General features: G+C 33.9%; 2 protein-coding genes and 1 long non-coding RNA gene across 6 annotated transcripts in view; 2 read left to right on the forward strand and 1 right to left on the reverse strand.

Moving 5' to 3' along the window:
* Nucleotides 1-13,172: 13,172 nt before the first annotated feature.
* On the reverse strand, nucleotides 13,173-44,745 carry DCUN1D5 (defective in cullin neddylation 1 domain containing 5). Of its 3 annotated transcripts, XM_039858751.1 has the most exons (9): nucleotides 44,371-44,745; nucleotides 42,231-42,322; nucleotides 36,745-36,815; nucleotides 36,239-36,330; nucleotides 18,204-18,312; nucleotides 18,013-18,117; nucleotides 16,336-16,438; nucleotides 15,432-15,499; nucleotides 14,949-15,087 (listed from the first exon to the last, which is right to left on the reverse strand). In XM_039858751.1, exons 1-8 carry the CDS (start codon nucleotides 44,454-44,456, stop codon nucleotides 15,477-15,479), a joined length of 681 nt encoding a protein of 226 aa, XP_039714685.1. In that variant the 5' UTR covers nucleotides 44,457-44,745; the 3' UTR covers nucleotides 14,949-15,087; nucleotides 15,432-15,476. The 3 variants fall into 3 exon arrangements, with proteins under 3 accessions (XP_039714686.1, XP_039714684.1, XP_039714685.1); XM_039858750.1 differs by lacking the exon at nucleotides 15,432-15,499 and having other exon boundaries at nucleotides 14,295-15,087; nucleotides 44,371-44,742; XM_039858752.1 differs by lacking the exons at nucleotides 15,432-15,499; nucleotides 36,239-36,330 and having other exon boundaries at nucleotides 13,173-15,087; nucleotides 44,371-44,398.
* Nucleotides 44,746-44,765: 20 nt separating this feature from the next.
* Nucleotides 44,766-47,342, forward strand: LOC120599667 (uncharacterized). 2 transcript variants are annotated; one of them, XR_005651967.1, is made up of 2 exons: nucleotides 44,766-44,968; nucleotides 45,204-47,342. It is a non-coding gene; the product is annotated as an uncharacterized LOC120599667 (long non-coding RNA). The 2 variants fall into 2 exon arrangements; XR_005651966.1 differs by having other exon boundaries at nucleotides 46,838-47,342.
* Nucleotides 47,343-57,535: 10,193 nt separating this feature from the next.
* The window catches only part of DYNC2H1 (dynein cytoplasmic 2 heavy chain 1), a 255,285-nt gene continuing 240,731 nt past the window's right edge, over nucleotides 57,536-72,089 (forward strand). Inside the window, exons 1-11 of the mRNA XM_039858749.1 lie at nucleotides 57,536-57,875; nucleotides 61,863-62,033; nucleotides 62,409-62,544; nucleotides 64,098-64,216; nucleotides 65,214-65,358; nucleotides 66,097-66,329; nucleotides 68,354-68,488; nucleotides 68,592-68,705; nucleotides 68,822-68,933; nucleotides 69,249-69,373; nucleotides 70,503-70,678. Of these exons, the coding sequence (XP_039714683.1) occupies nucleotides 57,681-57,875; nucleotides 61,863-62,033; nucleotides 62,409-62,544; nucleotides 64,098-64,216; nucleotides 65,214-65,358; nucleotides 66,097-66,329; nucleotides 68,354-68,488; nucleotides 68,592-68,705; nucleotides 68,822-68,933; nucleotides 69,249-69,373; nucleotides 70,503-70,678 (1,661 nt within the window). The 5' untranslated portion in view covers nucleotides 57,536-57,680. The remainder of the gene's footprint in view (nucleotides 57,876-61,862; nucleotides 62,034-62,408; nucleotides 62,545-64,097; nucleotides 64,217-65,213; nucleotides 65,359-66,096; nucleotides 66,330-68,353; nucleotides 68,489-68,591; nucleotides 68,706-68,821; nucleotides 68,934-69,248; nucleotides 69,374-70,502; nucleotides 70,679-72,089) is intronic.

Genomic DNA, 72,089 nt, shown 5'->3' on the forward strand with positions numbered 1-72,089 from the left:
GATTGAATGAGATAATATTTCTAAAGTACTAAGCACATTGTAGGAACTCAATAAATATTAGTTCCCTTCTCCCCTGTAAGTGTGAGAGGGGCCATGAAGTTCCTTGGAGATTGTTTGCATGAATTGAATATGACAATAAGGCAGGACCTGTATTTAAAGAAAGTAGAATGCAAGCAGAACATCTCTTGGTGTTCACATTATTTAGCTAATCTAAGGGTGACCATTCAGCTTAACTGTGTAAGAATAGGATAGTGTTTTAACTCATAAGCCAAGAGTACAACATGCTCTGAGACTTTATTTGAGCTTGAATTCTCAATCTCAGATTTACGTCTTTTCATTGAATTTTGTACATTGTTGAGCAAATTGTACTAGTTTCTGATTCTCAAACAGAATTGGGAAAAATGGAGATATTTGTATGTTGGATGCTTTTATAGGGACTTTATTTTATAGTGATGCATCTAAAACAATATCCATCTAAAATGCTTATAATCAGAGAAAAAGAAATCATTTGCCTAAAAATATGGAATTTTTCCACTTAGTAGATTTATTGGTTAAACATTTCTGTTTTGAAAATTGAGCTTCTTGGCTATATCTAGAGTGGCTTAGGATGTAATGTTTTGGATAATTTTGCCAACTTCATGGTCTGGCCAGAATTAAGAAAAGATCAGAAGACAATGGTTCAGCTAGTTATGAAATATTTTTTATTGGTACATGAGCTCATCCATCCAAGTTTATAATCACAAACGTGCTCAGCCCTGCTGAGCCATCCTTCCAGAAATAAGACTGGATGAAGGCTTGTTTTATTTATTTTTCCTGTTTTGCTTTAATATATGAATTAAATATTTGCTCAGCTCTCATTTTAAATTATTAGCAAAAACTGAATTCTTATTGAATACAGAACTAGTTGACTCACATTCATCTCCTGCTATGTACCCAGAACAGTAAAAGATACCAAAGAAATGTAAGTAAATCTACACTTAGGTATTTTCCCATGTTAAGAATATATATTTAATACACATAAAGTAATTAAATAGCAATATAAAATGTATTTGATGTTTATAACAACAAACATTTACTGTGACCCTAACCTACATTTACTGTGATCCTAATCTATGTTATGCCATGCACACCTATCCATGAAAAACTTAGAGTCTGGTTGCTGGGAGGTATCAGATATAGACAAACTTATAGTTAACAATATAATGTAAGATGGGTTTCATTACAGCTTAGGACTATGGGACCATCAGGAGGCTATTGCAAGATGAGATTGTGTGTCTGTGTACACACACACACACACACACACACACAAACACAGAATTTCTATCTCTAAGAAAAAAAAAGTCTTATTGAGCCAAGCAATACCTCATCCAAATAGCTCAAAAATTACATTATGCAAAGTTTAATGGGAAATGCAAAATAAGAATTCATTTTCTAGAATATTAAGAACCAAAACAACAATTCTCAACTCCCATATATCTACGAATTACCTGGAAGTATGCTAAATGAAGACTCCCGGTCTTCACACCAAGACCTTTGGTTTGGTAGGCCCGGGATGGGCTCTGAATTCTTCAGTTTAAACACATCAGGTGATTCTGATGTAGACATTACGCAGATCTCGTTTTGAATCATTCTACCAAGGGAATAAAATTAGAAAGAATGGGATACAGCTTCTTTAATCACAGACTCCCAAGACTTAACACTCCTTAATCAAAAATATACATATTCCTTAAAAAAATTCTATGAAAGAACTGCTTTTAAAAATAAAAATAATTAACCAAGATCATTATCACATTTTCTCCTTTTATTTTAACCAGATGCAAAAAAAAAAAGTGAATTAGAATCATCTCTAAGAGAAACTTTCTGTCAAAAAGAATATAATTTGGATGATCAGATGAATGACTAGAGAAAAGTAGAAAACATTTTTTCCTGATATAATTAGGTATCACTACATAATATCAAAACAACCATTTGAATGATGTAAGGTGATTCTACTCACTGAGTATTTCCTAAGGAGAATCTATTATAGGGATAACCCTATTGTACATACTTAATGGTAGTGAGGCAAGGAGACGGGGTTATTGACTGAGGTCTAAGCCCTTGACGAACGTAAAACATCGCCTTAGAGAAAATACAAAAACACAGGAAACACACAAATAGGAAACAATGAACATATGGTCTAGACAATAAGCATTGGATGAGTACAATGAATCTTAATGTGCTCTGGATTGGTCTAGGGAAAAAGCAAGGGTTGGAGCCTGGAGGATAGGTAGAATTTGGGGTTTTAGAGACAAGAGGAAAACAGTATTAGCAAAAGCATGGCAAATTATTTTGTCTAATGCTAAGCCCGCGGTTAGGTTGAACTGAGAAGTTGTTTTGAGAGCACCAAACCACACCTTTAGCTTTTCAACAATAAAAACCAGTAAAGAAAGGTGGTGAGAGCAAAGAGAATTAGATAGAGACAAATAAAGAGGAAAATAAATTCCCATGTAGAAAAAAGAATACTTTCTACTATTAGGCACTTCCTCACTAAATATCCCAGTGTTTATTTAAAGTAATAATTAGAAGAAAATACCAAACATTTATTGAGCACTTAATCCTGTATCAGACACTATTCTAAGCACTTATGTGTATTAATTCCTTTAATCCTCTAAGAACACTGTGAAGTAGGAACTTTTTCTACTATATCATCAGGGTTCCTAACAGCTCATGACCTTCTAAAATAAGAAGCTTTAAATCAAAGATTAATTTCATTTGGTCATTTTCAATACTTCCTGTTTTTCTGCATCAAAAAGTTTGCTTAATAGGAAAATACCCCTTATTTTCCATGAATAGTATATTCGATCAGTTGAAATGTAAATTAAGAGTCACAATCAGGAAATTCCCACTAAGTGTTAAATACAGCAAATCGGTGGTCACATTTGGAATAGAATCACTTCTTCAATTGCTTGTGTGTGGTGATCATTCCACCGTATCACACTGCTGCTCTGAAGTAAATCTCAGTGAATGTACAGATGTAATAACCAAAGCACAATTTGTAATGTAAAGAGAAAGATGAGGAACAAAAAGTTCAGTTGCTAGAGAACTGGAGAAGGGGACACATTTTTCGTGATTTTTCAAAAGTAAAGAAGGTGGCTTTTCAAAATCTTTATTCTAACTCAGGAGCAATATATATCAGATTAATGAATAATAGAGAAGAGATGATCACAAGGAACCAACACAGAACAATTCATTCCAAACTAACCTTTCTTTACTTTTTAACATGGTAAGGAAATGTATTTGTGTATGATACACAAATGTATTTGTGTATCATTTATTTCTTTATCCTTTCAAAAAGAAGATATTTCATTGCCTGTTATGGGTCTTATACTGAGCACATCAGGAAGATAAAACACTACATCTCTGGTTACAAGGAGCTCAGAATAACACAGTGCAACATGATCAATGCTGTAGAAGGTAAAAGAGGATGTTGAGGACTGGGTGAGGGTGAGGAAAGCCTTCCTATTACAAGCAATATCTATGCTGGGATTAGGGGGTTTGAAGGATGAGTGAAGAGTTAGCTAGGTGAGGACTTTAAAGGCAGAGAGAGTAGCATTTGAAGGAATGTGCATTTGGCAAATTGCAGTCGGTTTGCAGTGCTATGCTGTAATTAGACTGTATCTGTATTTTCAAAAATCTATCATCTTTGTGCATAATGTAAGTATGCTAGGTAAATTACTGACTGGCTGGTTGAATGACTCCTCCCCAAGAGTAAAGAGCAGCAATTTGATGTAGATGGGGGAAAAGGTTTCGATTGGCTTTTGAAGGTCCAATTTTATTTAGGTTAAAAAAGAGTGAAAGTATAATTTGAGGGAGAAATAGCTTAACAATGACTAATATAGAGAATTCATAGATATAAAGCTTTAGTTAATTACAAATTCTATGGGAAAAGGTAAAGCGAGTTAAGATGTTGCAGGAGATACAAGCATGAGGATTTCTTTCCACTTCGAGAATCTATAGTTGTACAGATGAGTGTTTTACAAAATGAGAGGCCCAAGTGCCCAGAAAGAACACTAGATTAGAAAGGGAATTTCTGAATTTGTCTCGATGTGTCTGTCATTTACTATCCATTCACTCTTGGGCAAATCTTTGGGATCAGTTTCTCTGTCTCCAAAGAGAGTGGTTTGGACAAGATACTCTTCAATTCCTAGTTTAAAAAATAAATTTCAAAATACAATCAGCCTTTAAGAATTTGACACTTATCCTTATATCCCAAGTTCCTAGGCCACAGTAAGTCTTCAACACATATTTCCTGAAAGAATGAATGAATCAGTGTTACTTCTGTATCGTGCTCCATTGTATACTACAATTACTATGGGCGACAGGGGCAGAATAGGTAGGGAAAAAGGTCTACTGTACTGAGTCCAGCTAAAAATTTCTATTTTAAGGTTGGCCCCTCTTCTTTCACTGGATGGCTCCGTATAATCAGCAAAAGAGAAAATATGCTTCTTTATATAACTTTTTTTTTTACTTTCTTAATCTACAAAAGTAATACCCATTGTCTTACAGAAAACACAGCAAATAAAATGAAAATTAAGACTTCTGGTTATTCTATCACCAAGAAGCTACTATTTTTCCTATTTTGGTATATAGCCTTTCAGTCTTTTCCCTATACATTTACATGTACATTTGAGAAATCAACTGTACATTCTGCTTTAAAACCTGTTTTCTGCCTTTGATAATACAGAATAAATTCCAATACAAAATATTCCATTGTATAAATACACATACTATAGTTTATGTAACCCATTTCCTATGGTTAAGCATTCAGGTCATTTTTTTACCCTATTTATAAACTATATTATGATAAAAGTCTTTTGCAAATTTCTAATTGATTATTTAAGATAAATTCCTAGGCATAGGATTGCTGGGTGAAAGGATATAAGCATAATTAAGGCTTTTGAATGTATTTTCCTAAGTGTCTTTCAGAGAAGTGTCTGCAAAATATAAAAATTCCTGTTTTCCTGTACCCTTATCAACAATGAGTATTATCAAGTTAAAAAATTTGTGCCAATTTGAGAGGCAAAAAGATCATAATTGTTTTATTATTTTAATATGCATTTCTTGCTTTAATTTACATTTATTAAATAGTAGATCAACATTAAGAATAGGCCTGTACTGGAATGTTGGCCATCGAGTGGTGAAAAGAATACATAAAAATAGACACCTTACACAAGCAAAATCATTTATCTGTTCATCTTCATTTATTTATTTGTTCTATTTATTGAGTGCTTTCCCTATAGTACTGTGGGTAGTTCTGAACACTGGAGAAATAAAAGGAAAAAATACACAATCTCTGCTCTCAAGACCGCAGTTAAGAAAACAGGTATGTAAATAACACATTATAAATACAGTGTTATCAACACTCTAATAATAAAAGTATATACAAAATTGGTAGTGGCTCCAAGATGGGTAGGAAGGAAAGAATGTTACTTAAAAAATACTCAGATCTATAAAAAGGGGGGAACCCTCAATGACTCTGATAGGCAGCAGAGAGTCAGGGTATTTCAGAGAAAAAGAAAGGTGCTACGACTTTGGGACAAAAGGGAGAAGTTCCAATAAATCCAATCTTACATCATAAAGTTCAAGACCATGCATACTACTACCAATTCATATAGCCTAAGTCTAAAAAGAATCATATTTCCCTTACTTAGCTGGTAGGCTGTCAACTTTCAATTATTGTGAAACATACACTAGTCAATGTAACCATCTTATGACCAAATTTAAAACAAATTACCAATTAAAAACATGACTCATTAGTAAGTAAAGATGTAAGCAGTTAAAGCAAATGAAGCATCCATCCTGCAGGAAGCTTTTAAAAAAGCTTTTCTGTATGGTTAATTTTGTGGTTTGCCTTTGTCAATAAATATGGCAGCAACCTTGGAAATAATGTCAGCATGAAGAGCTCATGACTTATTCACCTCTGACATGACCTTAGAGTCTCATAGGAGTTTCCAACTGATCCAAAGTCTTTCTTCTGATCATGAGATTTGGTGGCTTCACATATTTACTCTTCTTCCCTTAAGCGTTAACAAGTTTACTGGCAGATGCCGGAGCTGACATTCCAAATATGGCTCCATTCTTTTCATTAGTCAATATAATTTATTCTTTGTCATTCAGAAAACATTTGGAATCCACTGCATTCAAAGCATAGCAATAAGTTTTACTTAGCATTTTATAAACAATTTGAAGTACAGTTACTTCCATTTCACAGAAGAGGAAAAAAGAGCTATAGTAATTTCAAGGCCACATAGCCAGTAAGCAAAAACAGACTCAGAGACAGATTTTTATACTCCAAACCAAGGGCTTTTTCCACATTGTACCTTACTAATTGGTCTCCCTGTCCCCAGTCTCTTTCCTCTCCAGCTGTCTAATTCTAAAACACCAAAGAACCCCCCACCTTCATCAAGTCTCATCAGCTCTGAGAAGCCATCTTGACCATTTTAGTGCACAACATAACATGTTGCTCATGTTATTCAACTAGAACCAACTCAGAAAATGCTTGGTGGGATTCCTGTCTTTAATCATAAAATAATTTTTACTGTCTATTTAGAAGACATTGTGCCAGGTTATATAAGACTACTCTGGTACTACTCAAACAAGTTCTATTCATTCTACAAACATTCTGACAAGCTTCTATGAGTCAAGCACTGAGCTAAGAGCGAAATACATGGTTTCTTCCTTCAAGAATCTTAGTCTAATGGGAATGTAGATATATATTATTTCGATGTACATGTGTACATTTGTTCATTCATTCATTCATTCATTCAGTAAGCAAACTCTTTAATTTACTGGCCATGTGCTGCCATAGGGCACAAAAAGATAAATAAAAGATGGCCCGTCTTTCAAGTAACTTGCATACTTGTGTTTTCATTCATTCAATAAACATCTGTTAAGACTTTATGTGGTGGACAGAGTAGGGAACACTTATGACTGACATGATCTCTGTTCACAGAACTATTTCCCCTTTGAGAATTAAAATCCCTCAAAGATACAGAATAGGAACTATATTCTTTTTTATCCTATATAATAAGTGGCCAGAGTGAAGCCTCAGCCCACACACCTTCATTCATTCTTACATTTATTCCAAATCTCTCTTGGCAGTTCTTCCACATCGCTCTTTCAGACCAACTCTAGATAATAAACCTAAAACAGAATTATCATAAACTTTATAATTCTAGTATAAACATTTACAACGATGCTTGAAATATATCTCATCTATTCCATATTAAAACATAAGCTACTTTTTGGCTTTTATACAAATAGAAATTTCCAAGTAGATTCTGAGTTTTCTCCCTCTGTTACCTTGTTCACATGCTTGACAGGCCAAGGTGCAAATATGGAAACAGTAGTTTTCAAAATATGCTAGTCAGAGAGCTAGGGTGTTCCTTTGGGGATTCTCCAAAGCAATAGTGGCAGTGGAGGTGATGAGTAGGGAGTACTTAAGAGCTTCCAAATTTAACTAATTTCTTACTTTAACCAGAGTGTGTCAGTTATCTTTCTGTTTTAAATATTGTATATCTAAGTAAAACTTGTTTTAGAAAAGAGTCCTGCTACTTAAAAATATTTTTAAACAATTTGTTTGAGACAATCAATGTAAGAAAACATTATAGTATTTTGGCTTTATAATTTTTAATATTTTTTAAAATAATAGAATCCTTCCTATGAGATTAGTTGATCCATTTTTAAAGATAGCTATAGCTGCTAATGTTAATGAACATGTATTCCTTGGGGCAAAGTGCATTCTAAATTGATCATCTCATTTAGTTATATTTCATATCCCTTTGAAGAACCATTTCACTATACTGCCCCACATTAATAGAGCAAATAAACAAATCGGTTTGTATTATTGACATAGGGACTAATTTCCTAAGAGATTTGCAATTCTAAATGTATCTGTTTAGTGAATCTTTTTTTTTTTTTGCTATTCATTTGATTTTACTATGTAAGAACACTTAATGAACACAAATCCATCCTACAAAGTCCAAATGTAACGTTTTTCCAGAAAGCAGTGTAGCTACTATTTACTGCATGCATTATTTCATTTCATCCTCAAAACAATTCACTAGGTAAGGAACATTATTCTCATGTTGGAGATAAGGAAACTGAGGAACTATCATGTAGAAGTAGGGACTCTAAAAGGACTTGGGGTGGCAGAAAGACCATGTGTTGGCAAAGTGGGAGAAAGAGAAGGGCACCTTCATTCCAGAAAGCTCCATTTCATCTCAAACTTCTCAAACTGATACAAGCCAGACAGAAGAGTTGTCCATCTTCCTTCCTCTCCCCTTCTGTGACCAGAAAAAGGCTAAACCCTTCCCCACCAACAGGTTATTTCTACTAACATGAGGGTAGATAAAAACTGCATCCATAGGAGTGGGAGCAAAGACGGAGGGGTAGAATCACTAGAGTTTCTTTGGACTTCATAAGCAAATCAACTACCAGTCCTAAATATACTAAAATCTACCAGTAGCCTTATTTTATGCTTTCCTAGCAATAGAAAAAAATATAGTAGATAGTAAACTTGCCACTTGAGAAACAAGTCAATCATTTATTAGGATTACATATAGGTACGTTTGGCCATTTACTACTCTCCACAATCTAGAAGCAAGCCTGCCCCCTAGTGCTAAAACTGTCTAACTGAATCAGAATAGCAATTGCCGACGACCAGAGAAAAGACCGAGCACCTCAGATATATTCTTAAAATGTACAACTGTTATCTCAAAACAAAATGGCATTCCCCTTTTAAATTTGCTATATGCTTATATTATCAATCTTGCTTTTTAAATCAATCAGAACTTCCATAACATTATAGAAAATAATTTTTGTGCGTAGTAGAAAATGTTAACATAGCATTTTACTTGAAAAATCAAGTCAGTCCTAAATTTCACTAACCAAATGTCTTCAATTCAGTTCAGGGCTATACACTGCTGACGTGCGTGTGTGTATGTACACACACACACACACACACACATATATATACACATACACATATACATATTCCCAGACTCAAATATCCAACTGCCTACTCTATATTTCCCTTAGGACTTCTAACAGGCCTGTTTACCATAAGGTTAAAAACTGAGCTCTTGATCTTACCCTCTCAAGCCTGCTCTGCTGAGTCTTCCCCATCTTAGTAAATGGTCACTTCATTCTTGGAATTCTTCAAACCAAAAATCTCGTAACCATTCTCGATTCTTCTCATACCCCACATCTAACCCATCCAGATATAATATTGGCTCTAAACAAAATATATTCCGAATCTAACCACTTATTTCCATTGCCCTCAGTCTCAAATACCATTTCTCTGTATTACTCTCTACCCACTTCTATCCTTGCTTTGATCAGAACCCTAATTGCTTCCCACCTCACTCAATGAAGTCTGTCTTTAGAAAGGCCTACATTGTCCTACATGATTACCTATAACCAGGCATGACCATTAATCCCAATCGCCCTAACCTACTTCCTAATCTCGCTTAATATTCTGTTTGCTCACTATGGTCACAATGATCTCTTTGCTGTTTCTTGCAAACACAAAGCATCCACCAACTCAAGGCCTTAGTATATAACAGTTCTTCTGCGTGATATGCATACTCTCCTCCCAAATATGCATATGGCTCGATTGTTCACTTTTTCAGATTTCTGCTCAATGTCACTTTATCAGTGTATACTCTATGTAAAATAGCAAAACCATACTCGTACACTCTCCAAACCCCTTCTTCGACATATTTTCCCTTAATAACCTTGTTACCATATGATAAACTACATCTTATCAATTAAAATGAAAATCCTGAAAGGGTCAAAAATAATTGTTTATTCTGTGCCCTGCTATATATGGAGGCCTAGAACACTTCCTGGCACATAATAGATGCTTGAGATTTATTGAAATATCTAGTCCAAGAGGAATATGAATGTCTGATTATAAAAATAAATGGTAGAATAAAACCGGAAATCTAAGATATTTGTTTACGCAAGATGGTAATTTGTTGAAAAAAAAAAAAAGAGAACTATTTTAACTAATTTTTTATTCAAATATCCAGGTGTATTTATTTAACATTTACTAAGCGCTGGGGATACAGCCCTGTTGGAACTTCATAACAATACTAGTAGGTATTAATACCACTATTTTACAGAGATGAAAGTGAAGATGACAAAGGTCAAGTGACATAACAAGGATGTTGCAAAGAAGAAACCAACTCAGGTTTCTGATATTACGTCTATAAACTCTCAATATTCAAAGCAGTTTCAAGGAATGATATAAATCCAAAATAGGTAAGGTTTTCACATTTGTAGAGAAAAATAACTGTGTATGGATTTGCTATAAGCCATCTCATTTGCATGACAGGATAATACAGGAAAAGTACTTGAGGCAAACTTCACTTAATATTCACAAAAATTAATTTTGCTAAGCTTAAAGAGATATTAAGTCTCAAATAATAAAGTGTTCAAGTATTAGTCTTTCATCTTTCATGGTTCAAATGCAACTGATACCAATCACATAATAGCAAATTTTCTTCGCACCTTCCAAATATGTGAAGGGCTTGTATCCACAATCTATTTTTCACGTGGAAAAATAAGTTATGGGTAATATTCAGCAATACTCAATTTACACACACACACACACACACACACACACACACACACACACACACGTCTGGGATAAATCTGGCTTTATACATATCCATTTGGTTTATTTTTGTTAGCTTTTAAAAATAATTGTAAGTATGGTTATTTGACTATTTCATATCCACAATTTTATCTTAATATTTAAAAACCCATGAAATACGTAGAACAATTTTCATTAATAAAGCTGAGAAAGCCAAAATGCAGAATGATAAAACTTCTTTAAAATGATACAATTTGGGGGAACACTAAGACATTTTTAATAAAACTGTTTTACTATAACTTGTCCGTTTATGAACCTTAGACCCATAAAATAAATACAACCAAGCTCCAATAATATTGTCATTGTATGACAAGATTCCATACTCATATCAAAGCCTAACCTTATTACTGGATATATTTTAAAGAACATTTAACACACGATAAACCAGAACCCATGAAAAATGAGCCATATTCTAGAAGGTTCGGATAAATTATAGGCAAAGCAAACGAAACTTAAAAAAAAAAATGGTTAAACTGGTAACAACTGGTCTAAGAAAGGAGCAAAGGAAGCACTAGCTGTATATGATAGAAAAGATTACAAGGTGGACATAGCAAATTTCTGATCTTTTATTAAGATTGGTGATTGGGAAAAAGTAAATAAATTGTGCTTTAAAGATTCGCTCCAGTGAAGTAAAATTTCACTAGAACAATCTCACAATTAAGGAGTGAACTAGTGATAATTCACATAAGGCTTGGGGCAGAAATTCATCTTTCCACAATCTATAATCTATATAAATTTACCATAAAAGTTATACTGCTTTTTTGGCTTTCACAGTACTACTCATAAGTAACTAGGTCTTGTTAACAAAAAAGACCAAGTCTTAAGCAATCTTTTTTGTCTGGTTGTTACCAAATAGTTATAGAAGTAATAAAACTACATTCATTTAAAAAATTATATGACCCAGAATATTTAATAATTTAGACTAGGCTTTCCTATTGAGGAATCAATGAGATTTTGCTGTTCTTTCCTTCTCTCCTGAAGAGAAAATGAATACTTTTTGAAAATGTTTCCTTGTAATGATTTCCAGTATCACTCAAGAAGTAATACTTCCTCAAGAAGGGAAAATTCCTCTTTAAGAATAAAGATTCTTCTTTAGGAATAAGATTAAAATACAACTTTGCCTTTTCTCTTAATCTAACAAAGAAATGCATTTATGTATTAAAATGTCCCCAATTTACATGATGCTTTAGACATCTGGTAAGCACATAAGAGTTGTACTAAAAAACTTTAGCCTAGATGAGCCTTATAAGCCCAAATAAAATTTTATCACATTGAATTATCAGAAGTTTTAAGTACACTGTTCCAAGAGAACAGTAAAACAAATTTAAGTCAATATTTTTACTATTTGCTTCTCGAGCTGAGCACACAATATATTTCGATAAGTCCTTTCATAATTTCACATTAACAGTTAGGCAGAAAAAACAAGTTCTGTTGAAGAAACGCTTAGTTCAGATTTAACTAAGTATTCTGAATCCAAGCTATGTTACATAACTTGTATGCCTTAAGAACGCTATAGTTATTTTAAAATTCTACTGTTCTCCCTTCCTGCAAAAAGTTATGACAAATATTTTTAAAGATAAATTTTTGGTTCACTAGATGAAAAGGCATTTGTATTTAAGAGAAATACTCCTCTAAGTCAATTTAACATCCCCACAGAAAGTCCTCAAATTCCAGTTTAAGAAACACTAATCCAGAGTTCTTCAAACAGAGTAAAACCTGAGGCAACAAAACCTATACATTATACATAAAAACACTATTACTGTCAAAATTGTTTTATGTCAAGAATTTTACCAGCAGCATTTAAAAAGCGAGATCATTAAACAACAAAAGACAAAGACTGTAATGCACAGACAGATCAGCACAAAAAAGAATTACTGGCTCCGAGGGGTGGGGGGACAAACTCTCCATCCTCTCACAGTTGAGAATCAACCCCCTGGCTCTAATTTCTTCCAGTAGTATTACATTTGTATACTATTCTATAAGAAGTCAGTCATTTCTGATTATAAAGCACCATGGAGTATTTCATTCCATACAAAGGAAATAATTCTCAAAATTTTACAACAGGATTCCTGGGAAGGCACTTAAAGCTAACCAGTTAAAAGAAGAGCCACAACAGTTAGGAGACTTCTTTTTTATACTGCAGACTCCTTAATATTGTCCTCTTTGCTTATACTATTTATAACCACTTGATCAAGTTTCTCAATAAATTAAATGCAGTTTAAATATAAAATAAGAAAGGGAAGACAAGGAGGGACAAGCCTACATCCTAACTGATAAATGAGGCAGAGTAAATTTGCCTACAGTGTAAGTGAATATTATGACTCTAAGGAGGTGAGAGAACTAGGAGCAAGAGTAAAGCAAGCATGGCCTCGGTAGGATCAGGCTCTTGGCTTAAGGGAAAAAAGTAAGTTTCATTTTAGTTTTCAGATTCAAAAAGTCTTAAAGGTATTTTCGGATCAGTAAGCAAAGTAAATAGTTTCATATATTTTATTTTTTTAAAGATCACCTATAAATTTTGAGTGTTCCTTATTTTACCCAAATAGTGAAGATGACAAAAACATCACCATTAGTTCAGGCTATAAAATGACAACTTGTAAGATTTCACTTAAATTACATGTTTTGAAATTAAGCAAAAATGGGCAATATTCTTCAAGTTCAGAAGTTGTATCTTAGAAGAGTCAAGTTATAAAGATCCAAATGTCTAAAAATCTAAATGCTTTACTTATAATAAACTTGATATTAAAATATCATTTATGATGCTAAATCATAACACTGTTGGTATGCTCAGTTCTAGCAATTCTGTGATTCTAAAACTTAAAAAATTGTTTTCCACTATTATATGTTTTACAAAGTTCTACAAAGTAATTTCATTAAGAAGGCAAGTAAAACAGCAATCATCTTCTTCCAGCTTATTAACCAAAAGGCAAACCATAAAAATCTTTAAAATGTTATTCTCCCTTTCAATATTGAAAATCACTCATTAAATAAACTCACCAACAAAAATAAACCTTTATCTTAAATCCCAATAGAAATATCCTTATTACGAAAAAATATTCCATTTACTTCTCTCCACTAACAATGAAACTAGGAATGTTATTGAGGCTGTGACTAGACTTTGAATGTGAACAAAATTTTTATATCACTGGGATATTGGATGGTTTGAAACAGAATGTACAATAAGCCCTGCTGCTAGGCTAAAAAACGCCTTTTATGTAACTAGAAAAGGCTGTCCTTTCTTCAAGATACTTTATTGCCAATAGTAATTAGCAATACTGTGATTGTACTATTGTAAATGGCACCCATGAGTTGTGCGCAGTTATGCCAAGAGTTCTCTCATGATTCCTTATTGTCTTTTCTTTTCATATATATATCTTAACTAAATCCACAACAACAGACCTAAGGTTAAGACAAAAAAAAAAAAAAAGAGGGACTCAACTCCCTAAATCACAAAATAACAGTTAAAGGGATTATACATATACCACTAATAACAACAAAAATGATGATGATACATCTTCAATACTGGTCTTAATTCTCATAAGGCTGTTTGATTTGTCTGATTCTGATACTGTTAATATATGAACCTTGCTCTTTCAAATATAGATGGAACTTTTTAATTGACAGAATACAGGAAACTTAAAATTCACATCAAGAATATACATGCAATGCTGATTTATGCTTATTAACAATATTAGTTAACGGTTAAAAAACAAAATAACTGGACATCATCTTTCCAATCCTAAACTTTTCAGATAAAATATGTGCATAAGATCTTGACAACTTTCACAGAAAACCAGAGCTGAAAGTTGGAGCACTTCCAATATCCAAAAATGTATGTTGCATCAGAATATCATTATCCCAGAAGCCAATAAATATTCTTCCTAACTGTGCAAAGATGAATACAATAAACCATACGATCAGCAGACGACACTGCCAAATATTAAGATTGTTTAAAATCTTTAAAATTTCACATATTCATGGTGAATAGAACCTCTAAAATTCAAGAATTAAAATTTACAAAAATAAATACCACTCTGACACTCAAGGGACATCTTCACTTTAAGGCCTTTGTCACAAATCTGAATCTTTATTGTTCTGAAATAAATGTTATAAACATAAAACAAAAACTTTAATATTCAGTCTCAGAAGAGGTGTGGCTCAAGGCCCATCACATGTAACAAGAAAACTTCCTTTAAAAAAAAAGGAAAAAAAAGTACTATGAGAAGTCTTTCATATGAAAAAAAATGCACCCTTTGGATTGTTTTCCCCCTCATCTCATTAGCTTGTACACATGTAGGAATCAAAAGGTTTGCATTTTCTTCACAATAGTTCTTGCTATGATGTTTGACGGACCTTTTGCCACTCAACAAATTCATCAAGGAGAACAGGCCCTAGAAATAAAGAAACAATTTTTGTTAGAATTCAATGAACTAAATCTCTTCAACTATAAAACAAACTCCCCACAAGCTCTGTGATGATGATAGGGGACTGACCCTTCCCTTTCTAAGGTGTTTTGCTTCCAGCCTCCCTCATCTACTGAATGGTGCTTCCATAGCCTTTTCTTTTTTGCAGAATGGGTATTTGTAGCAACTTCCTTCTCAAGGTTTAAGTGTTTTATAATCTCTCCAATAACTAAATATTATCTTCTTCCTTTTGCTAACTGCCCACAGCATTTGCCATTTAATTATTAAACATTCTGAAAAGTGTTAAACTTAGTATTTCTGTGTTACCTCACCAAGAAGTATGTAAGCTTGTTGAAGGGGCAGCCAGTATTAGAGACTTATACTGTTCCAGTAACAGGACCTAGTATAAATGTGAACACAAAGCAAATGCCTAATAAATACCTGACCAAAGAACTATTCTAAAAGGATATTTTTATCATGGAGGGGTTCCAAACTCATTTACCTACAAAAGCCATGTAGGCAATTTAAATGAGCTCAGTTTACTTTTTCTAAATGCAGAAAAATTCATTGCTACAAAGAAATATGCTTGCCCTCTTTTTCTTAAAATGCACAATCCTGTGGTAGTCTCTATTTTTCTCTTGCTTTTGATAAACTACAAGAAAAACTGTAAACGAGCACTAGAATAAATGGCAACTGAAAAGCAACCTCGTTGTTGGCATGTTATGGACCAGCAAACTAGAAAGCAAGTCCAACATAATCCACTACTTGGCTCCAGCCACCAATTCCTATGAAAGAATACAGGTACACTTTTGTCAGAAATTAGAAAAGCTTTCAAATTAAATCATAAGCTTTTTCTATCACAGCTTATATTTTGCTTCCTATTTTTTAAAATCACGACTACACTTTTCTTCCAGAGGAAAATGCCAGGAAAGGCAGAAATAAAGCAGAATTTTAGCATTTAAGTACAGAAATAATAATTCAAATTAAGTTTTATAATGCTCTATTACTGAGAAATTTAAAACATTTCATTCACCAACAAAGATTTCATAATATTGCTCAATTTAAGCTTTTTGTCTACCTTTTACATCTGCCTTCTCCACACTTCCCACATGATTAAATAATAAAAGTTACTGTTAGGAAATTTAAATCCTTTATGGTGATGCTACACAAATGCATATTCTCATTTAATAGTTTAAAATTTTTTATTTTCACAGGAAAACATTTTATTATACTTACAAGCACCATCTTCATCATAGTTACTAAGATCGGCATGGACGGTTCTGCTGAATTCCAGTACATTGTACCACTGATCTTTGTTCATAACACGATACTTTGATTGCTATAGAAAATGATATAAGTATTTGTCTTACAGAGCAAACATTATTTATTAGGGCTCGACTTCGATAAATATAGTTACAACATATTTTGTAATTTGGTCTTTCCTAAAACATTTATTCCTCTTTTAATTAAATTATTTGTGTTTCTAAAGGAATCCTCAGGGGCATTTACACATTAACATCACCAATTTATTTTTTCCTTTATTTTTACTTCAGTTTTGAAGAACAACAAGAGCATCAAGGGTACTAAGGGTAAACTCAATGAATTTTTACCTATGTATATTTGTTTAACCATCAATGAGATCAAGATATACAACATTTCCTACACACAGAAGGTTCCCTTGTGCTGCTTCCCAGTAATTCATTTCTTTGCATGAGATTTACTATTTAGCCACATTTTGAAGTTGGCGTCTTTGAAGACAGTGGAAGAACATAGGCATAGGTTCAAATTCCATTTCTGCTACTTAATTGCGTGACCTTAGAAAAGTTACTTATTTTCTCATTTCTCATTTGCTAATGGGGATAAAATAATTCAAAATGATGGTATAAAGATTTAAAAAGATAGTTTTTGTCAAATACCCTCCAAATAACAAGTATCTGAAAATATTTAATTCTCTCAGTTCCCTTTAAAGGTAAATATTGTTACATTTTTCAGTTATATTTATTTTTGCCAAAACTACTAATAGGAGGAAGATTGATAACATCCACCAAAAACATCTACTTTATCAGGCTTAAAGATTAAAGTGTGCACAAAACCCATTCGCATAAGACCTTTTCATACCATTGTCTCTTATCACAAGCTTTAAACAAAACTACTCTGGGGAACTTGCTATGATAAACAGTATTTTCAAAGAAGAAGCACTGTAATTCAAAAAATGGTGAGAACTATGCTGAAAATACTAAAAATTCAAAAGGCACAAAATTAGACAGAAAACCAAACAATGGAAAAAAAGAAAAGTATCTTCTTAAAACTACTGCCTACAATAGATGCAACGATAAACCTAAAAGAATGCTTTCTTCATAAGTTCAGCATATAATTTTAGAAATCAGTACACTTAAGTACACCATGATAGCCACTCTCGTATTTGTAGACACAAAATATTAAAGTTTTATTCAAATTCTTTAGATTGAACCTAAGCGAAAAGTTTTATTATTACAATTGGTTCCTATGTGGATTTCAGCCTAAGACCCTGTGTAATCAGGAAAAAACTGATTTAGAAGCTTGGGATTTGTGCACTATCATCAATTTCCTCCTGCCAAAAGTCCAAGAAACTTATTTCATATGAAGACTCTGTACTAAAATATATTTCTTGGAGGTTTCTTTTTTAATGGGTGGGATGCAAGGGATGGAATTAAAATGGTTTATGTACAGAATATATTAACAAACATGAACTTGTGTCTAAAAATGACAGCAGATATGTACATAGTTTAACAGAAATTTTCTACTCAAGCAGATATTTTTTAAAATGCAGTACTAAAAGTCTATGTTTTTCCTCAATTAAAGGTATGTTTTCAATCAGATTAAGTTTTAAAATAGTATTTTCAAAATTAAAAAAACAAAACAAAACATACATACCTCTAGGTACTGGTAAAATACTGAAAACAGTGGCCATGTCCTCCCAAGCAGAAGAGCTAACATAGATTTAGCAGTATCAATATCGAGACTTCTCTGATCTTTATCCTAAAATATAAGTAAAAAAAATTTTCTAAGTATAGCCTCAAGATTTTAAAAAATATTAAAATTAAAAACACGGAAATTCTACCTACCCTTGCAAAATCAAAGGCATATCTGTAGATATTCTTAAACGAAGAAATATCGTTCAACTGTGAGCGCAAAAAGTCAAATTTGTTCTGTAACTTTTCTGTGCAGTCACACCTTAAATTTAAAAAATCAAGCATTATATAATCAAGAAAATTAAAATATTTGGGGGTTAGGAGGAATGCATTAAGAAAAAAAGTGAGGGCATTTATGAGTTTATTTAGGTTTAAAATTCTCTGATTCAAAATTTAGTATAACAAGCAAACTTGTTGCCTTGTATCTACTAATGCAATAAAAAAAAAAAGGAAAAAGAAAACCTAAAAATCAATGAATGTTCACTCCAATGACTTTAAAAAAACTCAATAAAAAAGCTCTAATAAAACCACAATGTCTCTTTTTAAAAAGAGATATAATAAAATATGCTTTTACCCACATATAAAGTTAAAAAATGATAGAACAAATGAAATTAATCAGGCTTCTGTCACATATTTCATTGGAAAGTTCTTAGGCACTGGCTTAGTGAGAGATTATCCATGAGTGGTTTTAAAAGTTTAGATATAACACTGAGGAAATTAATACATTAGTGTTTCAGTCATAAATTCAGCATCCTACATTTTCAGTGAACAAAAAATCAAGATAAATCAGTGGTAACACCTGACTTTGAATAAGGTACATATACAAAAGAATGCAAACAAGTTATACATGTTATTTCCAAAGACAAGACACTAAGCATAAAAAACTAAACAGAATAAAAGTTAAAAATCTTTACTGACTTTTACTCTCACTGGGTTGATATATTTTACTATTTAGCCAGAAACAAGGCAGACGAAGCCTTTCACAATTGGCACCAATTTCCAGTTACATCTCCTGCTAAGTCCCAATATCTTTACAGTGCTCTACTTATACTTCACTTACCATTCCCAAATGCTTTAGTACATACATATTATTTTCGTCTCCTTGAAATGCTATTCTAACATTTTCACTAATTACTCGTCAAAACCTCACTCACACTTTGCCATCTCTGGGAGACCCTTTATAATCAAATTAGTTGTGCCATCCACTTTGACTCAGTTATTTCATTCAAAACTGAATTTTAGTACTCATCATGTAGTAGACACACAGCATTCTTAGTTTTAACTGAAACTTTCACTATTCTAAATCAACGACATGATGTATATTTACAATTTAATTAAGAGGTACATATTTTGAATCAATTTCTAGTGTTGCTTAAATCTTGCGTTCCTAGACTACGCCAAATTTGGTCCTGTTACCTGTTCAGACAGACATTGCTAGATTTTTTTTACTATGCTCCCAAATGAGAATGGCTCATAAATTTCATTCTTTCACATTCTCCTTGCTAGTTTTGATCACAAGCTTATTAACACAAGCCTCAGAAAAGTAAAATGAATATTATTACCCTTTTTTCCATTTTCTGAAAAAGTTTACTAAACATTGGAAATAGCTTTTACCCAAACTTAGCTGAAAAACCACCAGGGCCTTTTCATTGAGAAAAGAAAAGACTTTTAATTATTAGATCAGCATTTTTAATGGTTATAGGGCCATTAAGATTTTCCATTTCTTTTTTAATCAGTTTTGGTCATTTATATACTTTTATGATAACTTGTTTCCTGCACAAATTTTATCTAAATATGTTGATTAAAATTATTTATAACATTTTCTAATATGCATTATAATATATCTTTGCCCTTTTGATTTTTTTGACCATCTTGTGAGAATTTATTAATTCTCTCAATTTTAGCTTTGCTTTGTATTTTACTAATGTCTGGATATCTTTTTATCTTATGTCTTCTTTATTTGGGTTGATCCTTTTTCTAACTTCTTAAATTAGATAGTTCATTTGGTTTCAGGTTTTTTTCTCTTTTAAAGCTATCAGTTTCCCCTCTGTGTATAAATTTAGCTTTAGCCGTAGTTTTGATAAGTATTATTTACCTGTAAATGATGCCTTGACTAGTGATTTCAGAGGAGTGGTAGAGATAAAAAGCCTTACTAGAATAGGTTCGAGAAAGAATGAGAAGAGAGGAACTGGAGAAGATAAGTATAGACAAATGCTTTCAAAGAGTTTGGTTCTTAAAGGGGGCAGAGAAAAGAAGAACTAACTCGAGTGCAATGAGGGAGGCAGGAGGTTTGCTTTTTTTAAATAGATAAAAGAAATAATACTTTTCATTATCTCTCTTGCTAATTCAACCAGAAGTCCTAGACATTATACATTTAAAAAGCATAAGAAGACTCTGAGGAACAATACACTAGTGAGTTCCCTGGGTTTTCTTTCTGCCTCATCTATCCCAGACTTGGAGCTAAAGGAGTCAGCAAACTGGGGGCAGACAAAACAAACAAACAAACAAACAAACAAACAATAAAAGCCTGCTTCACCTCTAGCCAAAAGCAAGCAGGCTAGCAAAATGAAAAACTTTTAGGGAAAAAAAACCTCTTCTTTAGTCTAACACCACAGAAAAACTGTGGCTCAAGCCTCACCAGTGCTAGCAAAGGCTGAATGGGGCCCTGAATGGTCCACCCTCATCGGTATACAAGGAAGTCTCTTTCTCAACTCCTGCAGTGTCAGTGAAAACCACATGGGGAATATGAACTTCTAAACCACTAGGTACTAACGAGCAGCCAATCCTCCTCTGCCCTGGGGTAGTGTCAAAGGAGAACTTGTGAAGAGTCAAGGCTTTCACCAACACTGCAGGAACAAGGCCACCACCCTAGTAGTGTCAGTGGAGACTTTGTGGGGGAACAAGAAGGTATCAGTGGAAGCCTAGTGAGAACCTGGAACTCTTGTGCCTGCCAACAATAAGGAGAGCCTCCCTCCACAGATGTCAACAAATGAAGAGTAGGGAACTTCAGTTTCTACCTGCACCTGAAAGTCATGAGGCAGCAGTCCTCACTTCCATGGAAGTGGTGAGAAGAAGCTTGTTAAAACAGAAGGGTTAAATAAGATCCAGAGTTTCATAACATAATACTCAAAATTTCCAGGTTTCAATTAAAAAAAAAAAAAATCACCTGTCATACCAAAAAACAAGATCTCAAAGATAATGCAAAATGACCATCAATGGATGCAACCACTGAAGTGACAGAGAAACTTAGAATTATTTGACACAGATTTTAGGGCAGCTATTGTAAAATTGCTTCAGTAATCAATTGTGAGCACAATAAAACAAACGAAAAGATAGAAAGTCTCAGCAAAAAAACAGAAAGTCTAAGAAAAGAAATATAACATAAAAAAGAACCTAATGAAAAATTCTGAATTGTGAAATATAGGGTGACTTAAGTCCTAATGTTTCAATAATGTAAGTAGTCTAAATGTTCTAATAAGGAGACAGAGATGGACAGAGTGCATCTAAAAAAAAAAAAATCATCACGAGAAAAAAAATTTTTAAGTACGTAAGGTGATGGATGCTATTTTATTGTGGTAATCATTTTGCCATATATACAAATACTGAATCATTGCTGTGTATACCTAAAACTAATATAATATGTTAATAATTTTTATATAAGCAAATAAATAGCAAAAAGAAAAAAATTACAAATCAATATCTCTCACGAATCCTTAATAAAATATTAGCAAATGGAATTCAGCAGAATATAAAAATAATTATACACTATGACAAAGTGGGATTTGTTTCAGGTATGCAAGACCAATTCAATATTCAAAACCCAATGTAATCACAGTATTAATTAACAAGCTAAAAAAAGAAACTATATAATTACATGATTTAATGCAGAAAAAGCATTTAAAATATTTAACATCCATTCATGTTAAAACTTAAAGAAAAATAGAAATAGAAGAGAACTCCCTTAACTTGATAAAGAGCATCTCCAAACAACCTATAGCTAACATTTCTTAATGGTGAAAGACTGAATGTTTTCCTTGTAAGATGGGGAGCTGGAAAGGATATCCACTCTCACCACACTTATTCGACATACTGGTAGAAGTTCCAGCTAATCCAATATGTCAAGAAAAGAAAACAAAGACATACAGACCAAAAAAGAAATAAAACCGTCCCTATTTCTCGATTTTATGTCTTAATAATGACATGATCATCTATGCAGAAAACCTATCGAATACACACCAAAAAACCTTAGAAAAAGTTGAGTTCAGCAAGGTCAGAGGATACAAGACAAACGAAAATCAATTAGGCTTCTATATACTGATAATAAGCATGTGGATGCTAAAATAAAAAATACAATACTATTTACAATGGCTCAAAATACAAATAAAATATTTAGATGTAATTTTAAGAAAACATGTATAAGACCTGCATTCTCTAAACTACACAAGACTGATGAAAGAAGTCAAACACCTAAAAAATCTGGAAACATAACTATCTTCCATGTACTGGAAGACTCAAATAGAAAAGACATCAATTCTCAAATTCATATGCAGTTTAACTAAAATCTCAGGAAGATTTTTTGTAGATGTCGAGACAATTATTCTAAAATTCTTAGGAAAGCAAAGAAACTGGAACAACTAAAACAATTTCGAAAAAAGAGAAATCTACCTGATTTCAAGACTTAGTATATACAAGAAAAAGTAACGGGGAAAAGACAGTCTCTTCAATAAATAGTGTTGAGAACACTGGACAGATACATGCAAAAAAATGAAACTGAGCCACTCATTTTCTTATACCATATACAAAATAAAATTAAAATGGATTAAATATTTGAATGTAAGAACTGAAAAACCATAAAATGAGAAGAAAACATAGTCAGTAAACTCTTTGACATCATTCTCAGCACTATTTTTTTGAGAAGTCTCTCCAGGGAAAGGCAACAAAAACAAAAATAACAAATGAGACTACACTTAACTAAAAAATTTTTGCAAAAAAAGGAAACCATCAACAAAACAAAAAGACAATCTACTGAATGAGAGAAGATATTCATAATGATATATCAGATAAGGGGTCCATATCCAAAATATATAAAGAACTCATACAACTCAACATCCAAAAAAAAAAGTCCAATTAAAAATGTTAAGAGGATCTGAATACATTTTTCCGAAGAAGACATACAAAAAGCCAACAGACATATGAAAATATGCTCGATATCACAAATTATCGAATAAATGCAAATCAAAACGGCAATGAGATATTGCTCATACCTGCAGAATGGCCATTATCAAAACGTCAACAAGAGGGGGAAAAAATAGTGTAGCTGATAGAGGCACTGTTCATCCCTCTGGTGACCAAATCCAAGTTGTGACAAAAACAAGGAGCAAGCAGCAAAGAAAAATCACCTGGGATCTGGATGAACAAGCCACACAACTAGGGAGAAATCCAAGAAAATACCCTGCAGTAACAGAGGGTAGGACTGGGCAAGGACACAGGGCTGCCTGGTCTCCAGCAGATGAGTGAGACGAAGGCTGCAGCAGTGGCAGACGTCTCTTAAAGGGGTTGCGTCCCATGTGGATTTTTGTGGTGACAGACCTGCTCGCTCTGAGAACCAGTGCCGATTAGGCTGTGCACAGGGAGCACCAGGGACTTACAGAGAGATATTACCAGAGTGAGGGCCGAGGGGAGACTTGCTCTGTACATAAGTGCTGGCGATACCCACTGTTTCCTGTTGAGCCCACCCCTCTTCCAGTGTGTGAACACAGAGCCGCCATAGCCGTGACCTCATCAAACTGGATAACAGAGGTCGCTCCACCAGAGGATTCCTTGAAACCCCATTTCCCCCAACTCGTGGTCTCACCAAGCCACATCCAGGTATATCTTTAGCGAGTCAGGTACTCCCTGGTGAGCAGCGCCTAGGCTCACACTAGAGGTAGCTGGCCTCGGTTTCTGTGTGGCCTTATGAGGCAACTATAAGCACAGCATCTGTGGATTGCTTGTTGAATCTTAACAAATGCCTCAGAGGGGTAGAGGCTTGGGCTATATTTGGACTGCAGCTGAACCCCACTCAGAACTGTGCCACTGGACACCTACTTCACAAATCCACACTAATAAGACATGGAGACTGAGGAGCTTTGCTTAGCACACAGAAACAGACATGGAAAGGCAGCCAAAATGGGAAGACAAAGAAGCAGAAACCATATGAGAGAATGGAACAGAGATCCAGATATAATGGAGTCAAGTAATCTAGGAGATGCAGAGTTAAGAACACTGATTATAAAGATGCTCAATGAACTTTTAGGAAGTGTAGATAAACCCAGTGAGAACTTCAACAAAGAGATAAAAAAACATAAAAATGGAAATGAAAATTATAAAAAGGAACTAGTCTGAAATGAAAAACACATAATAATCTGAGATGAGAAGTATATTAAATGGAATAAACAAAGGAATAAACAAAGTGAATAAAGAAAAGGATCAAATGCCCTATCTAGAGGACAGGAAAGCCAAGGACTCCATCAGAATGGCAAGAGATAAGATGCCAAGACTATAAAAATAATTTAAGGAGCACATGGGACACTATTAAGGCTCCAAATATACATCTGATCGGTGTACCTGAAGAAAATTAAGATGGTGAACAGCTGTTTGAAGATGGAAAACTTCCCTAACGTGGTATAGGAAATGGACATAAAACCCCAGGAAGCTCAGAGAATTCTAAAAATCAGGGCTCCGAAGAGGTCCACACCAAGACACATCATAATTAAAACACCAAAGGTTAAATACAGACAAAGAATATTAAAAGCGGCCAGAGAAAAGCAGATAGTTACCTACAAGGGAATACCCATAAGACTGGCAGCTGATTTCTCAAAAGAAACTATGCAGGACAGAAGGGCTTGGCACAAAATATTTGACGTGACAAAGACCCAGGATGTACAACCAAGGATCCTTCATCCAGCGAAGCTATCATTTAGAGTTGAAGGACAGATAAAGAGCTTCCCAGACAAAAATAAACTAAAAGAATTTATCACCACCAAGCCAGTATGACAGGAAATGTTGGAGGGACTTCTTTAAGAAGAAAAAACATGTATCAAAAACAGGAATAAAGAATAGTAACAACAACATTCTTATCAATAAGTACCTTAAATGGAAAGGAATTAAGTACTCCAACTAAAAGACAGAGTGGATGAATGGAAAGGAAAACAAGACCTCCACATGTTGCCTACAAGAGACTCACTCCAGATTAAAAGACACACACAAACTAAAAGGAAGGGGATGGAAAAAGATATTGCTTTGATGGACCTAGAAGGTATTTAAGTCAGAGAATGATAAACACTATATGATTTCACTTATATGCGGAATCTAAGGAATAAAAAGAACCAACTAATCAAAACAGACTCACAAATATAATGGACAATTTGATGGACAAAGGGGAGGGGGATTTGCGGGGCTGGGAGAATGGGATGAAGGGCTAAAGAAGTACAAATTAGTAGCTGATGGACGCTCACGGGGAGGGGTGCATGGCACAGGGAATGCAGTTAGCATTAACATATTGGCTAGGTGGAGGATCAGGGGAGGGAGCAATTGAGGGGATCATTTTATGGACTATATAGATGTCTAACCAATGTACTGTATCCTTGAAACTAATTAAAATAAATTTTTAAAAAGTCAACAAATAACAAGTGTAGAGACTAGAGAACCCTTGTACACTGTTGGTGGGGTTGTAAACTAGTGCAACCACTACAGAAAACAGTATGAAGATTCTTCAAAATATTAAAAACAGAGCTACCATATGACCCAGCAATTCCATTTCTGGGTAATTATCCAAAGAAAATGAAAACATTAATTTGTTTAAAAGATACATGCAACCCTATGTTCACTGCAGCATTATTTATAATAGCCAAATTATGGAAGCAACCTATGTATCCACCAGTAGATGAATAAAGTAGTAGTACATATATACCATAGACTAATACCCATAAAATAATAAAATCTTGCTACCTGCTACAACATGGATGGACCTAGAGGGTATTATACTAAGTGAAATAAGTCAGGCAGAGAAAGATAAATGCTGTATGACTTCGCTTATATGTAGAACCTAAAAAAACAAATGAACAAATAAAACAGAAACAGACTCATGGATACAGAGAACTGATGGTTGCCAGAGAGGAAGAGGGGTGGGGTATGGGTGAAAAGGTGAAGGAGAATAAGAGGTCCAAGTAAGTCACAGGGATGTAATGTGTATAGGGAATACACACACACGCACACACACACAGCATAGAGAATATAATCAATAATATGGTAATATTATGGTACCAGAGTAAGTAGACATCCACAGGCAAACAAATAAACCAAAACCTAAGTCTTACACCTTTTTAAAAAATTAACTCAAAATGTATTACTAATTTAAATGTAAGAAGTAAAATATAAGCCTCCTAGAAAAAAAACATAAAAAATTCTCAGACTCTAGGGGCTAGGCAAAGAAATCTTAGATTTGACACCAAAAGCAAAATCCATAAAAGGAAAAACTGATAAATTGGACTTCACCAAAATTAAGAAGTGTGCTCTGCAAGAGTCCTGGTAAGAGGAAAACACAAGTTAGGTGGAAGAAATCATTTGCAAACCACATATTTGATGAAGGACTTTTATCTAGAATATTAAGAAAACTTTCTAAACTCAACGGTAAAAAAATATTATAAATAAATATCTCTTAGCCTCTCTTATTCTTCTCAGATATTGCATGACAGGTTAATAGTCAGATCCTGAGAAGGAGTAGGAGGTATCCTCGGGGTAAATGCCAGCTCTATAGATCCCTATGAAATCATCTTTTGTTATTTCTGGCCTCTGATTATTTTCCTTAATTTATAGTCAAGTCCAGGTATACTTTTTAAAAGATGCTTTTATATTTTTTCCAACATTTAAGTGCTTCACATGAGAAATGATCTCTGCACCTTTAGTCTGCCATACTGCCAGAAATGGAAATCAAAATTTGGATGTTAACTTTAGGGCCTAATTCTTTACATGTGAATGAGCATATATGTTTCATGCAGAAACAAAAAAAATTATTATTTTTACTAAAAATTTATTACTTACTATTTCAGTAAGTGGCTTCTACTAGTGCAAAAATTCTTCATTAAGGGAAAAATAATGCTTTACTTAAAGCTGAGAATGCTGTTAACTTCTACCAGAATACGCAAAAGAAACACATTCTCAGATTATATGCTAATTCTGTTTGAAAATTTGGACATGAAGTTTTCGAGAACTCCAGAGTTATTACTTGAGAATGTTCAGAGGGTATTACATTATCAACTAGTTACATGCACTCCCTTCCCTGTCGTGATCTATCTTGAGTAGGGGGCCTCATTTTCTACATCTTTAACTTCTTAAAGCAGTACTTTTCACACGTACATTTTTTTAGTAATGTGACTCACATTTTCACATAAAATCTCATGCAGAACTTAACAGACTTGAAATTCAGGATGGGAAAAAAGATAAAGGATGCCTCGTTACATTTAGAAGTCCTTCCTCTCATTACCACAAGAGTTTGAAAATCATTATCAAACACAGGGCCTGGCATAAAGAAGCATTCAAAAGTATTTGTTAAATAAAAACATGAATACCAAAAATAAACTACATAGCAGGTGATATATTTGATTATAAAAAGTTTCAAAATTCCTATCTAGGGAAAAGTAGGAAATTGTACTTCAAACAAAATTGTAAAGGGCATAAATAGTGATTGACAAGAATCCAAGACAGGAGATAAGAATCCAAGAAATTACAATCTTTTCCAAATATTTTAGATTCCATAGGTATACGAGAAAACAAAATTACTTAAGATATGCTCTCATAACTTAAGACAGAGATAAAGTAAAGAACAAAGTTTCAAGTCAAAGAGACTGGTTAAAATTCTAATTTCTCTGTTTGTAGCCACGAGGCTCTAAGGAAGTTACTTGACCTTTTTTAGCCTCAGTTTCCTCATTTTAAAAGGACATTAACACTAACAGACAACTTGTGAGATTAAATGAGCATACATGTGTTAGATGCTTAGCAGTTCTTAGCCTGATATGCTCCTTATGAGGCAAGTGGCTTTAAAAAATCACCTACACATTGGTGGCTCTCCAAATTATTTCATATCATTCCTAATGGTCTAGCCAAAGCTTGAGAAGAGAATCTAATATAACCACCAATATTTTCTACTTGGAGGAGACTGAAAAAATAAGAGCATCAACTTCCACATTTGTTATCAAAATCATAAAAACCGTGAACAGACCTAGCAAAACCAGTGAACATACCCCAAGCATTCACTAACACAATTCTTATATTTAATTTAGCCCCAAAATAGACTCAGAAGAATTAATAATGCCAATACCTCACAACTTGGGAAGTTTAGAAAGACTGTTTCCCCTGAACTAAACAGAAATGTATACTTAACTATTATGTCATTGAAAGCAAGTGATTGTTTTTGAACAAAAACGACACAGATTTTAGGAAAGAGTGGCACAATATGTTACCACTCTCCAAGGCTACTGCGGTTAGAATGAGTGGAAATGGGTTTAAATTTCAACATTAGGACTTGGAAATCAATTTCCTGAGTACAGGTATCCCTGGTTTTTCAAAGTTTGCATTACACCACCTCACTTTTATGAAAGACCTACATAGTACTGTTTTCAATAACCAAAAGAAATCCAAGGAGGATTTTAGCTTTTAAGAATCGGCCACTGTTTGTTTTGCAGTAATCCTTTATAGAGGCAGTGTACACCTCAAGCAGCAAGAGCAGCACCACCAAGCGCCTTCCCCAGGAACTACACTCAGCATCTCTGCATTAAGTTGCCATAACTTTGAACTGCATATGTGAACATCTGTGTTTTATCTTGACTAATTTTGTGCACCTGTTAGTAAAACGTGTACTAAGGTATAAGAAAAGCCTAAGAGAGCTCACAAGGATGTTAATGCTTAGGGTAAAACTGGATGTAAGTAAATATATTTGGTATGATTTGTTAAGTTATTTTTTAGGACTAGGAATGCTAAAATATTTTTCCATGTAAGTTAATAGTAACTGCTTCTTCGCTTTGCACAATCTTGGCTTACAAAAGTTTTCATAGGAACGCATTACTTTTAGATAGCAAGGTAAACCTGTACTAATAAGGGAGGCTTTCAAATTTCCTCTTCATTAAAGATCTTTAAATTGAGAAGAAATTCTCCCTATGGTATTAGATCTAAGTGAGGTTCTCTTTCTTAATCAGTAAGTCTCAATAAGTATGTTCTGACACAGTGATGTTTAACAGGAAAACATTTATTCACAAAGTTCTGGATTTACAATGTTCTCTGAATCAGGTCTATCAATCAGAATAATACGGTCCACCTCTGGGGTTACCTGGAAATGTGGAGGGGAGCATTTTGAAATTGTCATGATGACCACGGGGGAGAGCAGAAGAGAAGGATACTAATGGCAATTAGTAGTTGGGCCCAAAATGCTCAATGAATGATAGTCATACACTACACACACCATGGCATCCTGTATACCCGACTCCACCAAAGACCACCAAAGACCACCAAAAAAAAAACCATATAAATGCTTCTCATTTCTCTCTCCCCTAAACAAAGTCAAGCCAGACCACTGTCTTTAATCTTCAATGTCGAGGGCTTAATATGGAGAAGAGAAGGTATACAACTTGAAATCTACTGACAGGCAGCTTAGTTACTACCATTCTTGTAGGATGCTATCTTCTTGCCTCTTTTTTCATTTTCATAATCAAGTACAGTCTTTTCAAATATCTATGCTCACAGTTTTCACCACCATATTTCTCCACCATGGTATTTCACCCTTGTTCCAACACCATAGCTAGCGGATATGAGAAAAATTCTCCACTCTACAAGTATCCTTGGTATCTTGAATCCACATATGCAAGGAAGACGAAGATCCATATGCAGTATTTTGTGCGTAGCAGCACATGTTCATCTTAATGGGGGATAAGGTCCACAGGTTACATAAGGTTCTCAAGAGTCTCTGACCTTCAAACATTAAAACAACTGCTCTACTGAAAACTATCTCAAAAATCTTTAATAATTCCTGTACTCAAAAATCTCTGATAGTTTCTAAATATCTATGTGCTTTAAACTCTCAACAATTTAGCCAAAGCCCTTCATAATGTAGCCATTATCCTAATATTCTGGAGTTTAAACCTGCTAATTTTCTTCAGGTACCATTTGATTGTAATAAACCAGACTCTTCCTTCAAACATATACTTTCCTTTTTCAAAGCCCCAATCAATTTCCTGTTCAGAAACACCTTCCTGTATCTTCAAAAATTATCAAAATCCTAATCATTCTTCAAGGTCCAATTGAAATGCCACACCTATAAAGATTTTCCTGTCTACTCAGCTAAAATTAACCTTATTAGCAGCTGTGCTTCCATAGTATATGTATTTTTATTTTTAATCTTGCACTTGTCACATTCTACTTAGATTTACGATTTATGGTTTTAGTATTGTATGCCTTCTATTAGAATGTAACTAAAAAAGCATAAGCCATGTCTTACACCTCACTGAGATCAACAGTAAGCAACACAGTACCTTACATAATATAGATGTCTAATATAAACATCTAAATTCAATTCAATTTGAAAAGAAATTTGACTATTATTAAACAATGATGAAAGCTACGAAGAGCAAAATACTTAGAAAGAATATGGCAATTATATCCTCTAAAACTTACAAAATGGCCATTCTAGTCTAATTATATATAAATTCATACCCATAAATTCTTTCACACAGAAGACAATGATAACTTAATTTTGGAAAGTCTATATGAATAAACACCCTTAAAGAGAGAAAAAAATGGTGTAGATGATAGAGGCTCTGTTCATCCCTCTGACGACCAAATCAAAGTTGTGATGGAAACAAGGAACAAATAGCAAGGAAAAATCGCCTGGGATCTAGATAAATAAGCCATACAACTAGGGAGAAGTCCAAGAATACACCATTCAAGGGCATAAGGTAGGACCGGGCAAGGACACGGGGCTGCTTGTCCCAAACAGCTGAGTGGGATGGAGGCTGTGGCAACGGTAGAAGCCTCTTAAAAGCAGCCGCATCCGAGAGTGGGTTTTCGCAGTGACAGATCTGCTCACTGGGAGCACCAGTACCGATTCCGCTGCACGCAGCGAGCACCAAGGACTTACAGGGAGACATTGTCAGAGTGAGGGCCGAAGCAACACTCGCTGTGTACAGAAGTGCTGGTGGTATCCATTGTTCCCTTTTGAGCCCTCCCCCACTACCAGTGCACTGGACACAGCACCGCCATAGCCGTGACGTCATCAAACTGGATAACAGAGGTCTTTCCACCCAGAGGATTCCCTAAAACCTTGCTTCTCCCAACTCGCGGTCCCACCCACGCCACATCCAGGTGGATCCTCAGTGAGTCAGGCGCTCCTTGCTGAGCAGTGCCTAGACTCACACTAGAGGTAGCTGGCCTCGGTTTCTGGTGTGGCCTTATGAAACAACTATAGGCACAGCATCTGTGGATTGCTTGCTGAATCTTAACAAATGCCTCAGAGGGGTAGAGGCTTGGGCTATATTTGGACTGCAGCTGAACCCCACTCAGAACTGTGCCACTGGACACCTACTTCACAAATCCACACTAATAAGACATGGAGACTGAGGAGCTTTGCTTAGCACACAGAAACAGACATGGAAAGGCAGCCAAAATGGGAAGACAAAGAAGCAGAAACCATATGAGAGAATGGAACAGAGATCCAGATATAATGGAGTCAAGATATCTAACAGATGCAGAGTTCAAAACACAGGTAATAAAGATGCTCGATGAACTTTTGGGAAGTGTAGATAAATCCAGTGAGAACTTCAACAAAGAGATAAAAAAACATAAAAATGGAAATGAAAATTATAAAAGGGAACTAGTCTGAAATGAAGAACACATAATCTGAGATGAGAAGTATATTAAATGGAATAAACAAAGTGAATAAAGAAAAGGATCAAATGCCCTACCTAGAGGACAGGAAAGCCAATCAGGACACTCAATCAGAATGGCAAGAGATAAAAATAATTTAAGGAGCATATGGAACACTATTAGGGCTCTAAATATTCGTCTGATCAGCGTAACTGAAGAAAATCAAGATGCTGAACAACTGTTTGAAGAAATAATGATGGAAAACTTCCCTAACTTGGTAAAGGAAATGGACATAAAAACCCAGGAAGCTCAGAGAATTCTAAAAATCAAGGCTCCAAAGAGGTCCACACCAAGACACATCATAATTAAAACACCAAAGGTTAAATACAGACAAAGAATATTAAAAGCGGCCAGAGAAAAGCAGATAGTTACCTACAAGGGAATACCCATAAGACTGGCAGCTGATTTCTCAAAAGAAACTATGCAGGACAGAAGGGCTTGGCACAAAATATTTGACGTGACAAAGACCCAGGATGTACAACCAAGGATCCTTCATCCAGCGAAGCTATCATTTAGAGTTGAAGGACAGATAAAGAGCTTCCCAGACAAAAATAAACTAAAAGAATTTATCACCACCAAGCCAGTATGACAGGAAATGTTGGAGGGACTTCTTTAAGAAGAAAAAACATGTATCAAAAACAGAAATAAAGAATAGTAATGACATTCTTATCAATAAGTACCTTAAATGGAAAAGAATTAAGTGCTCCAACCAAAAGATAGAGTGGCTGAAAGGATAAGAAAACAAGATCCCTACATATGAAAAGGCAGGGGATGGAAAAAGATAATGCTTTGATGGACCTATAAGGTATTTAAGTCAGAGTAAGATAAATACTATATGATTCCACTTATATGCAGAATCTAAGGAATAAAAAGACCCAACTAATCAAAACAGACTCACAAATACAGTAGACAATTTGGTGTCAGACAGAGGGAAGGGGGGTTTAGGGAGCTGAGAGAATGGGGTAAAGGGCTAAAGAAGTACAAATTAGTAACTGATGGATGGTCATGGGGATGGGGAGCAAGGCGTAGGGATTGCAGTTAGCATTAATATGTTGGCTAGGTGGAGGGTCAGGGGACGGAGGGTGCAATTGGGGGGATCGTTTTATGAACTAAATAGGTGTCTAACCAACGTACTGTACACTTGAAACTAAATTAAAAAATAGTTTTAAAAAATTTTGCACACAGATTAAGTGAAAAAATAAGATAAAAACTCTTAAAACGAATGTAAAAATTATTCTGAAACTGTTAAAACATTATACAATCACAGATTTTAACTAATCATGACTACTATAGTCCACTTTCTTTGACCATAGCATATGTTTTAACTACCAGACTGTATCTATTTTTCAGCAGTGCTATAGTTAAGTCTTCCAAGGGTTAAAATTAACTTGAAACAAATGATAACTATATTAAGACTATCAAATTATGATGCCCAGGTTAAATTACATCCTAAAAATATGAAAAATCTTAGAAAGGGAATCAAGTTTGTGAAGTTTTACATTTTATGATTATATTATATAAAACCAAATATAAATTTAAAAATTTAGACTCACATATATTCTTTTGTCTCTCTTTATTTAAATTTTAAATGATTTTACTCCTAGTAAGTTTTTTATAAGAAGATTCGTGAAGTAATAAGATTTAGCTAACTGAGAAAATATACTTGTGGAGCTGACCCTTGAACAAAGTTGGGTCAGGTCCACTTATACGCAGAATGTTTTCAATAAATATATTGTAACAGTTTTTTGGAGATTTCGTTACTACCATGAAGCAAATACACTGATTATACCTGGCTACCATAAAGCAATCATATTGCTGCTTCCTTATTAATGAATTGTTACACCTGTAAATAAATACGAATTTCTTTTTCATATTACCTTTTCATTTTTGATGTCTAGTGTTAGTAATACGAATAACATCCACAGTGTTCTGTATCTTATAAGACAATATGGATGTAGGTACTAACAGACAATTCATCTTGCAAACAGAAGACAAATGTACTACTGGCATGGAGAAATACAGGAAAGTACAGTAAAGGTATTTTCTCTTCCTTAGGATTTTCATAACATTTTCTTTAACTTACTTTACTGTACGAATACAGTATATCATACAAATAACAAAGAAAATATGTGTTAACTGATTCTTTATGTTATCCATAAGACTTCCAGTCAACAGTAGGCTATTAATAAAGTTTTGAGGAAATCAAAAGTTATATGTGAACTTTTGACTGCACAGGGATTGATGCCCATACCTCCACATTGTTCAAGGGTCAAGTATACTTCACATAGTAATTTAGATCCTGGGGAAAAAACTATTTTCCTAGTCAAGCATGCTTGCCTAATTTGAATAGCTTCAAGGCTTTACAGCAAAGAGTTCTGGGCAGATGGTCAGAGAATCATAAAATAAGTGAAACAGAAACCTCTAGGTCAATTTTAAGTGCTAAATAATTGCTTTCATTTTGTATAGCTTATGAACTTACTATAGGAAAAATGTGATAATAAAAAATATGTTCATGGGTTAGTTAATTTCTATTTTTGGACCCAAGGCCATATGCTGCTAATTATTCAAGAGTAAATATTAGAAATACTCTGTGTTTACACATGTGTTAAACAAAGGCTCTTTATATGAAGTTATGCAAAACTATAAATTAGAAACTTTTTGGTTTAAAAACATTGGTTAGCTATAATATTCAAAAAAGGAGTATACAAAAAAAAGCAATAAAAGCAGGTACAATGCTAAATAAAATGTCTTACAATTAATAAGCCATGTTACAACTGATACACATTTCAATAAAACAGACTGAGCAATGTGAAAACTAGTTTATGTTCTTTGCATATTCTTTTGTATATATGTATTTTATCTTTCTCAACAAAGCTAATTAAAGGTAAGAAATAGGCCAAAGAATTCCAGAATCAACATTATTTTAATTTGGCATGTTATGACATCTAGATAAATGACTGAATCCAGTCTTTGTTGTAAATACTATGATTTAAAAAGTTAATAATGGCCTTCTATTTTATAAAGAATGTTAACACATATATAGAAGAATGATGCAATAGGAAATAGAATGGTAATACTAGTAATAATGAAATTCTAGGTCTTTGCTATGCCACAAAGGAGAAATGTAAACTTTAGCAAATAATTTCTTTACCTGCGTCTCAGACTCCTTACCTTACCTATATGTTATGAAAGTGAAAGAGTTGATTTTAGGTTCTATTCTAGATATTATGATTTGGTTCATATGAGCAAAGATATTTTACCTAAATATGAATGTTAATGATAGTTAGAAAGGAGAATTACAAAGCATTAGACACTGAAAATTCAAATATGAAAATTTAAGTTCTGTATGAACAAATACACTTAAAAAAAATAACCAAGTATTCTGAAATTTTAGGACAGGCAAACAAGGAATAAAGAACAGTTAAGTGTGTTAACAAAAGCATAATCTCAACGGGAAACCACAGGGCTAATCGATGCTCAGTTTTGGGCTCAAAAATATTATAAATTAAAGATCTCTCTATTTTAGAATGTTGATAATTAGTAACATTCTACATGAACATTAGAAACATGATATAATATATAATTAACACAATTATTAATTGATTCTGAAAATAAGCTCACTATACTCCGGAAAGTTAAAATCAAATTTTTATAAAGCAGTAATTCCATAATTTATGAAAGTGTTCAAAGGCAGCATCCTAAACTGAAAGTATACAACTATAAAATGGCTAAAGGTTGCAGGGAAGCCATATAACATTTCTACTTTTGTTCTCTGTAAGATTCATTTGGCAATAAAAGTGTTATATAACTCTATCTTCAATTTTTTTTTAATTAAGTACAAAATTGAAGAGGAAAGAGAGGAGGCCCCAGAGCTTAGGACTGTCTAAAGAACAAACTCCTTACATAATATAATACCATATTCAGAGAAGGAAATCTCATTGCTTAAACAACCTGTGAGTAAATAACTTTGATCTTGGACCTCTAATTCATCCACCAAAGAGTCAATGATTTCAATAGGACTGATCTGAGGTTCTTACATAGATAATATTAAAAACTGGGTAACTGTCCATTTTGCTAAGACCATAATATAAATTTTGTCAATCCTAAACTGATTGTAATAAATCAAACCAATTTGATTATGTAAAGTGAAACCTTACTCCTGAAAATTATGAAGCACAAAATATTAATTAAGATCTTCAAATAGGCCATCAAATTTGTTTTTTAAAAAAATATCTTACTGTAATGAAGTCATCCCCTTTAACCATTCTTCCTTGGTAAAAAATCCCATGCTTTCAGCCTCCAATTTCCACGCTAAAACTAACATAATAATCTGGAAAGAACAGAACATAAAGGATAGGGGAAAAGTCAGCATAGAGATAATCATGTCTATATTTATCATGGAGAGCATTTTTATAAAACTATTTCCATCTTTCAATTATTAAAGAGTACAAGCTTTGGAATTATTAACTATAAAGAAATTTAGGTGGACCAATTTCTTAAAAGTAAAAAGTTCTAACAGTTTCTGAAGGTAGAATCTCTCTCACTCTATTACAAACAATATTTGTATCAAGAAAGAGAACATGTGCCCAATTTTAATTGATTAAAAATACCATAAATAAAACTCTATAATAATAAACATGAAGAAACAAAATCTACATATAAGATTAAAGTGTCCTGATTTTTAGAAATTCAAAAATAGGTTCTACCCCACCTGTATTCCATTCTACTTAGAAATAAAACATACATTTTCAGGTTCAACACCAATGTCTTCACAAAATTTTTCCATTCCTTCTGGCCCTACAACTTCATCAGGACCTTTAAAAACAAAAATAATTTATATATTTCGTTGTTATAATTTAATATCAACATAAAACATAAGCCATTGTGCTAAAGGCATCTATAAATATAAATATACCATAACATTTTTGTAAATAATTAAATTTGAATTTTGACATATCTTTGAAGTATAACTTTTTGCTACAGAATTTAAAATTTTAGAGATGATCTTTAAACACATTACCAAATGAAATTAAGAAAAAAATGAAGCAGTATTAATATCAATCACTAGTTTGTACAATAACTTGAACCTATCCATTAAAAAAATTTTACTGACAACCTTCTCTAAAGAAAATTTTTGGCAATGCATGAATATAAAGAAGCATATGGTTTGACTTTCTTACTCTACTAGAATGTGCCAGTATCAACCTACAATAATTTAAGACAAGAATCAGAGAATATCTGTTTAGTTACTAAAACAGGTCATTTATTACCCTTTTAAAATATATTCGAAACTTAATACTTTAAAAAAATATACATACTATGAAAATAAAAACTTAAGGAAATTACTGCATTCCAATTCCAGAATGAGATATTTTCCTTATCATCTTGGTTCTCGAATAGATAGCAAAGCATTAGTTTTGCCACCTTAATGTAGAAACAAAAGTTTAATCCTTCAATTAGCTTATCTATCATTTGTCTAAAAATTAACAATACTTGTTTTTTATTTTTCTCCCTTAGTAATACGAGTCAGTACACCAATTCTCATATTTTTTGTCATCAGATTCCTAAAATATATTAATTACATTTTTGTTAGGCCTTTTTGTGATTGGATAAGATTAAAGCAAATTTGTGACAACATGAAATTTGTGACCTTGAGAACATTATGCTACATGAAATGACAGAAAAAGACAAATACTGTATGATCTATTCACTTATATTTGGAATATAAATCAAAAGAAAAACTCATAAATACAGGGAACAGATTAGTAGTTGCTAGAGGTGGAGGTGAAGGGTGCGCAAAATGGGTGAAGGTGGTCAAAGCTATAAACTTCCAGTTATAAAATAAGTACTGGGATATAATGTAAAGCATAGTGACAATAGTTAATAATACTGTACTGTATATTTGAAAGTCACTAAAAGTGTAGATCTTATAAGTTATCACAAAAAAAATTTTTTGTAGCTGTGTGGTGATAGATGTTAACTGTATTTATTTTGGTGATAATTTTGCAATATACACATAAAGCAAACTATTATGTTGTATACCTGAAATGAATATATTATATCTCATTTTTTAAAAAGACTAAAACAATATGAAATATGATAGAAATAGGTTTACCACACTTGGCTTCTGAAATATTATTGTTAAAGTAAGAGAAACTTATTTTCCTTTCATAAAGATTAAAAATACCTAGCTTTATAAATCACAGACGAAACCAAGGTTGCTAAGGTGGCATTTTATATCACTATCATTAGTCCACAAGCGCAACATGAAGCCAATATCCTTAGGTTTTTTCTTAATAGAAGAATGTAGCCATCCAGTATGTGGCCAATATATTCTTGCTGTTTCAGATGAGATCCAGGTTGCTAAAATGACGTGGTCTGAACCAAAACCCTTTTAAATTTTCTTGGTTTAAATAAGTACTGCACTTATTTGTGCAGTGAGGTGTTAAAAGGTGAAAGGGTGACTATTATAGGAAACTTTCACTTCCTAATATATACTTGGAGGATTTTTTTTAATGAGAATGTGTTAATTATGTAATTTAAAAAGCAAACATATACCATAAAGCTGTTAAAAAATACAAGTAAATATGCATCCTTATATGTGGGTTTGGATGAAAGTAAACATCAGATAAAAAATTTAACAAAACAAAGGTTTTTTTTTAAAGGTATGATAGGAAATATAATCTAAATTTCTCTACGCAACGAGAAAGCTGACCTGCTCTCGAAGCTTCCATCATTCGTAATTAGAAGAGAAAGCTGAAGAGTTATGTTGAGAAATATCAATTATTGTTATAAAATACAGCCTCTTTAGAAACTGTGGGATTAGTGATTAAAATTAAATTATTTTAAATAGATATGTAAGACCTCTCTGTAAACAGTAGGTGAGTTTCCTAAAGCAATGCAAATAAATACAAACATATTTAAATCTAAAATAAGGTCTATACCAATGTTTTCTTCCCAGATTGCATATTAATTATTTCTCTTGAAATATATTCTTCCAATAAAACTACTCTCAAGGTAAAAACCTCTGGAGCTGAATTCGACTTACTCTTTCAGACAAAATACAGGTTTCCAATCAATTTAAGAAGCTACAAAAATTATTTAGTTTACCAGATGGATCCTTATTAGGACTATATAATTCTATCCCTTATTCTTGATTCCTTATAAAACTTTAAAAGTGCCTTTTCACTTTCTATGCTTTTGTTTAATAATAATAGGCCCAGCGTATTACTGAATCCTTGCTAATTTAAATATCAGTCATGATAAGAGATCTTGTGAAAGGGCAAAACCATCAGGCTAATCACACATGACCTATAATATTATATTAACAAGATTAGTGTTAATTTATAACTAAAAAAATTTTTTTATTTTTAAATAACCATAAAGAAGTGTTCCTAGCTATACCTGCAGAGCCTAAAACCATGATGCTAAGGAAGAAAAACTGTGCTTAATGAATGATATAGCATCTTTAATATGAGCTATCTAAAGGCTATATTGTTAATTTTGGAACAGTATTGCAACCATATAAAACCAGTAAATCTGATGCTGCAATACTATTTATTCCTCTTTTAATAAAAGCTAACATTTATTGAGTTCTGATTAAATACCAGGTACTGTGCTAAGTGCTTCATATATTATCTCAATAAGCAGAATTATTGTTTCCATTTTAATAAGGGACATCCCCATTTTAAGATGGAACAGTTACTGTTTATTTGGCAAATAACTGGTTCCTCCTTAATCAATTTGGTCTCTGCCCACAGAAACCTCTAGAGAGGCCTTTCCTAATCACTGTATTTTAAAGTTCACCGGAACTTTCTTTTATCTCTGCACTTCGCCATATTTATTACCTTTATAACCCTCCACAAACTATAATTATCTTTCTACTTACTTATTTAACATATTTCTTCCCACTAGAAGACAAATCCCCAAGGGCAGGGATCTATCTTAACTTGTTCACTACTATATCCCTAACACTTAGCACAGTGCCTGACATACAACAAATGCTCATTCAATGAATGACAGAAGTTAACCTCCAGTGTCCTAATATTTTCTTTTCAAAAGGAAAATTAGTTGCCACATACACATTTAAAAACAAAACAAAACAAAACAAAAAAAAAAAACAAAAACCCTTACAAGATAGTAGTTAAAGCACTGGTTCTGCAATCAGAATGACCTAGGTTTGAATCCTGGCTTTTGTCATTGTATGATCTTAATTAAGCAAGTTACTTATTAATCTAATCATGAGTTTTTTCATCTATAAAATAAGGATAACATTGTTTATTTAACAGAATGGTCACAGGAAAATTATATAATTAGCATAATTATTGAAGTAAAGATAGCAATTATTATGCTGGCTATTACAAAAACTCCAGTTTAGGAAATGAATGTTTAATTAGAATCTCATGCTACCCAGGAAAACCCTAAAAGAGGTAAAACAAGTAAGCATAAAAAAAAAAAAGACTAATTAATCTAATGGCATCTAATAACCTTTATAAGTAAAATAAGATGAGTGACCTTTTATTCTCTATCATGCATATCAGTAAAACTGGCATTTTGAATAATGGGTCAACATTTTAAATGGAGGTCATTAAAAAAATGAATTCTCTTCATTTAATTTGGGTTAGTGGTTGTCTTGGGATGCCAGTAATAGCAATTTTTCTGGTCTAGGAAGAATCTGTTCTGTTACTAAACAATTTTTAAATTATACTTTTGGGATCACTCAGCTGATCCCAACAGAGAGGATACTGTATCCCCCACCTCAAAAGTCTTACTTTCCATACAGTTAGCCTAAATTTATATCTCAAGTTCAGAGTACACTTGAGGCCTTAACTTGATTATTACTACATATAAGACAATGACTGCATATACAGTTTTATTTTAAACAAACACTCTAAAATGATAGTGATAAAAGAGGGGAAGGGGAGCCATCAGGGAGGCAGGTAAGAGAAAGGAAACAAGGAGAAAAAAGACAAACAAAAAAGCTTTAAAAATCAATCATTACAGAAGACCAAAACCATTCTAATGGGAAAGAAAATGTCATATATGCTTATAAAGAAGTTAGTAATAAGTGGGAAACAAGTGTTTTCCATATATTTGCTCAGCCTGTCCCTGGCTTTGACTTCACCTCACCCCACGCCAAGAGTTTTTACATCTACCACTTAGAGAATTTACCGTAAAGTTAGCTCCTTCAAGAAGCCATCCCTGACGCTTTCAAGGCTGGGTTACATATTCCTCCTATGAAATTTCACAGTGCATCTTCCTAATAGAGCATTTATCAGTCTGTTTAATTTAATTAATATCAGTCTGTTTAATTTCTTATTTATTATTGTCTCTCATAGAAGTTAATGACTAAATAGCAATTATTAAAGGTTAAATGTGTTGTGCAATTATATATCTGAGTTTAAAATTTTTCACTACGTCTCCCAAAAGTTTCAGAAAATGTCAGTTACTGGTTCAGAAAAATTTCAAAAAAAAAATATTGAAAAGAAAAATAAGAACTATATATAATACAAAATGCTTTATCATATACTTTGTTTTCCAGACTGTCAACTCTACTTTAGCCAATGGACGTAAACCAGTAAGTGAATCTGTTTACAAACTGTATTAATAGTAAATGACGTTCACCCTTCCAACTAAATATAAACTGAATTATATATATATATTTTTGTAATTATTTTTTATGGTGACATTGGTTAATGAAATCCAGTAAGTTTCAGTTGTACGTTTTAACAGTAAGGCCTGTATATATTTGCACTGTGTGCTCACCTCCCATAGTTAGATTTCTTTATATCATCACACATTTGACCCCTTTAACCCCACTTACCTCCCCACTCCCTCTACCCTCTGGTAACCTCTAGTCTATAGTCCATGTTTGTTTGTCCTGTTCATCTGTTGCTTTTAGGTTTATATCCTACATGTAAGTGATATCATGTGGTTTTCAACTTTTTCTGTCTGGCTTATGTTGCTTTAGCATGATTATCTCGAGGTCCATCCATGTTGTCGCAAGTGGCAGTATTTCATCTCTTCTTATGGCTGAGTATTACATATTTAAAGACAGCTTGAAACAGTACCAAATTCTTAGCCTACCCAGAATCCCCAGTCTTGACCCTGATCCCAGCCCACAGCACTAGCACACAGCAGCCATGAAATAATTTGATAAATGAATGAACCAAAACAAAAAGAAAGTAAAAAATGTTTTAAAGCATGTGACTGATATATTAATTTCATTACCTGCATACTCATAAAACCAAGCCAGGCACTTCTTGCTTGAAAAATGTTCCTCTCCACTTATTAGTCTAGCAGAGGGCTGGGATCTGCAATAGCTTAGAAAACACACAAATGCCTAAGAATTTAATCATCTTAACTTTTAATGAAAAGCTAAGTTCAATAGGAAGTACTCCAATCCAAACTAAAACTATTTTTTTTATAGCTGCCATTATAGAAAAAAAAATTGGGAGTTAAGTATTTGCAATTTGATCTAATAGTCTATACACTAACATTGCTGGCTAACAAAACCCAAATGCTACATTGCTCACTATCAAATTCCAAATATATTAACTAAAATTATTTCCTCAGATTTCAAAAGACCACAAAGAAGTTCAACCCAATGGTCTCAATGCAGGACTAGTAGCTGGGAAAGTACAAACCTTTATAGTGATTCTTCTCAATTGCATGAAAATTATGTCTGTGTATATAGGCATACATTTGAAAACAAAATCTTACAAAGTATATTTTGGTACTTATCAATATTTCAAAATAAAATTATATATTAGGAGTTATCATCTACCAAATTTATTTAAAAAATAAAAGATGATTTAGAACATAAGGGTCCTAAATTCTGCAGATTAACGAACAACAAAAAACCCTAAAAGATAATAGTATAAATAATTGGTCCAAAGATATTTAATCCAAGTCTATCTTTTTCATAAAATTGTGTAAAGTTGAGAAGTTCATAAATAGCCTTTATAATTTAATGAACTTCAGAGAATCTTTTCTAAAGGAGCTCAAACAGGTACACTACTACAGTAGCATGGAAATGCTGTAACTTCTACAACTGAATAGTGTAAAATAAGGGTGCTATATTTAAAAGTTTAAGTTGATAGAGCTAAGTATCATCTGAGTTCCAATTACTGCTCAGCTGTTTTAATGGGCTTAACTTAAATAATTTTGATACATTATACACTTAACGTGGCTACAAGTTAGAGTTATAAAAAACTAACCTGTATGTTTCATAAAAATTTGAGCTAGTGGAGTAACCATGTTAAATTCCAGTGTGAATTACCAAGAGATGTAAGTAAACAGCATCACCTTTCACAGTAATAGGCCAAGAAATATACTTAGGCTCTTTTTTCACAAATAGTGTAATGAAGGGGAAAAATTAAACCAATAACAAAAAGGAAGATGCAGACTAAGTCACCTACCTCAGGTTTTAAGTTGATCTCTCTTTAAAGAGAGTTCTAGCATTATCTCCCATTTATAATGCTGGCTACAGTCTTCTTTAATGGTAGCATCTAAAGTTGTCATACCACGTGCCAACCACTGATACCCAATAAGGAGATTTTACACACCCCACATTGCAGAACTACATTGCAGTAATTTTTTGTAGCATAGAATATCGCTGGGACATGCTACAATGGAATCAAAGCTCTAAAACTACAGCTCTGCTTTGTTTTCTTTTTCTCCAAGAGGATACAGAGGACAATAGGTTTCAAATTATTAATATTTATATTAAGAGCTAACAGCAGCATGAATGCTAGAAAACAAAATGCCTGCAGGGCCTTTCCACCTCGGCACATAGGGACTTGGCAATGGTGGAGGCACTATACGTCCACGAAATAAGGCTCCTGCGATTTAAAAGGCCTCCTGCTGGAATTCTCCAAGTTAGACCACTCCAAATACTAAAGGAGGCCAATTACAGCACGGGGAGCTTTCCTTTCCATCGTTCCCCTGGCAGCTGCCAGGTCAAGATTTCTCAGGCTCTGCTTCTTCCTTAACACTCTGCAAAGAAATTCTAGAAGTGACCCTTCCGCGAATCTGTACTCAGTTCTAGATTTGGAAAGAAGAGGGGGAGGGGTTAAAGGAGTTGGGGGTAGGGGAAAGAGCGCAACTTACGTACGCATTCTTGTTTCCCCACCCTTCAGGGCACGAAGACTCTTCTAGTACCTCCACATGCGCCAGAGCACACGCAACGAACACGCGGTGCAGTCGCAGAGACTCGCGGTGTTCTGCGCCTACCACTTTAGGTTTATCAGAGGTGGCGGTGGGAGGCAGCGGTTATCTATCCCCAGCCCGAGCCTCGGAGACCGAGCCCGCTTCCTTCTCTTGCCATTCAGCAAGGGAGGAAGGACTGAAGGGTGGGGGAAGGTGGTACCTGGAGATTTTACACTTTTTGAGGCCTCCGTCTTCCGCTACTGCCGCTGCCACCCCAGAGGATTTTCTCTTCTTCTTCACCGGCATCTTCCGCCCTCCCCGGTAGGGCGGGCAGGGAAGCCGGGGAAGGGGGTCGTTGTCCACTGAAGATTCCTCAGTGCTGGCACCCGGTTCCCAGAAACAGCAGCAAGCGTAGGAGCAGAGTCGCCAGCCCGCACCAGAGCGGCCCAGCCTGGCCACCGGCCGCTCTCAGGTCTCCTCCTCGTCTTCCTCTGCTCGGGACAGGGGGTCACTGCTCGCCGGTGGACACTGCAGCTTGGTCACACCGGGAAGAGAGAACGCGGACAGCTCAGCACCTCCACCAGTCACAGACTCCAATTGCAAGAGGCTCAGTCTGACCCGGATGCGAATCGCCAAGGGCCGGAAGTGACGCAAACGCAGAGCCGGTCTCCGGGAGGGGTGTGGGTCTAGTTGCGACTGGCTAGCGGTCTCCCTGGCTGAGCGAAGCAGTGTTGTTACGCGAGTGGAGAAATCAGGTTTTGATGGTTGCCAGGGTGTCTCAACCTTTCTCGGGAAACTTCAACCCCTCCTTAATTCTGGTACGTAACCTCCAAGATATGTTTTATAAAACCCCTAATACTCTGCAGTTGGCCTTAGAAATAATCACATATAGTAAACCAAGAGTTCTTCCGTTCGGTAACCTCACGTTGTTACCCACCTCTTAAATTCTTGTTTTCTTTATGGGCCCACTCTCCCACCCTGTCTCTGTCCTCCCTGACCTCTACTTATCACTTTTTCTCTTATTAAAAGTTAGTTTTACCATCTCTTTCACAGAGCTTACCTCTCAGAAAAGCGACAGTAGGTGATTGCTGACTTCGTATAGAGGAATTTGGGGAACATTTCTAAGGGGCCTTTCCCCCAGACCTTATTACCCAAAACACTTATAATCACTCCACATCAGTGAAAATATTGTTTATGAATAAAGGTTGTTGCACGTAAGGATTGTGTAGTAGAAGGTCGCGTTAGTCAGTATATGTGGAAAATAAATTCAACATCTGTAAACCAAAGAGTGATGGTAGAGGACGAAAAGTATCTTTAAATTCAGTAACAGTCGATGTGGTTCTAATGGGACGACTTTCACCTTGGCACCCTCATCTGGCTAATTAAGAATATCATATTTCCTTAGTGCCATTAATTGGTTCAGAATGGATATACGATTAAAAGCCAGGCCAGTCAGTGCCAATGACATGAAATTGAACTATCAGGGAAGCAACTTTATTTCCTATGGACTTGAACCTGAGAGGATGTAGAGAAGGAATTCAAAACTCAGAAGAGACCAGAATCAAGCAGAAAGAAAAACCAAGACATGATTTTATGATATGAGCTCAGAATTCATGATGTGCCCTGGAGATTTCAGTTACATGAGCCATTAAATCTCACTATTTTGCTTATGCAGTTCTCTGTTATGACCAAAAGAATGTTGTGCTTGAATGCTGGAATCCTTCAACCCACTTATAAATGCATGAGGCCAAAACATAAAATGTGAATAAGATAAAGCCTCTAAAAAAATACCATCTGTAGGTAAGAGGATAGAGGAACATGTTAACACTCAATGCACTCAGCAAGATCTTGACTGTAAGAAAATCTACAGGAAAAATGGCCCAGGTTTTGCAGCAAATTATTAGAAGGAAATTTTAAAGGCTATATCAATTATTTTCCATATGTGATTCTTATTTGAATCAAGTCGAACAATACAAAGCAATATTATGACATTTATGGGACAATTGGACATTTTAACACTAGCTGAATATTTGATGAAGTTCTAGAACAAGCAAAATTTATGTATAGGGTCGCATATTAGTGATGCTTGGGTACTAGGATGGGGTGGAAATGGAGGGAGAAGACTGTAAAGAGGCACAAGGGCACTTTTTAGATAATAGACATTCCGTATCTTGATTGAGGTGGTGGTGTATATCCTTGTCAAAGCTCATCGAGCTGTACAATTAAAAATGTATGCCCTCAATAATTAAAAAATACCATATACCTGAAACTAATATAAATAATAAAAATGTATGCCCTTTATTGTATGAATATTATTCCTCTGTAAATTTGATGTAAGATAAAAACACCAAAATATGAAAAGATGCTATTAGAAATAACCAAGCTTTTTCCTTCAAGAAGTGAACTACAAAAGCTAAACATTCCTTTTCTCGAATAGAGGAAGGAAAGTGGTATAAAAATCTAAATGATGAAGACAGAGACCGCAGAGGACAATGTTCAAGGCTGAATCAAGATGTAAGGAACGTTCACGATACCTGCATAGCAGGATACCAGCATTGCTATGGTTTAATGACTATTATGCATCTTCTGTTATTTTCTGGGAATATTTATTGTGGTTATTGTGGCCTTTTTCCCTTGTTGTTTATTGTACAATAGTGGAAAGCAGATAATTGTGTCTTTGTTCATAGGCCACTGGACCATAGAGAACCATTTTCTAGACCTAAGGAAGAAGACTCCACCATACCTGGAGATTGTGGAGATTCTGCTGAATGCGGTGACTGGATAGGAGCCTACTTGTACCTATAGAATTCTCTGATAAAAGATAAAAGGCTGGGTCTGTGTATGATATTCATTAAGTCTATCATTCAAACAGTATTTAATAATCACTTAAACCAGGAACTGTCCTGGGTTTAGGAATATAAAAGGCAGGTGTGACTCTTGCATTCATGAAGTTTACAGTCTGGAGGGGGAAATAATATGATGCAGTCTATTTGTATTTAAGAGTACTTTATGAACAAAGAATAGTTTATTCTTTAATAGTTTAATAGTTTACACTATTTCTTATTCAAGCAATAGAACAATTATGTTTGTTTTTTTAATTATTTTACAATTATAGTTGGCATATTAGTTTCAGATATACAACATGGTGATTTATAATCTGCTTGTTAATAAAGAGATGGTGATTTCCAGGGTCATGTAGATCATTTTCTTCATTGCCTTCTCTGATCATTCCATTCTCAAAATGGAGCATCCCATTATCCTAATTACTTTCACAGGAGAGGCATATTGATATCATCATTGCCTGTGAACAGTATAGAAATGCCTAGTTATGTGGTTTTAATCTTATCTGCTGCTTACCCACACATCGATAGTACATTATTTTTCCATCAAGAAGGCATTTATAATGGAAAAACAAACTATGACAGACTACTATGGTTCTTCGTCATATAAGGAGAATTTTTTAATGAAAGTAAGAAGGGAAGGTAGGGATGAAGCATTTACTTTAAGCAGAAACTTAGGTGTTCTGGTTTAAGATCCAAGGAAGAGAGTCAATGACTTTAGGTAAGACATATAACTTTCTTTATCCTTCATCTTATCCTACTGTTACAGAGAAGGATGTAGAAAAATCTAATATCCATTTATAACGTTTCCTGGACATATACTTATGCCAAATAAGACTGAGCCATAGTTCTGTCATCTATTTGATGTGGGTGATACATGCATCCCTTAACTTTGGGGGTTATAGATGATGCTATGAGAAAAATCTTTTAAAATAGTTGTGTCTGTATCAAAGGAACCAAAAATGGGGCCCTAAAATGTGTTAATTTATATATATTCTATATGTATTTCATATTTTCTTGACACCTCTTTAAAATAGTGCATTTCCACTTGCCAGAAAAACAAGCAATGCAGAAATGCAGTGATTTATGGGATGCCACATGTTATTGGGGTATTGAATCTATACAAATATTCTCCATATATTAATATTGATTTTCAAAACAAATAGTGCCCTACACATAAACCCTGAGAAAGAAGACTAAGAGAACAGTAGAAATGGGATGTTAAAATGAGACTTTGTTTTGGAGCACCAGTAAAGCCCACAAACTCCTAGTGTTTTAGAGAAGGCCAACAGTGCAGAACTATGTAACACATGCCATGTACCCCTTATATCCTAAAGCAGTGTGCCGGAGCACATCAATTGTAGCCCTGACTGTGGCTATAATTCACTCTGGGACCCAGATTTAGGGAGTAGCCACTCTCTGTAACACTGTTGTCATGACAAGGGGAAAGGAAAACATAGTGAACCCCATGCTAGCTGTTAAAAGTTCTGCCTTGAAGTGACACATATTACTTCTGTTTAAGTCATATACCTGAGTTCAGGACAGGAATGTATAATCTTGCAGAGAGGGGAACTAAGTAAAGGTAAATACAGTTCACAACAATATGGGATTGAAATGAAATCTCATTCAAGATCCAGGGAAGAATGAATTCACAGAGTTGTTTTCAGATTGCTTTCTGCTTGTACCTCATGCTGACAGATTGCATTTTCCAAAAATGTCACATGATCTCTCTCAACCTACATGTTTTTCTAGAACCTTGCAACTTCCTATCAAGTAATGGAGTCTAATTAAACATCATCGTCAATATTAGTTCATTAATTGTGGGAAATCTATCATAGTAATGTAAGGTGTTAATAATAGGGTGAACTATTATGGGAACTTTCTGTACTATCGTTGCAACTTTTCTGTAAATCTTAAAACTTCTAAAATAAAAATAAAGTTTATTTTTAAAAAGTCAAAGTGAACAGAAATAAAAATTAAAAAATAGTAGAGTGCAGGAAAAAAAAGTTACAACTCAAGAGAGCCAGCTTGGTTGGGTGCCTTTGGAAAGGTAAGAATTTATAAAATTGGGAATGTGCCATCATAGGTAGAAAGCATTGTCTTGTATACCAAGTGGTCAAAAACAGCACTTTCAACTTGAAATCGAACCAGGAGGATGAAGAATTAGTGCTCAGGAGGGACACCTGATTTGACATCCAGTATGTGAATATGTACCCTAGACGAAGAAAAGTAGTTAACAAACTCAAATTACTACTGATAGAAAGGCCATTGTTTGGATCACTTGCTGCAGAGAAGAACTTTTTGGGTGAGTAGTAGAGAAAACCAAAAGTGAGTGCAGGCAGCTTGTGTTTAGGTATGTTTTTATAATCATTTTTATATTCTTAGGACGGGTGGTGTTTTTGTCACACTTCTCAAACTTAATGTTGGAAAGATGACATAGTGGAAATGGTTTCTGAAAGTGAGAACCACCATTAGACTGATGAATTTGCCTTTTTAAATTTTGCAATCTTGGATAAACATTTAATTATGTTGTGACTCAGTTTTACCATTTGTATAATAACACATGCCTTACCTAGACATGACAGCATTGTATTGTTGAAAAAATAAATGTGAATGTGTTATCAAAACTGCTAAGTGATATGGAATTATGAATTAGCTGGAATCCTTGGGGGTACAACCAACAGAAATTAAGTTCTAATCTAGAGGGGAGATTTATTTAAGGTAGTACACAAAATCAAAGGAAAGATTTCAAAGAAGGAGACATGTAAAAGAGGTGAGTTGCCCTGTTTTCCACTCCACCCAAATTCTGGTTAATGGGACTTTCCCTTCCATATCACTATCACCTTTTTGAATGGCAATGACCATCTTTATTTTCAAGGATCTTAACCAAGGTCTCGGCCATTGACTATAGGATTGTCTACATGGGGCAGTGTGAATGGGACTCAGCAAATTCTTAGGCCATGATTAGACATTATGTCTTTGGAAAATTCATTGGTGATGTGGGCAGTTACTGAAGTCCCTCACTATTCAGCACAAAGCAGATTAGTTCACATGACTGCAGCAGGGGTAATGATTTCTAGAAAGGCAGTAAATGATCTGCTAATAGTCTTGTTTATTTGACACCCACACTGCTCTGGTCACTGGCATTGACAATGTTGGTGTTTCTTGATGCTGACTCTGCTCCTCTCCATGTGTTCTGTGCGGAAATCTCTGCCAAGTTTGAGCTCTTTCCAACTCTTGAACCCCTCTCTTAGCCAAGATGACCTTTAATTGTTATGGCATAAACTATGCTCGGCTTCTTTCAGGGCTTATACTTTTAATTTGCAAGAGCCTTCTTGTCTCTAAAGTATGGGTCATGAGAATCAAAAGTTTTGACTTTCAATTGCATTTTTTTTAAATACCAGATTCAAAGCATATTTTTAAAGTAAAAAAAAAAAAAACTAAACCATTTTGCATTTCTGATTTTACAGCCATAATTCTTTTTGAGGCAGTGAAAATGACACTGACTTATAAAGGTCATGAGCAAGAATGTGCAGAAAAGAAAAGCACACAATATTTTCAAGATATTTTCTCTCCATGGGCTCAACAACCAGAGAATTCTCAGACAACTTTCATTGAACTATTTCACACTGTACATGCAGCTAAAGCTTTCATTTGCATATCCTCTGGTATAACCTGTGCCTAGGACCAGCTATATCATTTGTGGAGCCCAGAGCAAAATGAAAACACAGAGTCCGTTGCTCAAAAATTATTTAGTGCTCTGTGAAAGACAATTAAACCTAGTACAGGGCCTTTCTAAGCATAAGGCCTTGTTCACCTGCCCAGATTGCATGCTCATGAAGCCAGCCCTGCACATACCCTAAAAACAAGTCCAGGCCTGAGTGACCAGCAGTAGTCCCCAACCCCCTAGCCACAGATCTCAGCAGTCCGTGGCCTGTTAGGAATCTGGGCCGCACAGTAGGAGGTAAGTGGCTGGCAAGCAAGCAAAGCTTCATCTGTATTTGCAGCCACTCCCCAGCGCTAGCATCACTGCCTCAGCTCCACTTCACATCATCAGTATTAGATTCTCAGGAGCACTGGTCCCTGGTGCCAAAAAGTTGGGGACCACTGATCTACAGGTTCATTTAGTGGAGCTCCGTATTTCTGTCAGAGAGTGCTATGTGTTGTACAAGTCATTCTTATTTTAGAGGCACAATAAAATCACACATCTCGCCTTCTCTTGCAATCAGGAATTTCCATGAAAAGCACCTGTGTAAAAGCCTCACTCCCTACCTGTCAATCAACCAGATTCAAATCATCACCTGGGAGACTGCCTGCCAAGTATTACACTGAACTGTCAAATGAAGGAAAAATAAAATTCTATTATGTAAAGCCATTGAAATTTTGGAGTTTTATTTTAACATTTGCCATACCTTAACCATCTGTCAGGACTAGGCTATGTTATAATAACAAATGCCACCAAAATCTCAGTATCATAACCCAAAATTATTTCTTGTTTATGATATGCCATCAAAAAGACTACATTCATAGCTAGTCGGGGAACTAGGCTGATAAAACTTCATCTAGAATTATGCTTCTATAATCATCAGCAGTGGAAAGACCCACGGTTATCAGACATTGACTTAAGATTTCTGTGCATATGTGATGTATCACTTCTACTTACATTTCAAAGATCATAAGTCAAATGGTCATGCCTATCTTTAAAAAGAGCAAAGAAGTACAACCCTAATATGTGCCAAGAAAGGGGAAATCCAGACATTTTTTGTAAATGACAGTAATGACTATCACATGAATACAGACATTGATTCTTGAAAGGAGGGTGCTGCTATAAAGAAACAAAAATGTTGCATAGAATAATTAGCAGCAGCAATGAAACATTAGTAGCCTGGTTAGGTAGAGAGCCCTAATGTGCCTCAATAAAATACTTACTAAAACTGTCCTCTGAGAAGTAGAAGGTAGACTATGAGTCCAGTGAGACAAAATTTCTTTACTTGCCCACATTAAATGTTGGTCAAGGATCAGTCGGGGACTCTGTTCTTTGTCATTAGAGCAGCCACTATCTAGAGCATTATTGGTTACTATGGCAGAGGAAAAAGAGCATAGTTTATTTTGCTTAGTCCAAGCAGAATTTTTTTTTTCTTAATTTGAAAGATGTTAGAAGGTATGGTCATCATTAGGACCATTTTCAAATATTCTACAGTTCTCTTTCCTTTTGTGCACAGGTACAGTTGCACTTACTTGCCCACTTGCAGTTAGATGTGACCATATGACTTGCTTGGCCAATAAAATGTGAATGGAACTGATGTAAAGACATTTTAAGAGCCAGTAAGTGCTTTGTCATATGATTCTTTTTCCTTCCATACCAATAAGATACATTGTCAATTTAAAAAAAAAAAATTGGTTATTCAAGTTAAGTCATATTAGATAATTCTAAACCAAAGCTCAAGGAGTAGAAACAATTTTACCAAGAAATATAAAATATCACAAAATTATACTTTAAGAGAACAGGTTTAGAGTACAGTCTCTGCCATATTTCCTGCAATACTTGGCCATAAATATAATACGTTAAAAATTAACTTTGGTATTTAATTTTTAATACATAATGAAGCACCATTTAAATAGTATTTAACATCTGATTAAAAATCTTTAAATTATTTAATCATAGTGTCTGTTTTTTCTCATAATGAAACAAAAGTATTACTTGCAAGGAGCTTCACACTTTGAATTTGTTCTCCTCTAGTGTCTGTTTCTGATTCTCTTCGTTGTGGAGATTGTGGAAAATCATCCACACATTATCACATTTCTGGCCTATTCCTCTACCTCCCCAACCATGCTCAGGATTAGTTGGGGGACGGAGGTGGGCAGAAGTGCAGTTGAATTATTTTCAGCTATACGCTATAAACTAACTCTAACTCTCTTGCTTACATAGCTCTTTCCTCTTTCCCCCTGTATTTTCAGTGCACAAGATACAGTTGCATTTACATGCTCACTTACAGGTAGAATTGACTGCAGGAAGAATTGGATTCCTATTAGACCTAAAAGAAATGATTATCACTATTCACCAACTTAGGAAGAGTCAGAACAAATAGAATTGCTTTTATTCTATTGGGACACATAAATTATATGGAAGTAAATATATTTAAATATTTGCATTTGAAGGGGTTCAGAACAGGCCTCCCTAAGATGTGGTACCTTGGCATGTGGATTATTTTGAGCTGAAAGCAATTAAGACCCTGTAGGCTCAGGAGAAACTTCTGCCTCTCTTAACTACTAGAAGAATCTAAATCGGAAGCCTTGCCCATAATGAGTTATTACCAGAAATAACTTTTTATGACCTATCTATAGGGTAGAACAAACATCTAATTACTGAACATTTGCTCTTCTTATCATCTTAAGAATGATTTTCTTCCCTTCTGAAGCCCTAAGGCATCTTGCCTCATCCTTAGCAAAGAATGCCATTATACGAACATCATTTTAACTTTCTGTCTTTGAACCTCTCATGTACATGGGGCCTCTGACACTCTTACGTATGTGGGGTTCCCATACATGCATATGTAATTAAATTTGGTTATTTTTCTTGTTAATTTGTCTCATGATGATTTAATTATGAAACCAGTTGGAAACATAGAAGGGTAGAGTAAAATTACTTCCTCCCCTACAAGTTGAACACTAAATGTCATATTTGAGTGTATATTTCATTATACTAGTGATTGAAATCTATAAGTACCATGCCGTAAGGTAAGTTTCAGCTTTTGTAAGTTTGAAGAATAGGTTCTGAAATAACATTCTTTCATGTACCACTCTCAGCACTGTACAAGAATAGTAACTAGATGATTATTGCTTTAATATGAAAAGTGATATTATAATAATTTCTATGATTTTTTTCTTTAAATTGAATAAGAGTATAAAGAGTGTATTTAATAAGTAAGGCAATATTTTATACATTGCCTTATACAGTGTCTAAAACTGCTGGTAGCTTGGCAAAAAAGGCTGAGGCCCCAAACTGTCCTAGTATTCATCCATTCTTCACTCCATCCACTCCCAGGAAAAGATTCCAGTTTCACTTTAGAAAGTCCTTGATGAAGGAGTAAATATTAGTTTTATCAACTCTCAAACCTTCAGTATAAGTCATTTTAGTATTCTGAATGATGAAATGAAATATGCATAAAGCACTTCTGCTCCATACTAAAGTACAATGGTTGGCCTAAAGAAAAGAACCTGTGCGATTTGAGTTGCTACATTAGCAGCTTTTTCCTGGAACACCATTTTTACTTGAAAGCGTGACAGACAAACTATGATTATTAAGACTTGAGTATTTGAAAGATATTTTTCTCAGAAAAGTCTATCATCTCAAGGAAAAAAAATGATGGTATTTGTTGTCAATTATAAAATGCAAGCTTTAATGCAAAATTTATTTTCTAATTTTTCATGCAAAATTAGAATTTTGGAAAACTTCAAATTCTTCATTGTTAGCTTGAAACCTCTCCATATACAAAAACTTCTTATGAGACCAGTGGTATATTACTGATTGTGATTTTTTGATATTGTATAATGAAGTATATCAACATTTGGAACCTTTGCATGGCTCAGTGAACCAATATTTTCCAAATGACCAATGCATGATGTTATGAAATATTCATTGGTAGAAGATCCATTCAGAGTACAAGGTAACCATTGAATTTTAATGCAGCTGAGTATGAAACATCAGATTCCAAATTGCAAGAAATCTTGAGCAGACTTTGGATTTCCACAAGATACGAAATTTGAGAGTTATGAAACTACTTTGAAGAAACTTCCACTTGTGCAATTCTAGTTTAGTAACAAAGAAGAATATTCACAATTATATGAAAAGGCTAGGCTATTGAAATTCTTTTCCATTTTTAACTACATTTCTGTGAAGCCAGATTTTCTCTATATACTTCAACCAAAATAGTGAACTGCAAGAGATAAAATGCAGATAGAGGTTCTAGCTGTGTCCTACCAAGGCAAAATTAAAGAGATTTTCAATAATGTAAAATAATGTAAAAAATTTATTTTGTGTGAATTATAATTTTTTAATAAAAATATGTTAAATCATGGGCTTATTTTTAAATAAAATAATTTTTTAAAGTCTCAGTTTTAAAGTCTATTACAGTACATATTTATAGAAATAACACACAGAAACAAATTTTTTTGTCTTCAATAATTTTTAAAGTATAAAGAAGTCCCAACACCAAAGGTTTGAGAAATGCCAACATAGACATATTTAGAAAACTTGGGCTCAGAAAGGTTTTGTCCTTTTTCCTCCAGCTCACATTACCCATTTTCGTACCACCTGCTAGCCAACTGCTAAATTAATGCTCCACATAATTTTTTAAAAATAGCACCCTACTGCTGATATCCATTACTTTATTGGGTAGAGTGGTCTAAATTACCGTAAAAAAAAAAAAATAGACCCACACATGTATACCGTAAAATGGCTCAAACACAATAAAAGTGATTTCTTGCTTATTTAACAGTTGCTGGCTTTACTCTACACTGTGATTCAGGAGCCCAGGATCCTACTGCTTTCTGGTTCTGCCATCTCTTATAGCTTTGTTACCTACATCAGCTGGCAAAACGGTGAAGGTACAGTCACTTCTTTAAAACCTTGCCTTGGAAGTGGCACACGTTACTTCTGCTCACATTCCATTGGTGAGAATGTTAATGGGCAAATCTGGATGGTAGCCACTTATTAGCTATGGAAGGGGAGAATAGATTTTGGTAGTTGGCTGTCTACTACTGTGATATAGTGTAGGTTCAGAACTGGATTTTGTTATGTGGCCTTGTGTAAATTATTTATCTCTGAGATTCATCTTTATTGAAGCTAAATTGAGTACTGGGGTCTTATCTGTCATGTTTTCTGCTCTATGCTTGATTCTGGGTATATAGCATGAATAATATACACAAAATTCCTGCCTTCATGGGATTTAGATGTCAACTGGAGTTTCTGTTTCATGACATATGGGTTAAACTTGATTCAAACACTCAAATTTCCTATCTAGTGAAAGTTCAAAGTCCACTCAAGATTTTAAAAAATTTGAAAGATGACATTCTTGTGATCTCATCTGCTTTCTAACCTCATGTTCCTAGATGAGCTGTCTTTAATTCACCACATTATCATGGATGCTAAATATAGCCATTGCTCACATTTCCACCAAGACAACTCACCTAGACCAAGCATATGTAATGAAGACTTTCCTAAGGACTTTGAGAAAGGTCATAATGTCCATTGCAGACCAAAATTTCTGTATCCATATTAGCTATTTCTGCTTTCAAAATTCTTTTTGACTATCTAGTCACCTTGGGATCTGTTTGAATTTTTTTTCCTATCCAGTGGCCAGCATTCCACATCACTGATTCCTCTCCCACCTCTTGGAATATTTCATGAGAATTTGAAATTATTTTCCTTTATAATTTAGAGCATTTCAGCTTTCTTTAGCTCCCACTCCCAAACCCTAAGATGCCCATTAAATAAAGACTCTAATTCTAAAAGAATATAGTTTTAGGAGGAAGCTGTGATTGAGTGTATATTAAAAAAAAAATCTCCATATGTTTATGTTCCCTAGGATGATGGCTCAATTCAGGCCTGGGATAACCAGACCAAAATTCCTGAGGGCAAGGACTGTCTCTAGAGCATAATCATTACTTGGCATATAGCAACACGTAGTAAACATTTTTAGAAAATAATTATTGAAATCAGAGTCTTTGATGAATATTGGGATAAATGACCAGCAGTTTAGTAGTTTATAGTGACACCATGGGGAAGAAAATGAGGAAGCCTGATCTCATTTCTGTATTTCCTCAGTATTTGGTTGCGCTTGTCATAACATAAATTAACAAGTATCATTGTATGTTTTGGTTATTTTACAAAGATGGCTGTGTTCTGGTAATGATTGATGAAAAATTGGTGGTTAAAGTTTTCTGAAATTAATAATAGGATAACAAAAATAATGGTGGGACATTAACCAACACAGAAAGGGTGCAGAGGAAGATTGAGAAAATAAATTAGCATTGTATTGAACTAATTTATAATGGTGGGACATTAACCAACACAGAAAGGTGCAGAGGAAGATTGAGAAAATAAATTAGCATTGTATTGAACTAATTTTTTCAATCATTCTCTTTAAAAATCTACTTTTAAGTAGTAATCTCTTAAATTCTCATTACGACCTAGATAGTATTTCCCCATTTTACAGAAGTGGAAACTCACGCTGAAAGTGGTTTGCTAACGGGCGCAGGAAGAGAGGGAGAACTAGAACTCAGTCCTCAGGTCATCACGGCACTTGAAGACTAGAATTATCTCTTTCAACTGTGCGTTATAAGAAATTGTAGAAAGAACAAAGGTCAGGTTTTGTTACCTAACACCAACTCGTTTGAAACCTTTACAATCGATGGTTGCGGCGAGCAGCTACGGAACCCCGAAGTAGTCGATCCTCTCCAAGAGCTCTGCGTGCGCGTGCCTGAGATGGTGACGTCCACTGCGCGCCCGCGGCTGCACCGCCGCAGTGCTCCGTCGCCATAGCGACTGCCCTGGCAACCGGGAAGCTCTGCAGGCCGACGGGCGGGCTTCGGGTTTGGAAGAGCTCTGCTCTTCCTAGCACTTCCCTCCGGTCTGCTTTCTTCCTTCCCTCTTTTCTTCCCTCCCTTCTCTCACCCCCTTTGCACAATCATGGCGGGCGGAGCCGGGGACGTTCGGAAGCTTTTCATCTTCAGTACCACCCAGAATTACTTTGGACTAGTATCGGAACCCTTGGACCAGACGTTGCTGTATAACAGTCTTGAAATCAACAACTTCTTGGATGACGGGAATCAGATGCTCCTCAGGGTGCAGCGATCCGACGCCGGGATCTCCTTTTCCAACACGGTATGGTTTCCTGCACCCCTGCCCTGAGCTCCCTTTACGTCCCCAGTCTCAGCCAGAGGGATGTCGGGTCCCTCTACAGCCTTCTTCGTCGGATCCTCTTCTGGGGCCAAACGCTGTCTCCGCCTTAGCTGAGCTGTTCTCTTCCTTCAGCGTGTATTTTCCAAGCTTGCATTCCACCTGGCCAAAGGAGGTTGCCCGTTCACACACCCGAAGAGAACAATTATATTTCTTCTAGTTTCTTTTCCCTAAAGTCTAAAAACAAACACCCCTCCCCAAACTAAACGAAAAAACTTACAAAATGATACAAAGTTTAAATTCTTTTTTGATGTACAGTATGCAATGCATTGATTTATTTAATTGCACCGCTGCCTCCACTGGCAGGATTGCTTAAATGGTTGCATTTGCAATCAGGATGTGTATATAAATTACATATACATTAATATATGTTAATAAATTAAATATATACATTGATAAGTTAACAAACATACATTTGTTTTATATATATCATAAATAGCTATATTCTGGGTAGCAGTGAAGGTTAAAAGCTTCCTAACGTCCTTGGTATGTATATATCGAAGAGTAATACACAGAAAATAATTGCCTCATACATTAAAGGAGCTTATTAAATGGATGAAAGGTAACTCAGACATATTTTTAAACCTTTTCCTCTGGTGTCCACCAATGTCTCTATGTCTAACAGAGTTTTTGAAACAGCAAGTGCATTTTTGTAGGATGATTGAATCATTCACCCCATTCACTATGAATCTTTAGACTTGAATTTAATTCCACTCTATTCAAAAAACTTTTATTTTGAACTCATTACATGCAAAGCATTGGTGGATTTAAGAAAATATAAAAAGGATGGAATATCATAGCAAACATTTATTTTCTCTTTACACTGTTAGGCACTGTTCTAAGTGCTTTATGTGCGTTAGTTCATTTAATATTCACAACACTATAAGATAGAAACTATTTTTACTTCCATTTTATGGCTGAGGAAAGTAAGGCACAAGGCTAACTGTTAACTACCTCACTTCTCTAATAAGAAGTATAATTCATATTAGGATTCCCTGCTTCTGCCTTCCAGAGCCTCAGTCCAGTGGCCTACAACACCAGTCCCCAACCACCTGGGCAATTACTAGTATGGATTGTGGCTTGTTAGGAACCAGCCCTCACAGCAGGAGGTGAGCGGTGGTGGAACAAGTGAAACTTTATCTGTATTTGCAGTATTTACAGCCTCTCCCCTAGCATCACTGCCTCAGCTCCACCGCAGATCATCAGGCATTAGATTCTCATAAGAGCGCACTGGTCCCTGGTGCCAAAAAGGTTGGGGACTACTGGTCTACAATGACATATACTCAACAAATTATAAAATTAGAGAACACTGTTGGAAATGCCACTGAAAGTTTAGATAGAGTGTATTGGGAAAACAAGATAAGGGGGGGTTTGAATTTGTGAAAAATGTATCTTGGGTTGGATTTTGAAAATTAAAACTTTTTAAAATTAATGCCGTTACTAGTAGAGCCCAACAGTGTATTTTATTTTTAGTCATACCCCACATTACAGATTTTTAGTCATATTTGAAAGTGTTTTGTTATATATTAAGTTGTACTTTAGATGTCTGAGAGCCAGCATGATTTAATGTTAATAAATTAACAAATATTTATTGAGTACCTACTATAGGCCTAGCACCATCCTAGGTGCTGGGAATACAGCCATGAACATGTCAGAGTTTGTCTTCAAGGAGTAACATCCAAGTGGACAAAGATAGGTGAAGTACATGCACACAGATACATAATGTGACATAATTTTGAGTGTTGATAAGTGCCGTTAAGATAAAAAATAATGTTAAAGTAGTGGTGGGAATGGCATAGGGAACTGTATTTGTACAATAGGAAGGAATACCTGTCTGGATTAGTGACTTTTGAAATGAGATTTGAATGATGAGTTGTAGGCATATATAGATTTAAGGGAAGAGTGTTCTAAGCAAAAGAAATGTAAGTACCAAGTTTCTAATCTGGGTCTTACCTTGGTTTCAAGGGCCAGGAAAAAAATCCAAAATGATTGCTGAAGTTTAATAAATGACTGGAGGGTGGAGGATTGTCACAGGCTGATCATTTAGGACCTTGTACCTCATTTAGGTTGAAATAGGAAGTTGGTAATCTTAAGCAAGAGGGAGATGTGATCTGGTTTATGTTTTAGGATAGAGGTTGGCAAACTTTCTCTAATAGTCCAGATAATATTTTAGGCTTTGCAGATCATATTTGTTAAAATTACAGCTATGCCATTGTAGTGTGAAAACATTCATAGAAAATATGTAAGTTAATGAGTATGGCTACAGTCTAATAAAACTTTATTTTTGGACACTGATATCTGAATTTCATATAATTATGTGTCATGAATTATTTTGATTTTTTAAAAAATGTGAAAAACATTTTTAGCTTGTGGGATGCACAAAAACAGGCAGCAGTTTGTAATATGTTGATCCCTGGTTGATCCCAGTAGGTAATAGCGGTATTTCACATCCTCAAAAAACAGTGTTACACCTTGAATGAATAGTTATCAAATTATAGTGAACTAGTAAATAGTGGTTGCCAATGTTAGGGAAACTGGGAGGAGCGGCTGATTCTATTTTCCTTTTCTCAAGGAACCATGAGCAGCTGTAACCAACTGATCCTTTGCTTTAACTCTGACTTTGGCTAGGACAAACTTATTGTCCTGATTGATGTTCCAGGGAGCCTTGGCCAGTGATTGTAGTTGCTGTCTTCAAAGTATGATGATAGAATGTGTATTTTCTGAATTTTCTTTTTTCAGATACGTGTGATGAGGAAGTACAAGGATATGTACTGTTTAATTACTAAGTAGTGACTTTTTCGAATTTACAGATCGGCAGCTTGTTATCTCACTTGCTTGTAATTGGAATAAAATGTTCACACTAGCAATAGAATTCTAATATGTGAAAATGAGAGTTTCAGTAATGCAGCTACACCAGTAAATGCCAGTTCCTTCCTAGCAGCTGAAAAATATAATGATTGGGATAAAAGAAAAGTAAAGTGAAAGCTCGCTCATCTTTAAGATGTTTTTCATACACAGCAGCTAACTTGTTTGAAAGCTTTTTAATGCCTAGGCTTCTCTTCCTGGAAGAAGAAATGATAACAACTGTGAAAATGAGTATATAATGCAGAATTTTTTTTAGGTAGTATACTTTTCAGCTAATGAAGGAATTACTATTTTTTTTAAAAAAATTATTATTAGTTTCAAGTATACAGTACATTGGTTAGACATTTGTATAGTTTATGAAACGATCTCCCTGATTACTCTTTCCTCTGGCTCTACACGTAGCCATTACATTACTGCTGCCTGTATTCCCTAGGCTGTAATTACTATTAACTGACCTATTTTAAACATGGCTCCTTTTGTAAATTCCAATTTAGCTCATTCAGTTCCAATTTTAAATAATCTAGTTATATGACAATTTAATAAAAAAAGTTATACTCAAATAGTTTAAGGAAAAATTTTTAGTTCAAGTAAAGATGATTTTAGGAGACAGACAACTGAGTTCATTTGGGTGGTTGTTGACTTTTATGTACAACTTAAAAAGCACCTTTTAAAATGCTAATTTTAGCTAGAGGGTGATTAACATCCTGGAGTTGAGTGGAGAAGCATACTGCTAATCAGTGTGTACCTAGGACACACAGCTTTGATCTGAATCTTGCTGGAGTGGAGTAGTTAGCAGTGTTATGTCATCAATATTCACATAGTACCTTCTGTTTATAAATCAAAGTAGATTTTGCCTGTAAGTGGGGAAACCTTTTAAAACCTAGGTATTCTTAAAGAGCAGAGAAAGTTCGGTTGTAATATAATATATAATTATTTTAAAGTAACTATTTTCTTAAGGGATAAAATTACAGTGATACATTTTAGGAACTTTTCTTTAAATATTAACTTATGACAATAACATTAAAAATCATTTGTTTATCACTTTAGATTGATTTTGCTGACACAAAAGATAAAGTGCTGGTGTTTTTCAAGCTGCGACCTGAAGTAATTACTGATCAGAATCTACATAATAACATTCTTGTTTCATCTATGTTAGAATCACCTATAAATTCCCTTTATCAAGCGGTACGGCAAATATTTGCGCCAATGTTGTTAAAGGTGAGTAAATTAAAGTAGCTAGATGGTCATTCTTTTTTTAACCTAGGTTATTTGGATAAATGTTTTCATAAACGCAAACATAAAAAATTACTTTACTTACAGTTAATGTTAATATTTTACTTTTTAATTAAAATATTTTTTAATTAAAAAATTTATAGTAAGCTTTGTTGACAGATAGAGAAATTGGAAAAAGATATAAAATGCAACCCACATCAGTTCTTACATTACTATAAGGACTTCTTTCCTCTCTTATGAGATGTAGATAGTGTCAAGCTTTGAGTGAAATAGGCATATCTGGACTTTGATAGTGTTTCAGGAAGCCAATTTGATTGGCAAGCTTTTGATCAATGTTTGTTCTTGTCTGTTTTTATTTAGGATCAGGAATGGAGCAGAAACTTTGATCCCAAACTTCAGAATCTTTTGAGTGAACTAGAATCTGGATTGGGTATAGTTCTACGAAGATCAGACACTAATTTATCAAAGTTGAAATTTAAGGAAGATGACACACGAGGTATATAACCATAGTTTAAAGAAAGTCAAAACTATTGTCTTACTGGTACATTAGTAGATTAATATATTCTCTCACAGATTTCTTTCCATGCTTTGGGATCTTCTCTGAGCTTGAGCTTTTTTTAAAGGAATAGATCTATATGGATTTAGAGAAGAGGAAAATGTAATCTTTCACAATGTTCAGTTCATGGAAATAGGAAATATAGTTGATTATTGTTATTTGCATTAGTTATGTTCTATAAAGTCACTGTAAAAACTGAATTAGTAATTACTGCACCTTAGCTCCTAGGGGTAATACAGAATTAGGTTCCCATGAGTCTCTGGTCATGTTCAGTGCTCAACACATAACCTTGTCATATGTGTATTTGTGTTTAGAGACACTTTATATAATATATATTGTTGGCTAGTAAACATTGACCTCATGACCAACAGCATTGTAACTTATGCATGAAAGGAACTTATCAAGCACAACTTTTTTTCTATAAGGCACATCACAGTGTGCTTGTGCTTAGGAATACTAGCCAGCACTATGTTTGGGGGCATTTTAAACAGCAAAGTCACCAACAAAAAGCACAAAAATGTGAAAAATGTGACACCAAATAGACTACAAAAAGGATTTTTGTTTACTAAGAAATAAGAAACAAGAAAGCAGTGCCGCTTTTATTCAACTTCATCTGGGAACTTATGTGTAGGGCGACTCAAAGTTTTCACTGTTCTGCACTTGTCTGTGAATGACCACACAAAGCACTGAGAGTATTGATTTTAGGTTACAAATAAATATTAGCAAGTAAGTGAATTCCTATATACAGAATCCATGAATAATGAGGATTAACCCTAACGCACACTTTGAAAAGATAATATGCCATTGACTTTTATTTTAAAATGTATTTTGTCAGAGCTAATTATAATTTTATTGTGGTTATAGATAAATTATTATTTATTTGAGAAATTAATATGAAATGCATGACATACACAAATTATTATTTTAAAATATTGGATTTAGTTTTATTTTTTGCTTGACTAGTAAATTATATGGATCCAGAAAGAATAGTGCATTTATTTCCAGAATGTGATTAGGCAACTAAAGATTATCCAGTTCATTGGGAAATTTAAAAGCAAATTTAAAAGTAAAACTATTTTAATTTGCTTATATTTTGAAATTTAATTGCAAACATTTATTGGTTAAATCACAATCATTTTCAATTTGGATAATATCCAATAGCATGAATGGTTCTAGTATTAGATTTAGAGAAGCCTAACATTGGAGAAGCAAATTAATAGATGTAAGAAGCAAACTGACCATATAGGTATTAATGGTTTACAAAAGCATATAGCAGTCATACTGAGCAATAAACTTATTGTGAAGTATTAATTTAGTGCTTTTATTATTTCTAATGAATGTCAGTAAGAGCTTTCTGTTGATAGAAATTGTAAAACTTTTCTTCTATACATTCTCAAGAATACATGAAATATGCAAAATCAGTGTAATCGAACAGATAACTTTCTAGCTTTTCATTTTCAATTGATATATGTTTTTCCTTTTTACCTTTTCAGGTATTCTTACACCAAATGATGAATTCCAGTTTTGGACAGAGCAAGCTCATCGTGGAAGTAAACAGATTAGTAAAGAAAGAGCCAGTTATTTTAAAGAATTATTTGAAACAATTGCAAGAGTATGTGATTCTTACACAGTTATATATTAGGCTTTTGATTAAAATACTTTAGGATTCTGCTTTTAATAGATTTATCTCTGTTTTAAAATCATTACTTGATGATTGCGAACAAAATATATCCTTCATATATAGCAGGGTTTACTTAAGGTGTGTATTTAACATGAGTACAACTTCGAAATCCAAACTTTTGAAAAAGTTAAATTCTAATCTCTGGTAAATATTGTTCTCAAAATATAACTAGTTTTCTGCAGGTAGACAAGAAAAAACAAAAACTTAGTACACTAATGGAGATGTATCCATGTGGAGGTAATATATGTTCTTTTGAAAGAATGTTCACTTTATTCAAAGCATTTTGAAGTGAGCTGTAATACAAAAAGTCTTAGCTTTATACTTATTTGATTCATTATTCCTTGATGTTTCTACAGAGAGGTTAAATAAATGACCATTTTAATCATGATTATAAAAATTCTTTCAAAATAAACAGTAATTTCCATTTCCAATGTTTTTCAATATCATTTTAATAAATGAAATGTTTGCAATAGTTTTAAACTTTTTTTGTAACAGTAATGAAATGTAGAACAATAAACCTTGTACTGTGATTGTATTATTAGTAATAATTATTAGCAATACAGTAAATGAATAAATAAAGATATGTCAGCTACAATGGGTAGTGTATATATATGGTGATGAGGTCACTTATATTGGATAAATAAAAAAATGAATTCAAATTTAAAGAAAATTAGGTCAAGCAAAGGTAAAAATAAATGAATAGACTTCTTGCCATTTTTATTTTTCCTTCTGGCTTTCATGAAATTTATGTTTGTGAAGGAACTTATATGGTATTTTGCATAGAGAATTAATATATCATCTGGTAGAAAAGGAGAAAATAATATGGCAGCTATTAAAGTCGTAGTAGTTGAAAAAATCTGAGAACATGTGACTTTTGCCCAATGTACAAATATGATTATGTTTAAAAATGAATGTGTTTTTGTTCTAGGAGTTTTATAACTTGGACGGTCTATCCTTATTGGAAGTGGTTGACTTGGTGGAGACTACTCGGGATGTGGTGGATGATGTATGGAGACAAACAGAGCATGATCATTATCCTGAGTCACGGATGTTACATCTCTTAGATATCATAGGTACTAGGAAAGAAATTAACTTTTGAAATTTTGCAAGCCTTATTTTGTTTTCTGTTTTTTTTTCTTTAAGTGTTTACTTAAAATGCTCCTTAATGTAATAATTGTTGCTTAAAATATCGCTTAAAGCAAATCATATAGGGTTATTTAGATAGATATTTGTATATAGTTGGTTAATTTAAATCATATGTATTTAATTCTTTGACCATCAATACAACTAAATTTACATAAATTTTTAGTCCCTATACATGTATTAATTTTGACTTTATTTTGTAGTGAACTGAAAAGTTCTTTAATATTACATTGGCTTATTTGTCAATATAAGAAATGCAAATACTAGTTGACCCTTCTCATTATTATCGAAAGGAAATTTTAGACAAGCACATAAAGATGTATGTATATTTATTGGAATATTGTTTGTAACATAAGAACATATGAGAATTGAGAAACAAACAGCAATTGAGAATCGGTTACACAATGCGACATCCATACAGTAGGCTCTGCAGCACTTAAAATGCATATGTATTTTTTATGTACATGATGTAGTGTAAGATGCAAAAATACTTCTGTTTTTGAAAAATATTTGTTGTTGCCAGTGTTCGTCTAAGGATGTGCATGTGGTATTTCATAGATCTTTAGTTTGTTAACTTGTATATTATTTTAACTTTGTCATAAGCATGTATTCTATAATTATTTGGTAAAAAGACATTTCCTTTAAAAGTTTGCTTTATATTTTATTAGGTGGTTCATTTGGAAGATTTGTTCAGAAAAAGTTGGGAACTTTGAACCTATGGGAAGATTCTTATTATCTTGTAAAAGAAAATCTGAAAGCTGGTATTTCAATTTGCGAGCAGTGGGTGATTGCCTGTAATCATCTAACAGGTCAGGTGTGGCAGCGTTATGTTCCTCATCCATGGAAAAATGAAAAATATTTCCCTGAAACACTTGACAAACTTGGCAAACGCCTTGAAGAGGTATCATTTCGTTATTTGGCTCTTTGTCTTTAACTGTGAAGTAGCTCTTCACCTGTTTATGAATTAATTTTATAATCAATAAGCACTACACATCTGATAGAAACTGTTTATTTGGTTTCCACCTCCTTTCTTTTCTTTGGTGTGTGACTGTTCAGGTTATAAGTTGTGAACTTCTGTTTTGTTCTTCTTTGTTATAAAAAAGATAATCAACTCATTTGTCTATGTATGAAAGCTATCAGACATTCTCTTGGCTATCGAAATTGTTTTTAAGTAGGTACAGCTTTTTACAGGATACTTGGGGAAAAATTCAAAACAGCTACATAATTTTTGTAAGTTACAGTTTCAGTATAAACTTGAAGGGACAGGCAAAATGAGAATGTGCAAAGATTGCATAGCTGATTTTTTCCTTTTTTGCCTACAGGAACCATGGTTCTTTGGGGATTTTTTAAAAACCTATTTCATCATGAAACATTTCAAATGTATATAAAAGGAAAATAGTATAATGAATGCCAGTGTATCCATTATTTACTTTCAACAGCCATCAACCTTATTCAATTCTTATTTCATCTTTGTCTCCCCCTGCCTTCCTTTTTTTTGCTGGAGTATTTTTAAAGCCAATCGAAGAAATCATGTATTTTCACCCTTAAAACATAACCACAATTGCACTATCACATCCAACAAAATTACAATAATTTCTTCATATTATTTTATATCTAACCAATGTTCAACTTTTCTGATTGTCTTAGAAATTTTCTTAAAGTAGATTTACTTGAATCAGGCTGCTTCATAGGTGGTACTATATAGTTCTTTCCTACTTTTAGTTTGATAAGTGGAATCAGGTATGTTTAGCCTAATCCACCTGTTATAATGTTCTCCATCAATTTTTTTTTATGATTTTAGCAGCCATTGATGATCATGGAGAGTTGCAAAATGTTGATTTTTCTAATTCTACTGTTCTTCCTGCATTTATTAGTGATGACGGAAGAACTTTTTCTCACCAATTTTTTAGTCACCTTGAAATACAGTTGGTATAGAAATGGCGGTATAGACAATTCTTTCCTTTTATTTATCACTTTTTTAGAACAATGAATAAGTGTCATACTAAATTCCATAGGCAATCGATGAAATGTTTTTTAATAGAGATTATGAATCCATGAGTTTTTATATTTTGTGTTTCCATCCAGTATAGTTATATTCAAATTGTTTTATGTTTGGGCAGTGAGTCCCCCCTTTAAATTGGCTTGTATGTTATTTTGATAAGAATCCAGTATTTCTTTGATAATTTCCTTACTTTTAGTTCTCCCCAAATATACCAGTCAATCTTGTACATTTCTGTCTCATACCTAGAATTAGTCATTTCTCCAAAGAGGCTGGTTCATTTTTAGTAGAAAATGTTATTTAGCAACAAAAATCTGGTAGGGGAGTGTTACATTTTACTTAATTATCAATACTTTTAGGCCTCAATAGACAGAATTGTTAAATTGGTGTTTTTGTATTTAGAAAAAAAAAAAATCATGAAATTATACTGATATTTCCAACTGGAAGATTATAGTGTTTTTACTTAACCTTTTAATTACCTTTCGATTGTTGGTGGGAATTTTAAATGCAAAATACAATAATTTGTTTTCCAGCTATTTGTAAATTATGCATAATAGAGTTAATATCGTTTCGTTATCAGCAGTGCAATATAACGCAAATTTATGAAAGTCAGAAATACTATATTAAGGAGGAAAAGTGTTAAAACTTTAAATGAGCTTTAATCATAGCTTAAAAATATTTAGATTTTGTATATTTTCACTAGATTTGAGCACACTGATTGCTAGTAGTGTGATGATACAATATGTCTTTGAATATTACTTTCATTATTGATGAGTGGTAATTCTCAAAATTATAATTTCAGTTTTATTGTTCATTTCAGAGAAACTAGTTAAAGAATTTTTTGCTCAGTATCTTTAGATTTTAGACTGATTAGTGTAGATTTATTGACTTAAATGAATTTGTTGTTTTAATATCTTGTGTTTTAGGTCTTGGCTATTAGAACAATTCATGAGAAGCTTGTCTATTTTTTACCTGCTGGTGAAGAGAAAATTACATGCCTGGCTCGAGTATTTGAACCTTTTACTGGCTTGAATCCTGTGCAATATAATCCATATACTGAGGTTTGAATATATATGTGTTTCTCTATATAATTTCCTTTTTGTGTTCTTTTTAAAGGAAGATTTTTAAAATATTAAGGTCTAACAATATTCATAATTTGTTTAGCCTTTATGGAAAGCTGCAGTTTCTCAATATGAAAAAATTATTGCACCTGCGGAAAAAAAAATAGCAGGAAAATTGAAAAATTATATTTCAGAAATTCAAGATAGTCCACAGCAGGTAACATTGAAATATTTCACTTTTACTATTTCCTTTAAGTTATTTTAGGAGACGTATGTGTACTTGCCAAGTTGATCCAGTTGGGATGAACAAATACTTGTCTTATTTTGTATTAGCTTCTTCAAGCATTTCTGAAATATAAAGAGTTGGTGAAGCGTCCAACTATAAGCAAAGAATTGATGTTAGAAAGAGAAACTTTACTGGCAAGACTCGTGGACTCAGTTAAAGGTAAAAGTTTATCAGCGATAAAGGTGTTTGCTTCAGAAAATATTTTTGTAAGTTACTTTTTTCTTTGTTGTATAACATTTATGATTAAGACTACGTTTTATGACATCTATATTACTGTTATAAGTGACAGATTTTTAAAATTAACTGGTTATTTTCTTTCTCTGTTGTATTTGATATGTAAGATTCCTGAGTATAAGGGACCAACTTTTATTATTTTTCTACCCACAACATTTGACATAGTACTTGGTCCATAGAAGGCATTTAGAAAATCTTTGCTGAATGTGTGTTATCATTTATTTGATTTAAATTTTATAGATTTTCGATCAGACTTTGAGAATCGATGCCGAGGAATTCCTGGTGATGCATCGGGACCACTTTCTGGCAAAAACCTTTCAGAAGTTGTTAATAATATAGTTTGGGTTCGTCAGCTGGAACTGAAGGTATTCGTTTGAATAAAAGTTGAATACTAATTATAAAATGTGCTAAATTAATGTTGAAGGCACTCTAGAACTGTAGTGAAAACATTAAAAAAATTCTCTGTTTTCCTTGGCACATCCATCTAATTTTCATGTGAAATGTAGAATTCTGAAAAAGTGCTGAGGAGATTCTAATGGTTTTCCTCATTTCTTGTATAGAGATAATTATCAAATAATTTCTCATTCTAATTGCACTTGTTACAGGTAAGTGCTTTAAAAAAAGTGTTCAAGAGAAAAGCATCCTTTATATTGCATTAAGAAAATTCTTTGAAAATGTACCGTTTTTAATCCTTTGAAATGTATCATTGTGAAATCTTGGTAGTTGCCAAGTCTATCTGCAAGTATGTTTATGTAAGTAAATCAGGTTGAAAAGAAGTTAAAGGAAAGGTGAAAGGTAATTATGGCATTGTCTAAGGTAGTGGCAGCAATTTATAGATTTAAAAGACTATTTAATATTATCAAAGTTGATCTAATAATCTTATATACTTATCAATCAGTATGTGGTATAATGTCTTATATTTGGTTCGTATAATAAATATTAATTTTAATCTGTGATTAAGAACAAACGGATACAGATATTATAAAGGCTAGCATGAGAAAGAATTCTACTTATTGAAGTCGATGTTTTATTTTCTGGAATATTGTGCTTAATTTCATCAGTCAGCTTTCCAAGGTGCTACAGAATTATTTGTACAGTTATGGAGGAAGGGCATTTCTCTCATTTCATTGACCTTCCAGTTGACATAATTATTGTCTAAGCTATTAAACAGAGCATTTAGTAAAGGACCTAACTTACTGCTTACTATGTATAAGAGTATTACTGAATTCTTGGAATTTCACCTGAATTTCTCTTATCTTGCCCTTCAAATTATGCCTCGTATGCATTATCCTCTGTGTTTTGCTATTCTGAGGTTGTATAATTCAGAAGCAAAGTAGGAGTCGATACTCTTATATTTACTGGCAAATCTACTTTACTGTTTATAGATGAATGGGAAAATAATTTCTGAATCACAGATCAGAGAAGGGGACTATATTTTATCCTAATTTTGTTAGATTTTAAATAATAAATATTCTTGTTATTTGGCTTTTTGAGGTGGATGATACTATCAAGATAGCAGAGGCTCTTTTATCTGACTTATCAGGATTTCGATCTTTCCATCGAAGTGCTGAAGATCTCTTAGACCAGTTTAAACTATATGAACAAGAACAATTTGATGATTGGTCCAGAGATATTCAATCTGGTTTGTCTGATTCCAGATCTGGTTTGTGGTAAGTATAAATATACTAAACAGAGAAATCTACACAAAAATCTTTTTTCTTATGTTATTAATCCAAATGGCAAGGTGGAATTAATCTCAGCTTTGTCCTTTCTTCAAACTTTCTTCACACTCCTTTAAAGTTTTTTTGTTAGTTTTTGTTTGTCAACTTTTAAGTCCTAAGGTTGGAAACTTTGCTGATATAGTCTGTTGACTGCTTCCCCCTTGTTTCTCATGTCTGTTCCCCAGAACTGCAGATTTCCATTTTGGAATTAGGCTTTCCCTCTTCCATGATTTTTTTTTGTTTTTGGTATCCATGTATGTTTTGTTGCCATTTGAGTTAGCACACATTGTAAATGCTAACATTATATTAATTTTAAACTCCTTGTAATGAGTATTTCTTCGTGGCGCCCAACATAGTAAGGGTTTGGTAAATATTTGTTGAGCTATACTAAACATAATTTAATTGGTCAGCCTAATTATTCTAATGGGTATTTAAAACGGATGGTCTAGAAAAGCCATATTTCTTTGTTCAGGCAAACTTTCCCCAGCATATTATTATCTGTATTTTTAGAAACTTGTCACTTTTTAAAAGTAAGTTTGTCCATAAGGTGAAATTCTCTTTATAGTCCCTATATTGCTACAAAGGTTAATCAGGCCTAAAGTGGTAGCTTCTTAAACTGAATGAATTATTTTTTTCTTCTTTATCTTGCATTTTGGTTGTAGAGGAAGGCCAAAACAACCAAAAGGTGCTAGGGCATTAATGATCATAACTTCATGCTGTTTAATTCTTCTTTTCTACCCTAAACCTAAAATGTGAAAGATGTTCCAGGCTAAAAAAATATTTCTTTAGTCAGCTAATTTTGGAAAATACACATACTTTTATCACTATAGCACCAGTGAGGATTCACTATGTGTGACAGCATACCAAAGTACTGAGACCTGCTGTAATGAAGCCTATTAAACTTTGTTCAGTCCAGTGTTTCCCTTTGGTGATGAAATTTCCCTGAGTCCCACTTTTTTTTTTTTTTTTGATTCGGCCCATTGTTATCCCACACACTTGAGATCAATGTGTTTCTGAGAACGTAATATTTCAGAATATATGGTATGAAGACTAATATATATATATATATATATATATATATATATATATATATATATATACTCACTCTATATATATATATATAAAGTACCTTTTAGAAAATGAACCAAAACCTTTTCTCTTTATGGTGGATGTGATGTTAGTTTTGATTCTTACCTGAAGGTTAAGAAATTGATTTGATTTGATTTTTTGAGATTGATTTTTCCAACTTCAAAACTGCTTAGTTGAAATAATAATGTTATATTTTAGATATTGCAGCTTATTATCAAGATTCGAATTGTGAGATACAATGGGGAAAAAGATAACTTGACAACTGTAATTA

This window comes from Pteropus medius, unplaced genomic scaffold, assembly GCF_902729225.1.
Source record: "Pteropus medius unplaced genomic scaffold, Ma_sr-lr_union100, whole genome shotgun sequence".
Taxonomy (NCBI): Eukaryota; Metazoa; Chordata; class Mammalia; order Chiroptera; family Pteropodidae; genus Pteropus; species Pteropus medius.

Coding starts and splice junctions, on each gene's coding strand:
- DCUN1D5 (XM_039858750.1), bottom strand. CDS start 44,456: ATGCCGGTGAAGAAGAAGAGAAAATCCTCTGGGGTGGCAGCGGCAGTA. Junction 18,313..36,238: donor AAGGGGATGACTTCATTACA/GTAAGATATTTT, acceptor TTTAAATTTAAG/GTGTGACTGCACAGAAAAGT. Junction 15,088..16,335: donor CTATGATGAAGATGGTGCTT/GTAAGTATAATA, acceptor CTTTATTTCTAG/GGCCTGTTCTCCTTGATGAA.